Here is a 72,089-nt window from a genome sequence, read left to right on the forward strand (position 1 = left end):
AGGGAAATTTTAACCCACCCTACTCCAAAGGTGGAACATAAATGTCAAGCTTACAGTACTTACCTCAAAGTACCAAATGGTTCAGTACACTAAACTTAAACGTAGGAGGTGAATGAGAACAATGGACGTGACATCCACAAAGGTTTTCTACCTATACAGGGAGCCACAAGGAGAACAATCAATTCACGTGTTCCACCGGAGAAACCTTACCACTATAAGAAAAAAATCCCCAAAACCAGAAATATACCAAGATACAATCCCCAAAACACAGCTTTACTTAAACACCCACAGACGGATAAGATGAGTAAGAACCCCTTCTTTTCCTTTTTTTTTTTTTAAAACAGACTGAGATCTACAGATCAGTGAGCCACTGGTTCATTAATAGTTAAGAACCCACCATGACTCAACCCAAATAACTAATTAGATCATAAAGGATGGCAGATTTTAAATCATAAGTAATTGACCTCGCATAACCCAGAAGAAGAGATTATTTCAAAGGACACATCAAGCTGAGCAATTACAGACCAGGGCACAAACATTGTGAAGCCATAACTGAGTTAATGGTAACTGCCTTTCCAAGCAAAGGAAACCCTAGGAAGAATGAGTTGGAGACCTCTAGTACTATCGGGTGTAGGGAGCGCAACAGTTTGTCATCGACAATCATTCCGCGGGGGTACACTAAGCAAGGAACAAACTAGCACAGATGAAAGTACCATTCAAGAATTGATGGATAAGGCTTCAGGAGGATATAACACGGAGTCACATAACCAACCCACATTGGAAAAGGAAAAACTAGAGCACCTTCCACAATAGCACACCCAATTAAAACAGAAAAGGTAATGAGATACCTCAATTAGATGACTACTGGGGACGTGATGGGCAATAACCCAACATCGCACATAACTGATAGCCCAAAGAACCTCGCCACTACGCGGTTATTTAAAAATAGGTTATATCCGTAGATACACACTGCTGCTCATGAGTAAACAGGACCTCTTCCCCACCAACAGGAGAGTGGAAATATTACATATATGTAGTAGGTAACGATGTTGGTGATAAAAATTTACTAGACAACATACAGAAGAAGGATGAATTCCACTAAGGGATCGTCAAATTAATAGGCAGGATGACTCCAAAAAGCAGATAGCACCTAGGTAAGCAATAACACGCTCAACAATCCAGAATGCAGAACGGTAAGCAGACCAATCAACTATAACTACTAATGTTAGCAAATTAACCAAAGGAAAAACAACCATAGAAGGTAGGATTAACAAAATTGAACTTTACAATATAATAAGTAAAAAAAAGGATGACATCAGGGCAATAGGTTATGCGGGTAATTACAATTTTCACTCACCAAGTCCATAACATACCATACGAGTTGCAGGCACAAACTGCTTAATTAATTTCCATCTTCACAAAGACACAATGGTTCAATCAAAAGTGCTTAAACACCCCCCAGAGTGCAATAACACAACTAATATTGACTCACAGAATCCTCACAGGAGCAATGGTAACCAGCACTAAGAAACAATATAACAGGGTCCCTCTACCACGACATGCCACACAACATCTTAACCAATTCATGGTGCAAAACCACACCACCACCAAATTCAGGACCAGGAAACCAAGCACAAAGGTAAAAGAAGATAACTTCTCAGGCTTCAAGTCCATGTATTGACTTCTCTACTCAACATAATATCAATAGATGGAAGATGGTACAGATAACACCCCAACATACACTCCACAACTCGCACAGAACGATAAGATCAACAAGAAGATAGTAAATTCAAGAAAATATTTCAGTAGTGTGGCGATAACGGTAATGTGTGGATTAAAATACAACGAGATTCATAGACGTCATAAAGGACAACCTAATACCACCCATAGAGGAAAAGTAGTTTTAAAACAGGACCAAAATTTTAAAACGATGGAATAATACATTCAACCAAAGGAAAACCATAAGCCAAAAAAGGAATAAATAGAGATTACTATGAATAGAGGTACTACTGTCAGTTCTTAGAATAATTATCAAAGGGCAACGCATCATTTGATATGAAGAGGGACTGAAACCAATAGTTAGAGCTGGAAAAACCATAAAGATCCAAGATCCATGCACGAAGCAAACGGTCTACCAACTCCGACACAGGTTAACAGACCACCCCAAAGGATTTCACCAAGACCAAAGGATTGCAGAAACTGATCAGCGGTAAGAAACTGTGTTAATCTTCGAAGCTTAAACAAATGGCACTCAGGCACAGTTATTATAGAAAGTCGATAGTACCCCACAAATAAGATACAGAATAAGATATTAAACCTAATTTCAAGGAGATAGATTATGATAAGATCACCAACACCAGAAACAAGTCAAGGATATGAACAAAACATTCCATGATTAAATCAACCACCAGATAGTTAAAACTCCACCAATTTTTTTTTTTTAATATATTTTAGAACGATCACCCAGGTGACAAAATTAAAACAAGTAACCAATAGTTCAGAAGGCTACCAACTACATACCCTGCACAGGAGGTTAAATACATATCAACAGGACACGGTCATAACATTTTTGCACTACCACAGTATGAGTATCAAGGATGACAAAAGGCAGACTCGAAGAATTCATTATCAAATCCTACTTACAGCCAAGGCAGAATTGACATGATAAATAAAAATTTAAACCCAGAAAAGGCAAGATATTAGGTGTACAGCTCAGGAAACTTATTGGTAACAAACCCCAAGAAACAGACATGTGATAAATTCCACACACCACCAAACCACCATGTTCACACCTGAATCCTCAGCAGTACCAAAACAAATAGAAGCATAACAACCTTAGGTTCCAGAGTCACAGAAACATGTACCTAAATGAAACTGACAAGTACACTTACAATAAACCGTAACGTGTTAATTGTTTAATTAGCTCACTGAAATGCAGTTCTCAGTTGTATGTTGATTCTAGCACCCCAGGTGCTTGACAAAACAGAAACCCCAAAGGAAGGGAAATAGTAGAACAGTACTGTACATCAACCAGGTTTAATTTGAGACAGATGGACACGCCTAATTCTTTTAGCAACCGGGTCACTCACTAACATAGATACCGGGGACAGAAATTGTAATACGGTGCAAGGACCTTGATACCTAGGCGCCAGTTTGGCAGAAAATTTATTAACAGCTTTACTGATGGGATAACATTTAATGAAGACTGAATCGCCAACCTTCACTCTAGTTGATTTCCTACCCAAATTGTACCTTTTCTTGGCTTTCTCATATGACACGGACAGGTTTTTCTTTGCTTCCTCCCAAACCTTCCGAACATCATGTGGGTTAGAGAGATCAGGCAAAAGATCATCAATGGCAAGCACATTTGACATTGGGGAATATGGAATGTAAGAAAACATAAGGGACATGGGCGTTTTTCCATGAGACTCATGGATTGCAGAGTTGAAAGCATGAGCTAACCAATGCAAACAGGAGTCCCACTTAGATTGGTTATGGTGATGATAGGCTATCAATGCAGACTTCAAATTTCTATTTACTCTTTCAGCATAAGATGGGTTTGGATAATAAGGAGTGGTTGTGACATGTGAGATACACAACTCGAAAAGGTATCTTTTAAACAGATGACTAGTGAAAGCACTGGCATTATCGGAAACAAGGAACTTGGGAGGGCCGAAAGAAGCAAAGATATAATTTAGACAGTTAATAGTAGTCCGAGAAGTGGTAGACCTAGTAGGCAAGATCCAAGTGAACCGTGAGAACGCATCGACACACACAAAGATATGAGTGTTCCCCTGAGAAGATCGAACCATTGGTCCAACGTAGTCGATGAATAGTCGCTCCATCGGGCGAGAGGCTTGTGAGGATGATAACAAACCTACACGGTTGTTCAAACTAGGTTTACTGATGGCACAAATTTTACATGACTTAATCATGTTTCTGATGTCACAGTCCATCCTTTTCCAAATGAAAAACTGCCTAATTTTCTGCCTTGTCTTGAACACACCTAAATGACCTCCGATTGGACAGTAGTGATAATACTTAAAGATTTAGCACTTTGGGCACAACAATTTTAAAACTATGGTCTCCTCGACCCTTACAACACAGGACCCCCTTGACAAGAGAGTAAGGCTTCACAAGAGTTCCATTATTAATTTTGTCGATGATCTCACTTAATTCAGGGTCAGATTTCTGATGATCTTCAAATTCATGGTAAAGTAAAGGTAGATTAGTAAGGATGGCACTAACTCCAACGACGTTACTTTCATCAAAATTTACAACATCAGATTTTTCCTTAGGACAAGGTTCCCCATCAAACATTCTGCTTAGACTATCGGCGATGACATTATCTGTACCTCTGATATGCTTAACTTTAAAATTAAAGGCAGAAATTCTAAGTGCCCATCGAGTGATCCTCCCAGTTCTTTTGGGCCGGTTCAAAACCCACGACAAAGCCTGATTATCTGTCTCCAGGTCAAAATTTACATGTTCAACAAATGGCCGAAACTTTTCGATGGCAAACAGGACTGCAAGACACTCCAGCTCGTAAACAGAGTATTTACTCTCAAGATCAGTTAGGACACGGGAGGCATATGCAACAGGTCTGCGTCCATCCTCGTACTCTTGCAGGAGAACACCAGCAATAGCCTTTCCAGATGCGTCGGTCTGAACAATAAAGCGTTTAGAAAAATCAGGTATGGCCAAAACAGGGGCGTTCGACAGAGCAAGTTTCAATTTCTCAAAAGCTTCTTGTTGAAGAGGACCCCAGAAGAACTTCACATCTTTCCGCCTTAAATGATTGAGAGGAGCAGCTACCTCAGCGAAATTGGGAATAAATTTTCTGAAAAAGTTAACCATTCCCACAAAACGGGCAATGCCTTTGACATCTTTAGGAGGCTGGAACTCACGAATGGCCTGTGTCCTGGATTGATCAATGGAAACTCCATTAGAAGAGACAACGTGTCCAAGAAAGGACATACTCGGTTGGGCAAAGGCTACCTTAGATAGCTTAACGGTGAGGCCAGCTTTCCTCAAGCGCTCAAGAACTTCCCGAACATGGGTCACATGTTCCTCAAAGGTTTTAGAATATATAAGGACATCATCAAGATAGTTAAAAACGCATTTAAATTTGATATCAGAAAAGATAGAATCAAGCAAACGAGTGAGAACACCAGCACCAGAATTTAAACCGAACGGGAGCCGGAGAAATTCATACAAATTCCAGTCAGTAATGAAGGCAGTAAGAGGTATCGACCGCTTAGATAAAGGAATCTGATAGTAGGCCTGGTTAAGGTCCAGTACTGTGAAAAACTTTGCCCCAGAAAACCACCCAAAGCAGGTGTGCAGGTCAGGTAACGGAATAGACTGAAGAACCACTTTCTGGTTTAATTTCCTATAGTCCAAAACAGCACGGAAGCCACCAGAGGGCTTGGGTACAAGGAAAACAGGAGAGGCATATGGAGAGGTAGAAGGACGGATAACCCCTTCCGCGAGCATTTTCTCAATAATCTTTTTTAATTCCAACATACGTGGAGGAGAGAGTCTATACGGGGGAGACCTCACAGGTTTGGTATCAGTTAGTTCGATGTCATATTCAAGAACATTAGTTAGCCCTAATTTACTGGTGAATACTTCAGGAAATTCACTACAGAGAACACGGATTACCTCAGCTTTTTCTTTACTTAAATGATCAAGTTTTAAGTTTTCAATACCACTACTTTCATCTGGTACAGACCCAGATACACAAGAGACATTAAGGGTACCCCTAGAATTCTCAATCAATTTAAATTTACAGGTGGGGGAAAATTTAAAAAAAAAATATTTTGTCCTGAAGATCAAGAACCAATCCCGTTTTTGACAAGAATCCAGATCCTAAAATTACATTGCAGGGTAGTTGGGATGCCACTAGGAAGGTAATTTTCCAAGTGAAATTTCCTATTCTTAGTTTTACTCTCACAGTACCTAAAATATCCAATTTGTTACCATTAGCTGCAACACATTTAATGCCAACGGGTTGCAATTCAGAAAATTTACAGGCACTCTTCAGCCAATTATACCAATCAAAATCAATCAAATTCACCATACTACCCGAATCTACCAATGCAAGGACAGCTTCATTATTTACTTCCACCTTAGTGAAAGCACCATGGGAGGAAACGAGCCCATATATTTTATTACATTCGGGGGGACAGAGAACTTCATTCACATTGTTTGAATTCACAGAATTTTGAAATGCAGATAGTTTACCATTACCCTTTTGTCATTTGCTACGTCTATGGAAGGAGTTAGGGCAGGAATTTTTGGAATGTTGCCGAGAACCACACAAATAGCAACAAATATCTAGTTTTCTGTTCTTGGAAGGGCAAGAATTCCTGAGATGCTCGACAGAACCACATACAAAACATGCTTTAAGGTTAGAACCATTACCAGTTTTAGGACCCACAGGATAACTGGGATAAATAGGGGGAGGTAGGTGTACCGATCTGGACGCGTCTCCGTGCTTTACATCTTCTGCAAAGGAACACGCGGCCTCAAGTTCACTGAAATTAGTAGGACACCTCGTGAGGGAAAGATAAGACCGATAGGCAGGAGATATCCCTTTTAGTATACGAGTCACCATTTCTTCTTCAGGGACCGTAATTCGGAACACCTTACAAAAGAATTTCACATCAACAATGTATGTTAGTAAGTTTTCATGAAGGTACTGAGTCCTGAAGCAATGCTGTGGAATGAGACTCTGAAGGGCTAAGGAGGGAATAAATTTATCAAGAATTAATTCATGAAAATTATCAATTTTACACCTCTGAGAAATAGCCTCAGAAATTTCTCTCTTTAAAATACCCTCGCAATGGGAAAATAAGGCTCTATACATACCCAGATCGTCAACAGAGTATACACAAGCGGATTCCTTGATTTCTACAAGGAATCTTAGGAATCTTAAAGTTTCTTCGATCGAATTCACAGTAAAATTCTTAACTCCGTTAAACAGTTCCTTAAGGGAATTATGAGAAGGGTTAACGTTTAACCTAGAGATAAGGTTTTCTAACACAGAAGTAGGAACACAGGTAGACTCTTGTTCATTAGTATTGGAAGCAACTCGGTTAGGATGGTTATTAGGGTTAGGACACAAAGGACCTTGCTTGTCAACCTCAGATAACTTTTCTACCTCTCTACACGCTAACATCAGGTCTAACTCAGTTGAGATACTAGAGGCGAGACATAACAAACGTGTTAACTCACTAACATTTTCTGCAGCAGGTTTAATGGTTAAAAGGTCTTGAATCCGCCCACAATAGTGGAATGATCTAGCCTTGAGCCGATCTACTTGGGCCTTGGTAGGCGTCACCTCAATAAATTCATTTCTGAAGGATTGAATCTCCTCTACGTTACTTTTAATCTCAAGAATGGACTCACCGGAGTTGTTAACTTCTACCTTAGATAGATCAATCGGAACCTGGAGATGGGATGACAAACGAGCTGCACATTCAGTAGCAGTGCCGTCAGTCTCCAAGCCACGAACCTGGAGCTCATACAGGAGTTCGGCTTTCCGCAAATGATATGGAAACAACACCCCTCGGGACATGATGAATTAACATGAAACAGAGTTCAAAAGAATTAGGAAAGATACTTGCACTTCTTTTCACAATTATACATATAGTTATCATACATAGTCATCCTTCATAATCCAGCGCTTCAACGCCATCACAAGTACAATTAACCAGGAAAAGGGGGAAAAGAGGACAATGGTTAGCAGCGCCCTCAAGAAAAAAAAAGACAACCAGAGCTTTCTGCTACCACTATACTAAGCCACCAGCGCAGTAAGACACTACACTAACGGTTAGCAAACATGCACCGGTCGGTACTACCTATAAACCGGTGTTAAATCAACAATGTTTATTAAACAAAATAAGGAAATCAGTCACAAGGATAGGAAAATCACATCCAACAGTTACTTACCCAGCAAGGCCCAAATAAAACTCCCAGAGGAAATGGATAAAAATTCCTTGTTTCGGCGCTGAACCACACAGATAATAAAAGGAGACACTGGTTTCAATGAAATAAACTTTTAATTAAAGAATGAAAACTTAACATGAAACCAAAAGAACATCATCCTATCTGAGGGAATAAAAGTATTTTAAGTAGTTCAAAACAATTAGTGAATAATAGAAAATACACGGATGAAACTGAAAAACGTAGTCCTTTTCAGAAAATGATACTGATGCAAATCATTAACTTAAAAACAGAAGGTTGTACTAATTAAAGACAGTAAATCATTACCAGAAACAGTACACCTTGATAACATTACTATAATAACAGAAAATGATTCGAATTAAAACTTAAATTGTTCACAGAAGGTTTAAACGGGCCCCGTTTGTTAGACTACTAAAATTAAATTAAAACTAACGCATTAAACCTAGGGAAAGCCACTCTATTAACGAGTTTCATTGAACTTTCTTAATAAGAGGAGGCTTCGCAGGAGCATGGAACTCTAGCCCAATTAATAAACTACGAGGGGTTTAAAAGATTAGCGAACGGAAAACACACACAGTTAAACAGGGGAAAAGGAAGAAAACCGTAAGAGATCAAGTGAGGAACCAAGAAATCTTCCACAAAAATCGAAAATACTTAAGTAAACTCAGGCTCCACAATTAACACGCAAAACCCATAGGCAACAATCACCGTCCAGCCCCCAAAAGCCAATCGTTACCATAGCAACGAAAACATACGCCCGCAAACCAATCATGGTACAAGCCACAACAAAGGCAAGAAACAAAATAAAATCAGGAAACACAAAAGTTTAAAATACCAGAAAAATAGAAGCAAGGTTTTTTTTTTTTTTAAACCGAGGAAACCAGAATTATATGCTTCTGCGGAACCTCACGCAGTATAAAGGGCACTAAGTGCCCGACACATTTTGAATTTACATGATCAATGAAGTTCAATAACGGGTGAAAATGATAGTTAATTTAAAAAGGATTTCCTTATTTTCGTAGTCTTTACATGCCAATAATTTTGATATATTTTTAAACTTATCCACTCGTTCGTCCGCTTAGTAATTTCCAAAATAATTATTTTCACGAAATTCCACCTTGAAAGAGTTAATTTTCAAGACACAAATCACACGAATTTCCTTGCAGTTTCATAATCACAGGATATAACTTGCCAAATGATGAAGCCACTTACTTGGGTGAAGCTGACGCCCAGGCATGTTGAGCTAGTTCCTCACATACTTACAGATGCTTGCTGATCAGTTAGATTTCCTCGGTCAGAATTAATTGAAAGGTATCATAATAGGACGATGCAGGAAACAAAGTAATTTGGGTTTAAAACCCACATCTCAAGACCCTTAGCCAGGGTCTATACTCCAACATGACGCCAACATCTTAACAATCCAGTTAACACAACCGCATGCCATGACTTCCCAAAGCGTACTGACTCGGGTCAAAATGGCGAGGCTCGCTTCCTCAGGCAGTAGCCGCGCTCCGATAGGTAGAAGAGCGCGCGGGGAGGGGAACACTGTTGTAGGTGATTGACAGAAGGTAGCAGCACATATTAGACGAGGAATGAAACAGTCCACACCATACATATTTGCGAGAATGTATTGACGTTGTCATTAGTCCACAATAAGAATCATAAGTAAGTTCGATGAGTATCATCAAAGCTCGTGGTAGTACGAGGGAAATCATCCGCTTAGACATATAGAAAGATTAAGATTTTCTACGGCGATATTGCCAGTTCAAAATAGGTTCACAGGGTAGGGTAAATTGCGTTACACCGTAACAAACTATAATCATACAAACTTGAATTAATTACAGGGACAGGTCTGTGACGGCTGTCAACATCTGTGCAATAAACCCTGCAAAAATGTTATTTAAAATGCTTTAATTTAATTAAAAACAAAGTGTCCCAAGTTTCCCTCCAGGAGGGGATACTTGAGACAGCAATACAAATTCCACAGAAACATCATGTTAACCATTATGAATCAAACTTGGGACACCCATGAAGGGGTTTCTCCTTTATTTTAATTATATAGTCATCAACATAGTCTAATTTAAGTTCAAATTTTATTTTCAAATTGCTACAATTTTTATGTTTTGGTTACACTGCTATTTTGTGGTTTATTATACTAAACCAAATACAGTACATTTATTAATTATTTGCGATGATTACATTCCTATTTTAAACATAAACTTTCCCAAATGAAATATTAAAGTGTCACTTTATCCATATTAGTCATGGCACCAAACCTAAATTTGAAATTCTTAAAGTGCGGTTGTTTAACACCAGTTTGGTTCAGAAGGGCTTTCACCAGGCAGCGAATGTCAAAAACTGTGAAAGGGAAACTCCACTTACTAGCTACAATAAGTCCACCAGTCAGTGATTTCTCATCTTCTGATGACAATACACGAGGGTGACCATAACTCATACAATTGTTTTTGTTTTTTTTGCCACCTTTCTCTGTAGAGTAGATTTCGATATATTAAACAACTCTGACGCCTCTCGGATTGACGTACCCCCAAATTGTACACATTTTATGGCTTTTTCTAAAGTCTCATTGGTAAAATCATGGTATTTCCTGCTCCCACTCTCTCGCGTGTACTTTCTATGCATGGTAATAAATATCTGGAAAATAATTCAAGGTATCCCAAGTTACCCCCATCATACATTTGTCTATGAAATCTCACGTGTATCAAATACAGTGGAGATAATACGCGACACTGAGCGAGATATCGAGGGACAGTTACTGGAGCTCACTCTAGCGGATAGACCTGAACAGTAGTGATTCTCTCATAAGAGCACGTGTATTTTTGTGTGAAGTTTTTGGTGTTATTTATGCGTTTTCAGTGAGCTGACATAAATAAATAGTAGTGTGTGTCATTCCTTGATATCTCCTCTCAACATGAGGGGAAAGGTATGTGCTGTGTTTGGCTGCAGTAATTACGAAGTAGAGAAAAATGCGCGGTCGTTCTTCAGGTTCCCTCGTGACAAGAACATGTAAGTGATATTGTGTTTGCATATATATTCTTCCATTGACAGAGATTTTTATAGCACTTCATAATCTTCTGACCTGCTCGACCCATATTTTAACTGGCATAAATGTAATACGCATAATTTATTCCATAGTGCAGCAGTTAACCTTCAATACCGATGTGTTGTTGTAGGTGTGATCCGTGGGTTTTGAAATGCCACAGAAGCGATTTGGATAAGGTGTACAAGAAAGAAGGGACGTTACGCTTATATAAGAATTATAAGATCTGTTCAGATCATTTCCAGGCCAGCGACTTTAGAAATCCTCGACAATACAGCCAAGGGTATGTTACATTTTTGCTCGAATTGTTCGTAAATTTTCCTTAAAGCATCACTATCGACAACTTTTTCATACTTTTCTTTCTTTATCCCTCTTCTCAGATTAAAGCCGGGATTTTATATATTATCTTTCTGTTAGTAGGCTTCATGTTAGGAGGAAAATTGTCCAGCTATTAAATGTTAATTCGCCGGACTGAGTGGCAGGGTCGATCCTGTCTCAGTCCGGTGGTATTTGAAGGTGCTAAAATACGTCAGCATCTTGTCGGTAGATTTATTGGCAGGTAAAAGAACTCCTGCGGGACTAAATTCCGGCACCTCGGCGTCTCCGAAAACCGTAAAAGAGTAGTTAATGGGACGTAAAACAAAAACATTATTATTATTATTATTATTATTATTATTATTATTATTATTATTATTATTATTATTATTATTATTATTATTATTATTATTATTATTATTATTATTATTATTGAATGTTAATTCATTGCATCATATGTGTAAGGAATATCTTTCTGTTAGTAGGCTTCATGTTAAGAGGAAAATTGTCCAGCTATTAAATGTTAATTCATTGTATCATATGTGTAAGGAATGTGCCAATATTTTTATTGACAAGTGTCTTAATGTGATGATACAATGTTTTTAAATGAGAAAAAAAAGACACATCCAACCGTAAGAGTTCAGGCAGGAATGCTAAAGCTAAAAAAGTAATGCATAAATGAAAGATCAAGCCATTTCACACCAGTCCATTTCACTTCTTGTTTAAATGTCTAATTTCAGTCTTTGAATAATAACCTTTTAAATAATTCTTCATTCATTTATCCAGAATTGCTTTAGCAACTTCGAAGTTAATATCTCAATAACACTTTCTTTCTAGACGTAATTTATTTATCAATTTCCGTATATACATTTCCATTGATATTTGAATTTAGCGTGATTTGTTCAGGTCAAGTCACTAGGAGCGCCACCGTCGAATTGTCTCCCATTTTAGCAAGGTGAAATCCATAAGTGTCGCATATTATCTCTACTGCATTTGCTTGTATACTATAGACTATGAGATATCAGCTCAATACATTGTTGTTACATTTAATAGATTCTAGGTTATGTGGGACACTAATAAACTGATTTTAGTGTTAGTTTAGCTCTCCTTGGTATATGAAGTTTTAGAAGGTTACTAAAGCAAATAGAACTAATAATGAAACTAAATACAACTATTGATTGATTGATTGATTGATTGATTGATTGATTGATTGATTGATTGATTGATTGATTGATTGATTGATTGATTGATTGATTGATTGATTGATTGATTGATTGATTGATTGATTGATTGATTGATATTATGTACATAGCTCAACTTATAAAGCTTGAATAAGGTTAGAAAGTGTGCCTGAAACATTAACTTTAGCTGAAAATAACAAAAACACTATTAGCATTTATGCAGGATTGCAGGGTAGGTAATTTTAACCAAATAGAGTAGAGACAATACACGACACTGAGCGAGATATCGAGGGACAGCTATTGGAGCACACTCTAGCGGATAGACCTGAGCGGTACTGATTCTGTCATAAGAGCACGTGTATTTTTGTGTGAAGTTTTTGGTGTTATTTATGCGTTTTCAGTGAATTGACATAATTAAATAGTAGCGTGTGCCATTCCTTGATATCTCCTGTCAACATGAGGGGAAAGGTATGTGCTGTGTTTGGCTGCAGTAATTACGAAGTAGAGAAAAATGTGCGCTCGTTCTTCAGGTTCCCTCGTGACAAGAACATGTAAGTAATATTGTGTTTGCATATATATTCTTCCAGTGACAGAGATTTTTATAGTACTTCATAATCTTCTGACCTGCTCGACCCATGTTTTAACGGGCTTAAAATATAATACGCATATTTTATTGTATAATGCAGCAGTTAACCTTCAATACCGATGTGTTGTTGTAGGTGTGATCTGTGGGTTTTGAAATGTCACAGAAGCGATTTGGATAAAGTGTACAAGAAAGAAGGGACGTTACGCTTGTATAAGAATTATAAGATCTGTTCAAATCATTTCCAGGCCAGCGACTTTAAAAATCCTCGACTGTACAGCCAAGGGTATGTTACATTTTTACTCTAATTGTACGTAAATATTCCTCAAAGCATCACTATCGACAACATTTTCAAACTTTTCTTTCTTTTATCCCTCTTCTCAGATTAAAGCCGGGATTTTATAGATTTTCTTTCTGTTAGTAGGCTTCATGTTAAGAGGAAAATTGTCCAGCTATTAAATGTTAATTCATTGCATCATATGTGTAAGGAATGTGCCGATATTTTTATTGACAAATGTCTTAATATGATGATACATTGTTTTTAAATGAGGAAAAAAGACAAATCCAACCGTAAGATTTCAGGCAGGTATGCTAAAGCTAAAAAAGTAATGCATAAATGAAAGATCAAGCCATTTCACAGCAGTCCATTTCACACCTTGTTTATATGTCTAATTTCAGTCTTTGAATAATAACCTTTTAAATAATTCTTCATTCATTTACCCAGAATTGCTTTAGCAACTTCGAAGTTAAAAGTTAATATCTCAATACCACTTTCTTTCTAGACGTAATTTATTTATCCACTTCTGTATATACATTTCCATTGATATTTGAATTTAGCGCGATTTGTTCAGGTCAAGTCACTAGGAGCGCCACCGTCGAATTGTCTCCCATTTTAGCAAGGCGAAATCCGTAAGTGTCGTGTATTGTCTCTACTGTATTTGTTTTAACCAACATAAATGTACACAAAATTGTCCCAAGTTTCCCTCCAGTTCCAAGTATCCCCACTCGACGGTACTCTACAGTTCTACTCGCTCCGCTCCCACCACTATTATCCAGTATGAAATCTAATGTAGAAGATCTCACACACACCCAGCCTCCGATCCATAGGAATTAACTAATTAAAGAAACATGCCAGGGTCGACCGGGAATCGAACTCGGTACCCCTTGTTAACCATTCAGTCATGAAGCCGGACATAAGTGTGAAAAATAACTGAAGTTTTTTTAAATATTCATGTATTTTTAATCCATGTTATGGTAATTTAGTGTAACATTTTGATAATAGTAGGGTAATTTCACTCGTGCTTTGTGGTTACACTGATTCGGTTGTGTTTTATTTCTTGTACATATGATTTGATGAACTTGTGACCGTGCTGTTTGGTTCACCTGGTTATGTGAACTGTGTTGTAAACGGGTGAAATATTCCTGTTATATGATTTCATATTTTAGCCTAAATCCATCAACTGTAACATGTTAGAGTGCATTTCTAGAATACTTTTCTTGGCATACATATGCATTGTTTCAGTTTCATCAGTAAGTACATTGTGATAATATGCTGTTTAACATAACCTATAGGTATTTTTACGTATTAAGTTAATATTGAAAGTACTGTATGATTATTTCATTTTTATATACTTTCATTATTCTAACCGTCTGTTGATACCGCCCTAGTTTTTCCTGTAACCTATTTTTTATCTTATCTAAATCTCAGTTCCAGGCTGATGTGGATTATGATGGACTTATAACCGTAAAACTGCAACATGCATTGGATCCTATCCCAAGTACAGATTTCTCTGATCGGGGACTTGTTAATGTTCAAAGCATTCGTACAGGATCTGTTGCACTTCAACAGGCATCACTGTCTACTGATGATAGGCAGAGGCTAATGGTGAGTAATAAACCTAGTGTTAATAATTTTGCTAATTCACATCATATTACATTACAGCCCTCTTGGTATTCGTTGAGGCGTGAATTCTAAGTGGTCTGACAGCGTGGTTAGCCAGCTCGAGTCACATTGGTCGAAAAACTTCACCATCAGAATGTTGGCCGGCAGGGTACGAGAGGTGGTGCTATACAAGTGGTGCATGTCAACAACGTGAATTAAATTCCAAACCTCTCCACAGTGATCGTATGGAGTGAGGGCATATGATGTTGATTGTGATTTCTTTCACACAATGCAAATGCTGGGGCTGTACCATAATTAAGGCCATGGCCGCTTCCTTCTCATTCCTAGGCCTTTCCTATCCCATCGTCGCCATAAGACCTATCTGTGTCGGTGCGACGTAAAACAAATAGCAAAAAAAAAAATTTTTAAAATGGTGATTTGTTCATTAGATGTAACATTAAGCCTTGACCTGACTGCTTGGTTGTATTCGACGGGAGTAGGCTGTGTGCCAGCACTGTGTTTTACCTTCTCCGTTCCTACAATCTTTTATCACATCATTTATTTCATCTCATTAACTCCTCTGATGAGGTTGACATCAGGAAGGGCATGCGGTCATAAAAACTTGCTACAAAGATTCATCTCGCTTCATACCCGACCCCATAGAGGAACGGGGCAAGGGTTGGACATACACATCATGTTACATTACCAAAGTTAAATTCTTTGACTATGAGATATTTGCTTTTTCATTCCAAATTAACCATATGTTACACAGGGATCATAATTATAAAATGTATTTACTTGAAGGTTTCTTTCAACATCTTATTAACAGTAATTCATGCCATAACAGCTTAGGCCTTCACAGGCAGCATCTGGATGAGTAAAGAAATTATGTAATGAACTTGTACACTTCGTCAAATTCGATTAATCTCTCCCAAGATTTCAGCAGAAACTGCGCCTGGGATTTTCAAGGGATCCGCTCATTTTGAAGGTCAGTAGTGGACTGAAGCTGTAGCTGTTGAATATATAGTGGTGGCACATTGTTCTGTGCACATTTTGGACTTTGCTGCACCAAAGGGGTCAGCATTGGTTGATTTACTGTGGTGGCTGACAGTCACTGGTTGGCTGTATTTTCTCATAGCTGTCCCTTGCTTCTTTACAAAAAAAAATTTTAATTTTTTTTTTTTTTTTTAGTATGGGTATCCAGACTCTGTTTATTCGTTGGGTTTATTCCTATCTGTTGAAATTGATGATATGTTCTATGGCTTAATGTTGTAAAGAAGTGTGGTAGTGTACTGTTGCTAGGAGTAACCTACATCCGTGTCCCTGTAAGGTATGGTATTTCATGGCCATCCCGTAGAGTACAGTATGTTCAGAGACATGGGTATAAGTCCAGGATCCACTGGCACAGGCAAGCACGGGCTCCGCGGCTGCTGTTCGTGCGTCTATACGACGTCATGTATTACGTGTTAGAAAGTTGAGGTTTGTAATTGTGGCGGGCAATTCAAAGGGACGTGTAGCGGCAACTAAATTTATAAATTAATGGTCTGATATATTTGGCTGTTTGAGACAATGTAACATGGTCTACAGGCACTAAATTGGGTTAAGACTTCTCCAGCTGGTTTGTAAAAGAGACATTAACGATCCGATATAATGCGTCTGACGTGACGTGATGAAAACTTGATGAGTATGAGGTACGTCCAGCAAGTACAAAGCATTGGTCTGGTTTGGTTAGATCCGGTTAGTGGAAAAACCATTGGTCTGAGGACAAGCAAAGGGGGTCTGGGGGCGTAACCCCCCGGTTAGGGCTGCAAAGCGGCCAACAGGCCTCTAGCATCCCGTACAAAAACAATTGTTATTCTTCACCGAAAACCACTGATGGTGACAGGTTAGGTTGTGATCTATCGAAAACCACTGATAAAGACAGGTTAGGTTGTGATCCACCGAAAACCACTAACAGTGACATGTTCGGTGAGGTCCGACAGCATTGCTAATTGAGTGACTGTTGTTGGAAGTACACTTTTGGTGATCACATTACGAATGGTAAAGTAACACTATACATACGACTATATTGCAATCACTGAGACAGGATATGAATTTATGGGCACTCACCATAAGTTGGCACAGGAGTGGACAGAAAATGGACTTCATGTGTTTGTGTAGATGTACTCCCTCTTAAAATAATAATTACCAGTATGGATGCTGCACCAAACAGGAGTTTCAGTTGTTTTGGTTAGTTGTAGCCTACTTCCTCTTAAAACAATTTGACAATTTACCTGCATTAGTCTTAAGGTCCTACCTCCATAGTCAATAATCTGTGGTTGCTCATTCCCCACTCCAGTTGGCAGCCCTCCTCTGACTACAATCTTCTTCATCTTTGCCAGCATGACTCAATGACTCTCTCATGCAGGTTTCCTAACGTGTAGGAGCCTCACCTGTTCACGTGCAGTTCATCTCATGCAAAGTCCCAGTCTCCTATCCAGCAATCCATCTCCAAAGGGCATGACAATCAACTCGGCTTTGAATTGTCAAACATTGAACTGGTTGTGTAAGGCTATTAAAGAAAAGCGGCGGGGGGGAAATTGAGCACTGGTGTGGTTTTGTTATGCAACACCGCACACGGCCCGCCAAACGTTCGAACTGCTGCAGCGATTCAAGTGGGAGGTATGGCAACATCCTCCATAGAGTCCAGACTTAGCGCCACGCGATTATCAGATTATCATGTGTTCAGTAAGCTGAAAAAGGATCTCGTGGACGACGATTCCAAAATGATGAGAAGGTGAAAGCAGCTGTCTCCAGGTGGTTACATAGCGCTGGAGGTGATTTCAACGTATCCAGAAACAAAAAGTTGGTTGACCGATCCGAGAAATGTTTACAGTCTCTTGGGGACTATGTGGAAAAGTGAACTTACATTGTATGTTGTCATAGCCGTGTTGCCTCTATATAGGTGGTTTCACAAATGGCTATAACTTGGAAGTGTAACTTACTTATTGATTCACCCTCGTATATGCCTAGAAATCTTATCAATTACTGAATGTGATATTGTCATTTGTGCAGAGTCATGGCTGAATAGGAATGTAAACAGTAGGAAAGTAAATCGGGATGATTTCATTATTTGTAGAAGGGACAGAGTCCAGAGGGGTGGAGTATTTATCTGTGTGCTAAAGAACATAGGTAGGTGTTTAAAATGGGTTGATAAGGATCATGAAATGCTGTGTGTGTGCACACACGCGCGCGCGCTCAAATCATGGATCAAGGGAATGCCAACCCCATTCAAATATTAGGAATATATAGGGCATATGGTAACAACTTCTCAGTACTCGATAGGCTGTATGATGTTACGTGTACAGGCAACAATATGTAGAAATGTTTTATAATTGCAGATGACCTCAATCATTCAGACGTAAACTGGTCTGGCGAGGCTACGGAAAGGGGCTAAGTCAGGTTGCAGTAAACAAGCTAATTAGGGATGGTGGATTTACTCAAGTAGTAGACTTTCCTACTAGATGAATAACACTTTAGATGTTTCATCGTGTAAGACCTGATGACTTACTCTTTAGCTGTATGGCAGTACCTGGAATTAATGACCACTATGCTGGAGATTTAAATATTAGATATCCCACAAACTACAAGGGGCGTACTATATTGTTTTACGCTTTATTTTTTGTACGTGCGGATATGGTTTGCATTTCACTTTTGAAGATGGTGACATGTAACTAATGTCTTGTTCCACCGTTTGGTAGCAGCACACGCACAGGGGCCAACGAATGCACTCGTCATAGCCATTTCAAAAGAACACTGTCAGCATAGGAGCAGACAACATGGAAAGCAACCATCAGGGACAGCGCTATACGACTTGGTTCCTATGGAAAGAAAGCATGACCATTGCAGAAATTCATCAGCGCTTGGTGGCAGTCTGTGGAGAACATGCGCTGTAACGGAAAACAGTTTACAACTGGGTGGAAGGTTGGAAAACAGGGCACACATCGGTGCACAAGGGAACCAGTTCTGGAAGAAGTGTGACAGTGTCAACACCAGCCAACAATGCCTGGGTCGAACAGGTCATCCAAGGAAACAAATGCAGTACATTTACGGAAATGGTGGCAGCCACGGGAACTAGCCGAAACATCCTGCAGCGAATCGTGCACGGCCACTTACAGTTGGGGAAGGTGTCATCCACATGGGTGCCTAGACTCTTGTCTGCATACGAAAAGCAGAGACATGTGGACGTGTGCCAAGAACTTTTGCAATGCTGTGATCTACATCCAGGCGACTTCATGGCTAGGCTTGTGACTTGTGATGAGACATGGCTTCATTACCATGAGCCACAAACGAAACAACAATCGATGCAATGGAAGCATAGGGGCAGTCCACCACCAAAGAAGTGATTATCACCTGTTCGGAAACATGAAGAAACCTCTGTGTGGTTGCCATTTTGTGGATTTTGCAGAACTGGACACTGGACACATCAGTGACAAAAGTGCATACAGTTACAAGGAGATTCTGTTAAGAAGGTGGATGTAACAACCGATGTGTAATGTACTTCATTTGAGTAGAAAAAAATAAAGTGTAAAACAATATAGTACGCACTTCGTAGATAATGAGGCGAAAATAAAAGTATACCAGTATAGTAAAGCTGACCCCTTTAAATTCCAAGAGTTTCTATGGCAAATATTTCCCTGCTGGGCATCACATGGCGCGAACGTAAACGTAATGTGGGATAATTTCATTAATATTATTAATAAGGCCGTTGAACAGTTTGTGCCCCTTAAATTACTAAAATGGGACTCAGATCCGGAATACTACAATAGGAAAATTAGGAGCCTGAAAAGGAAAGTAAGGAAAGCATACAACAAAAAGGCAATTTAGTTTGGAGCATATGAATAGATTTCATAAGCTGTCCAAAGAACTTGTTTCTGAAAAGAAAGCTGCTCATGACAAACATATGAAAGGTATACTTCCTTGCAGGGAAAATGGGTGGAAAAATCTCTATAAGTATGTTAGGAAAAGGAAAGGAGCCAGCCATGATGTGTCAGTGATAATCTTTAGTGAAGATGATGTAATTACTGACAGTCTACTAATAGCAAATTAATTAAATCATTGGTATGGGAACTCATTTAATGAGCAGAAGAGCCTGGCAATAGACATTATGATAACACTGATCGTTCTCTCTTCCAAATTAGCCATAGAAAAATTTAGGAAAGAATTAAGAACTTAAGGAAATATAAGTCGACAGGGCCTGATAATATTGCTGGGTTGGTTCTGAAACTGGGAGGTTGAGCTATTCTACACTGTTTGGAAATACTATTTACCTACTGTGTCTCTCAACAGTATGCAGATTCCAGATGACTGGAAGAAAGCAACTGTACCTAGGTAGTCCCGATTTTTAAAGGGGCAACAGGCTGCTAATGGACAACTATAGACCCATTAACCTTACGTCGATTGTGTGCAAACAAATGGAACACCTCATGTCAGAATATCTAATGGAACAATGGGAGAAAAGTTTGTGGAATAATGGCCGTCAACATGGGTTTAGAAAAGGTTTCTCCATGATGTTGCTCTTGCAAGATATTAGTGAGCCATTAGACAAAGATGTGCAAGTTGATGCTATTGTAATCGATTTTGCTAAAGCATTTGATGTAGTACCACATGACATTCTGATCCGAAAATTGGTTGAAACAAACATTGATAAAAGGGTGGTTCTGTGGACTAGGGAATTTTTGACAGGCTGCACGCAGAGGGTAAAGGTGGGAAGTAAATACCCTGACAAAGTTTCTATAACGTCGGGAGTAGTGTGGTAGGGTAGTGTTATAAGGCCACTCCTATTTACGGCATTTATCAACAATCTGCCGAACGAAAGTCGAAGTGAACGCAGATTGTTTGCGGACGACTGCATAATGTACAGAAAAATACAGAATGCTGGCGACAATAGGTTATTAGAAGCTGATATAAATATACTCCATAAGTGGGAACTCTGTAACAAAATTAAAATAAATTCCCGAAAATGCAGTCTCATAAGAATGGGAAAGAAACATAGGCAATTGGACTTTCAGTATTATCTTGAATTGGATGCTCTGGCTCTGGTAGAGAGTGACTCATGCAAGTACCTAGGAATCCACGAGAAGTCTAAAGTAGGACACCCATGTAGGAAGTGTAATTTCTAAAGCATGCAAGTCCTTACACTTCATGATGAGAGTGCTAGAGGGCAGCAGTTCCCAGGCGAAAGCTCAGGGCCAGTCCTAACAGCCGAATGGGATCCATATCAAACAGGATTCATTGAGATGGTACAGTGAAAGACTGCAAGATTTGTGCTTAACGATTTCAATCCTAGAAGTAATGTGACCAGTATGATAGAAAAACTTGGGTGGGAGACACTGGAGACCAGAAGGAAACGGACATGTTTATGTGCCATGTATAATGCGTACATGAATAAGCCAGCTTGGGGAGAATTGAACAGTCGGCTAGAAAAGCCCTGTTACATAAGCAGGGCAGATCATCCATATAGAGTAAAAGGTAGATTGCACAAAACTAACAATGGTAAATATTTGTTTTTAAATCAGGGTATTGATGATTGCAATGCATTACCTTCAGTAGACTCCAGCATTCTGTAAATTGTGTGTAAATTTCTATGTGATGGTGTCATATTTTAATGCAACACTCAATCCACTGTAAATTGTAGTATGTATTAAGGCATCTGAATTACAGGTAAACTCCGTTATACGCGGATTCGTTATCCGCGATTTCGCATATAAGCGATTTTGGTTTTAAGTCTATTGCAGCCATCTGGTAACAGTACGTGGAAGCTGTAATGCCTTAAGGCGGGTATAGACTTGCGCGCCGAACTCTGTAACGTACACTACGTCACGCTCCAATGTTAAACGCTGCAAGCGCATATCTACTTGCATCTTTTGTCATGTTTGTCGAGACGTGAATCGTTAGTTCCGGTCAGTAGAGCTGTAAAGTTGCACTTGACAGGTTTCGTGTTTAAAACGCCGGGTAAAAGGACAGAAAGTGTGACTGTCGAAGGAAAGAAGCGTGTAGCAAAGTCATATTCGTTAGGAACAACGCTAGAAGTTTTGGGCAGCTTTGAGAAACGTGAGCGTAGTGTTGACATTCAGCTTGCTTTGGGACTTCGTGAATCCTATGTGAGAACTATTGGTGATAATGCGGAATCAATTCAAAAAAACTGCTCAACCTTCTACTAATTTAAGTTTGACTGGAGTGACCAAATCTTGCTCGGAAGCGATGAAAAGAATGAATAGGATCGAGCATCACAACCAACAATACATGCCTCTTTCTGGAGCTGCTATTCAAGCTAAAGCCAAGAGCTTGTATGCAGAGTTTAGTTTATTATTGTGTGTTTCAGTGTTTCAGAAACATGATAATGGTTATTTTTTAAAAAATACTAAGAATCTCTGCTTTATGTGAGTAAACGGAAACCTAATCCTATATTTTACCTATAAAATGACTCTCGATTTACGCGAATTCGCTATGCGCGCCAATTCCGCGGAACGTAACTATCGTGTATAACGAGGTCTACCTGTATTTAAGGTATGTCTGCATTTGTATATGAACGTGTTGTTATATTAAGCTAGTAGTAAGCCCAACCTATAGTATTGTAAGCCGTGGTGTTAAGCACTGGAAATACTTAAGTTGTGTGTGAATTTGTATATGATGCTGGATTTAGAATTTAAACTAGTAGTATTTCTTACAGTAAATAATATATAATACTGTAATCCCACTTCAATATGGAACCAATGACATTCATAACTATAAGTAGTATTTCTTGTAAGAGCCTCCGTGGCTCAGACAGCAGCGCATCGGCCTCTCACCGCTGGATACCGTGGTTCAAATCCCGGTCACTCCATGTGAGATTTGTGCTGGACAAAGCGAAGGCGGGACAGGTTTTTCTCCGGGTACTCCGGTTTCCCCTGTCATCTTTCATTCCAGCAACACTCTCCATTCGCATTTCATAGCCTCTATCAGTCATTAATAAATCACTTTGGGAGTGGCGACCCCGTCGTACTAACAGCCTATATATATGATTCATTCATTATATCCCTGACCCAGTCAGTGACTGGAAAACAGGTTGTAGGTTTTCATTCAGTATTTCTTGTAATATTTTCTTTCCATGGAATTGCTTGTTGTAGGCTACTCTTGTTGTTGTTGTTGGATAATTATGTTTTAACTCTACATTAATACCACACTTCTGTAAGTGATCATTGCCACCGGGATATTTCCCAATTGCGGTGTATTTTTTAATAGTAATATGTATTTCTGATGATGCATTTGATTCTCTTTCCTCCTGCGAGATTGCTTCTCTCTACTTCACCACCTTTCTCTTGTTAAGCAGAGTTCTCTCTACCGAAAGAACATTAATTTGCTTCTTTCCTTTTTTCATCATAGCTTTTATAAAAGCCTAAATTGAGGGTCACATTTCTTTTTAGTTGTAAAATGTTTATTTTTAGACAAAATAATTGGTTTGTTTACAGTCTATTTAGAAATAGTGAGCTTTTTTATAGATTCGTCCACTGGTTGGAAAGCTGAAGTATTAGCTCATTTTGTTTTATTTTTGTTAATAAAAGTATCTAATGTACAGTCATCAGGTTTAAATGTAGTCTTATATATATTTAATAAAGACATTTATCCTGAAGACTAAAAAATAAATAATCTGTAGCTAAAATAAAATTATTCCTGTTCATTTTTGGGGGTGGTTTTTAGGACATAACTGTTCTCCATAAGTCCTTCCTTTCAAACTAGTGGTTATGCAGAAGAAAAATATATATATCACAACCATTGCATAAGGTAAAATTTATTTTTTAGCACAAACGTTACTCTGTTACTTTGTGAGTTAGTATGAAAATTTCAAAATATATCATTATCATAAGAGTATAGCTTGGAAAATTGTAAAGAACAAATGCCTGGTGATAAAAAGTCACCTACTGAGTGAACAGGTACCTGGATAATACAGGTACCCGCTTTACCCGATTACCTGGCCATCAATAGCTCTAGGAGAGATTTATCTGGTTTCTGTCTTGTATATGTTGAGAAATAGTTTGTATATAATGTGATTTTATTTTGTCTCTTAAAGAATAGCTGCTGATGAAGGATTAAAGAAATAGCCATTCAGAAGAAGATCAAATTTTATTCTTCTTGAGAAGAGTTCTGTTAGAAGGGTAGCCTCTGCTAGACATATTACTGAGCTCGATAGCTGCAGTTGCTTAAGTGCAGCCAGTATCCAGTATTCGGGAGATAGTGGGTTCAAACCCCACTGTCGGCAGCCCTGAAGATGGCTTTCCGTGGTTTCCCATTTCCACGCCAGGCAAATGCTGGGGCTGTATCTTATTTAAGGCCACGGCTGCTTCCTTCCCACTCCCAGCCCTTTCCTGTCCCATCGTCGCCATAAGACCTATCTGTGTCAGTGCGACGTAAAGCAACTTGTGAAAAAAAATGGCCTCTTACGACTTCTTACAAATTGGAACCGTCTCTTAATTCTTGTCATCTTAATGTTAATTGATCATGTGTTCAGAATTATGAAGTTCAGTGTTGCTACTGATTTCATTGGTCCCTTATTTTGTGGGAAGCCGGCCCCGTGGTGTAGGGGTAGCGTCCCTGCCTCTTACCCGGAGGCCCCGGGTTTGATTCCCGGCCAGGTCTGGGATTTTTACCTCGACCTGAGGGCTGGTTCGAGGTCCACTCAGCCTACATGATTAGAATTGAGAAGCTATCTGACAGTGAGATACCGACCCCGGTCTCGAAAACCAAGAATAACGGCCGAGAGGATTCGTCGTGCTGACTACACGACACCTCGTAATCGGCAGGCCTTCGCGCTGAGCAGCGGTCACTTGGTAGGCCAAGCCCCTTCAAGGACTGTAGTGCCATTGGGGGGGGGGGATTATTTTGTGGGAATTATCTCTTACTTAATTTCACCCAGAATTGGTATCTCCTCCAAGGATCACAAGTTATGAGACATATTTCACAACTTGAGGCTTCAAATGAGTTTAGCATTACTTAATTCAGGCCCCCTGATTTCTAATTTTCCTGTTTCACTTTTGTATGTTAAATGTTTTTCATCTCTAGCTCCAGCAGTATTAAGCTTTCAAAGATTAGGTGCCCTGATATTCTTGCCTTTCAAATTGTATTCTGTACTTTATACAATATCCTCTACCAAAGGATCAAATTAAAGACTCCGGTGTTTGACATAGTCGGTGTTGATGTAGCTGGGCCTTTGCATTTAAGACATGGCCTGGATTTGCTTATTCACATGTGTTGTGCACCTGGAATTATTGTCAGATTGGGTAGAGAATATAAAGGTTCAACCAAGATGTCTATCTAAATCATCCAATTCTTCTCTGATAGAAGGGAAGACAAGAGAAACCAGTAAAATTGGTAGAACTGTAAAAATTCCTACTAGATTAGGCTTACAATTATTGTATTTTGAAGTGATTGTATTTATGTATATTTGAGTCGTTTTTCCACCAACTCAAGGTGGGAGTATGTCATAACTGTGGAAAAGAGGCATTGCAATGAAGTTGTCATTTGTTTTTGTTTCTTTGTGTTCTTTGGACTGGGTTAGAAATATTGTCATAGCAACTGATCGAGTAAATAAATTGTCCCATTGAAGTAGAACTCTTATTTTGTAGAAAGTAAGAAACTGTGATATGCCGGTGTGCATAACTGTATCTGGGTGGACTTCAACACTCCTTGAGGTTCCATCACAACAGATCTTCATTCTGTTGGGAAGAAATTTAATTAAATTAAATTGTTGGAAGTCTGGAATGATCAGAAAGCTGAATAAAGACATGAAAAGAGAAGAAACAAACAGATAGATGAATATACGGTAGGTGGTTAAAGACTAAGAGCACATGACAAACACAAAAGAAGAAAAGGAATCTAATGGTCATGGTCAATCAACAGAAGTAATAAAAAGGAACAAACAAGTGACAAAGAAAGTCATTTAAAGAAAGGTAGGAACACATAATAGGATATACAAAATGCAAGGCAGTATGGGAAAAGAGAGCAACAGAAAGGAGACAAGGATGAGGACAATCTCCACATCTTCAGATAGATAGGCTGTATCCTAATTAGTCCCAATTCTTCTCCATCCATTTTATCTCTGCCCCCCTAAGAGCTCGTTTCTGCTTCTGAGCTTCATCAAGAGGATGGGCATTGACACTCATTGAAGAGCCATCTCGAAAGCTCTTCAGTCTTGATACAGAAAGTGTAATGTATGAAGGAACCCAACAAACACAGGAAAAGGGAAGAGATATAAGATTGAATATAGATAGTAAAAGACTTGGAATATAAGTAATGGAAAGGAACAAACAAGTGTCATATCGAGTCATATACAGAGAGAATGGAACACATACTGTAATAAGATAAATACAGTGACAGATTAGCATGGGAAAGGGAGCAGTAGAAAGAGGAGAAGAGGACAATCATGAAAACACAAAAGAACAAGGATAATCTCTCTTTAAGTATTCATACACTGCCGTCTTCAAATAGATGGGCTCTCCCTTAAAAAATCCAAGTTCTTCATCCATCTCTCCTCAGCCCCATACAAACTTTTGTTTTTGTTTTGCCCTTTCAGTTACTTAAATTGCCCCTTTGGGATTATTTTCTCTCTTAAGCCTAGTTCACACTGGGTCTGTATTGTCTTGTGCTCCTTGAACAACTTGGTTGCGTATGACCAGACAGTGGTTGGTGTTTTTTTTTTTTTTACATAACAGACTGCAGAACAGCCCTACAACCAAAGGTACTCCTTCCACCCTGTCAACATCCATGCATATCAACCACCGTTTATTTTCCATTTATTTCCCCATCACATTACCTACGTTCTTGCAAGTATTCAATCGATTTGGCTAAATTTGACGAGAAGAAGAGATAGAATGATAGGGCACATCTTAAGACACCCAGGACTTGTTCAGATGGTTTTTGAAGGAAGTGTAGAGGGTAAGAACAGTAGGGGTAGACCAAAGTATGAATATGACAAGCTGATTAGAGCAGATGTAGGATGCCGTAGTTATGTAGAAATGAAAAGGTTAGCACAGGATAGAGTGGCATGGATAGTTGCATCAAACCAGTCTATGGACTGATGACTCAAACACATTTGTTCTTGTGTGGATTGAGATTTTTTTATTTAGGTTATGTGTTATTATTTCTCCAAGATATTTAAATTGAGTTACTATTTTGATTTTATTACCATTTATGGTAACTTCTTTTAGTTGTGTTGGTTTTTGGGGCATAATTTCTGTTTTTTCAAATTATATTTTGAGGCCACAATCTCCTCTCGCCAGTTTGATTCAGTATCTCTTCATTTGTGATTTGATCTATCCATCTCACCTTCAGCATTCTTCTGTAACACCACATTTCAAAAGCTTCTATTCTCTTTCTTTCTGAGCTAGTTATCTTCCATGTTTCACTTCCATACAATGCCATGCTCCACATGAAAGTCTTCAAAAACATCTTTCTAATTCCTATATCAGTGTTTGAAGTGAGCAAAATTCTTCTCTTAAGAAAGCTCTTCCTTGCTTGTGCTAATCTGCATTTTATGTACTCCTTACTTCTGCCATCATTAGTTATTTTACTACCCAAGTAACAGTATTCATCTACTTCCTTTAAGACTTCATTTCCTAATTTAATATTTGCTGCATCACCTGCCTTCGTTCGACTGGACTCCATTACTTTTGTTTTGGAGTTATTTATTTTCATCTTGTACTCCTTACCTAAGACTTTGTCCATACCATTCAGCAGCTTCTCGAGATCTTCTGCATTCTCAGATAAAATAACAATATCATTGGCAAATCTCAAGGTTTTGATTTCCTCTCCTTGGATTGTGATTCCCTTTCCAAATTCCTCTTTGATTTCCTTTACTGCCTGTTCTATGTAAGCATTGAAAAGGAGAGGGGACAAACTGCAGCCTTGCCTCACTCCTTTCTGGATTGCTGCTTCTTTTTCAAAGCCCTCAATTCTTATCACTGCAGCCTGATTTTTATACAGATTGTAGATAATTCTTCGTTCTCGGTATCTGATCCCAATCACCTTCAGAATCTTAAATAGCTTGGTCCAATCAACATTACCGAATGCCTTTTCTAGATCTATGAATGCCATGTACGTGGGCTTGTCCTTCTTGATTCGATCCTCTAAGATCAGACGTAAAGTCAGGATTGCTTCATGTGTTCCTACATTTCTTCTGAAGCCAAATTGATCTTCTCCCAACTCAGCTTCAACTAGTTTTTCCATTCTTCTGTAAATAATACGTGTTAAAATTTTGCAGGCATGAGATACTAAACTAATGGTGCAATAGTTTTCACACCTGTCAGCACCGGCTTTGTTGGGAATACGTATAACAACATTCTGCCGAAAATCGGATGGGACTTCTCCTGTCTCATATATCTTACACATTAAATGGAATAGCCTTGCCATGCTGGTTTCTCCTAAGGCAGAGGGAATGTCATCAGTTCCAGGTGCCTTGTTCCTATTTAGATCTCTCACAGCTCTGTCAGACTCTGACCTCAAAATTGGGTCTCCCATTTCATCAGCATCAACAGCCTCTTCTTGTTCCAGCACCAAATTATCTACATCTTCACCTTGATACAACTGTTGGATATGTTCCTGCCATCTTTTCGCTTTGTCTTCTTTCCCTAGAAGCGGCTTTCCATCTGAGCTCTTAATATTCATACACCTAGACTTCCTTTCTCCAAAGGTTTCCTTGATTTTCCTGTATGCAGCATCTATCTTTCGTAGGACCATACAACCTTCGACATCCTTGCACTTCTCCTTCAGCCAGTCTTCCTTAGCTATCTTGCACTTTCTATCCAGTTAATTCTTTAATCACCTGTATTCTTTTCTGCCCTCAGTTCTAGTATCTCCTGAGTTATCCACTGACTCTTAGTTAATCTTTTCTTCCTTCCTAGCATTTCTTCAGCAGCCCTGCTGACTTCATTTTTCATGACTATCCACTCTTCCTCTATTGTATTTCCTTCAGCCTTTTCATTTAGTCCTTTTGCAACATGTTCCTTGAAACAATCCCTCACGCTCTTTTCTTTCAACTTGTCTAGATCCCATCCTTTGGATTCTTTCCTTTCTTCAGTTTCTTCAGTTTCAGATGGCATTTCATGACCAACAAGTTGTGGTCAGAGTCCACATCTGCTCCTGGGAAAGTTTTGCAATCCAACACCTGGTTTCTGAATCTCTGCCTAATCATACTGAAGTCTATTTGATACCTTCCAGTGTCTCGAGGTCTCGTCCACGTATAAAGCCAACGTTTGTGGTGTTTGAACCAAGCATTAGCAAGGACTAAATTATGATCAGTGCAGAATGCAACCAGCCGACTTCCTCTTTCGTTCCCTTGTCCCAATCCGAATTCTCCTACCATATTACCTTCTTTTCCTTGGCCTACCACTGCATTCCAGTCTCCCATCACAATTAGATTCTCGTCACCTTTTACATATTGTATTAATTCTTCTATCTCTTCATCTGTTCTTTCGATTTCCTCATCATCCGCTGAGCTCGTAGGCATATAGACCTGCACTATTGTGGTGGGCATTGGCTTGGTGTCTATCTTGACGACAATAATACTTTCACTATGCTGGTCGTAGTAGCTTACCCACTGCCCTATTTTCTTATTCATTATTAAACCAACTTCTGCATTTCCTCTGTTTGATTTTGTGTTGATAATTCGGTAGTCGCCTGACCAGAAATCCTGTTCTTCCTGCCAGCGTACTTCACTTATACCAACTACATCTAACTCTAGTCTATCCATCTCCCTTTTCAGATTCTCTAATCTACCACAACAATTCAAACTTCTAACATTCCACGCTCTGACTCGCAGAATGTCAGTATCCATCTACATGATGATCCATCTCGTGTAGTCCCCACCCGGAAATCCAAATGGGGGACTAGTTTACCTCCGGAATATTTTACCCGGGAGGAAGCCATCATCAGTACATCATTCATACAGAGAGAGCTGCATGTCCTCGGGAGTTAGTTATGGCTGTAGTTTCCCGTTGATTTCATCCGTGTAGCAGTATAACACAGCTAAGCTATGTTGAGTATTATTACAAGGCCATATCTGTCAATCATCCAGACTGCCGCCCTTGCAACTTCCGAAAGTCTGCTACCCCACTTTCGATGTACCATTCCTTAGTCTGTCTCTCAACAGATACCCATCCGAAATGGTTGCACCTGCTCGGCTATCTGCTTCATTGTGACACGCAAGCCTCCCCACCGCGGCAAGGTCACATGGTTTGCAGGGGAGACAAGAACAAATAGATTAGCTAAAGCACAAAAATTAACATGGGATATTTACAAAAAGAAATGTCTATGAATAAATGCAAAAATAAAACACTACAACACAGTTATAAAACCAGAAGCTACATATGCAGCAGAAACACTTTTTCACCTGAATAAACAATCAAAGACTGACAGACTTAAGAAAATTGAAAGGAGGATTGGAAGAACATGCATCAACAAAAAATACCAGAAAGATGGACAGTGGCGGTTAATACCTAACAAAATCGTGTACACATAGCTAGAACCCATTACAGATACGGTGCGTAAGAGGAGATTGGGATTCTTTGGACATATTATGAGGATGCAGAATTCAAGACTTCTGAAACAACTAGTACAACATAATCTCGTCTCAAAAAATACCACAACAGGATGTAAATGGATTAGAGAAGTAAGAGAGGATCTGAAGGAAATAGGCCTTACAACAGAAGACACCACAAATAAGATAAAATTGAATACAAAACTCAAGAATACAAACCTCCGCTTTACCCTTACACAAAACAAACCAACAACATGCATATTTTCAACTGAGGAAAGGGCACGAAGATCGGAGCGTCTGAAGAAGTACTGGGAGGACCGCAAAGCCCGAACAATCCCTTCAAAGAGACCTGAACGATGGACTGATTAAAGTGATCTATGTGGTCATAAAAGAAGAAGAACAAGAAGAGGGTTAACTTCTTTTTCCACCAAATCTGGCATAGTTACCGGTACTGTAATGTTTCCAATCACATTGTCGCAGCATTGTTTATTCCTATATTAGTACAGTCAGTTCTCCAGAGGCATTTGTTCTCTCTGTAAACATCAATGAACTTCAAATTTAAGACAGAATCCCACTTTTGTGGCATTTTTACAAACATTTGTACTTCATCTTATCGTCTTACTGTTCTGTCCCGAGTGCATTCTCGTAATAATAAGAGTGATAGTGGGAGGTGCGGGGGGGGGGACATTATCCTATGTAGATAGCAAGCAAGGTTATCTCACAGGACAGTAGCATAGCCATTGTCCTTGTCCTGCCCTCATATAGTTCATGCATACGAGGACGAGGAAAATATTGTCTCATCCTGTTGTATTGTCCAGTCTACTGTTCCCATGTAAACTCTGTATTACTATTTAGGTGGAGACTGAAATAGAAACAAGGCAAGTTGGCTACGTGGTTCGTGTCATGTACTCATGAGCTTGGAATCAGTGATGGTGGGTTCGAACTCCACTGTTGGCACCCCTGAAGATGGTTTTCCTTGGCTTCACACCAGCATTACCTTAATTAAGACCATTCCTAGGCCTGTGCTATCCCAACATTGTCATATAAGACCTTTTTGAGTTAGTGCAACCTAGAAAAGGGGGGGACAACCTGACATGAAAGCATTTTGTACTGTTGGATAGAAATGTTTCTGCCAGTTCTACATCAGATTAAGAAAATTGCCATTGATGATAAAGTGTAGATTTGTTGTGTTAGTGTTTGAAATTGTCCAAATTATTTACAGTACCATAGTGTAAAATGAATCTAATAAAGGGAAGAAGGTTTTACCATTAAAAACAGCCTTAAAAGGCAACCATACATATGTATGGAAGGAATATATAGAAAATCTCTCCAAAGATGACAGAAATGATCCTCCTTTACCTGACAAGAGAATAAATGAAAATAGCCGTGAAATAACAAAAAGTGAAGTTGTACATGCCGTAAAACTTCAAAAGAATGGTAAAGCAACTGGACCTGACGGTGTGTACACTGAAGTTCTCAAAGTAACAACAGAACAGGAATCTACCGCCTTCAATATCTTAACATCATTATTCAATCAAATATATGTATCAGGAGAAATACCATCAGAATGGCTGAAATCAACCTTCATACCACTACCGAAGAAGCCTAACTCATCCCAGTGCGATGATTATCGTATGATAAGTTTGATGTCTCACGTGTTCAAAATATTCTTGCGAATCATTCACACTAGAATATACAAAAAATGTGAATCCCACATGGATCAGAATCGGTTCGGTTTCTGAAATGGTGTTGGTACACGTGAGGCACTCTTCTCGTTAAATGTGTTGTTACAGAGGTGCAGAGATATGAATGTTGATGTCTATGCCTGTTTTATAGACTATAAAAAAGCTTCTGATTGTGTCAGGCACAATAAGCTGATAGAGATTCTGAGATCAACAGGTATTGACTCCGGTGACTTACGTATAATCAGTAACCTGTATTGGAATCAGTTTGCAAATGTCAAAACTGATCAAGGAACTTCAGAAACTGCTTTGATCAGGAAGGGCGTCCGCCAGGGTTGTGTACTGTCACCTCTGTTGTTTAACATTTACTCAGGGGCAATCTTTAAAGAAACATTGGAAGACTATGGTGGGATCAAAATTAACGGGAAAATCATCAACAGCATCAGATATGCAGATGATACTGTTGTCATAGTTGATGACATGCCTGCACTTCAGTGCATGATAAACTCCTGAGTTCAGCACAGTGAAGAGTTTGGATTATATGTTAACCCCTCAAAAACGAAACTGATGGTGTTCTCTAAGAAGACAATTCGTACAAATCTCACTATAAAAGATAAAATAGTTGAGCAAGTGTCTTCTCTCAAATATCTGGGTACCATCTTGGATGACCAATGTAACTCCAAACGGGAGATAATATCTAGAATTGAGCAGGCCAGGAAACAATTCATTACCATGAAGAAATTCTTTGTGAGGTCAGATCTAAGTCTCCAACTACGAATTCGTATGATCCGCTGCTATATATTTTCTGTTCTCCTATATGGATGTGAAAGCTGGACTCTGGATCCAATCATAGAAAAACGTCTTGATGCCTTCAAAATGTTCTGTATCCAATTAAACAATTAAAAATAGGAAAGAATTTCCACCAATCAATACTTATTTATTGCTTATATTAAGCTACAGGACCGGTTTCGACCCTACATGCAAGGTCATCTTCAGCTGAACCATGAATACATATTTATATGATGAAGCTTTGATTAAATTGCATTGTCAAGGGAATGTCATATGATGATGTGCATTTAGTCACATACAAATGGGGCATGTCTTAACGTGAATTGGCATATGTCAGTATGTACAATATTGCAACTGTATGTCTAAAATATTATGTTGAGGTCCTAAAATTAGTGTATAAAACATATCTTCACTTAAACTAACTTATATATATATATATATGTACAGGATAAAATACATTATATAAAAACATTTCGTGCACATGAACAATCGTATCTTGCTTGTTGGTCAATTCATCAACTCTCGTATTTAAGTCCCATTTTCAGTTGTACACTCAGCTGCTATTCTTGGAGTTTAAAAGATATGGTTGTAAAATTGCATGAGTAAAAGATTTAATCTTCTTGTGGGATAAAACACTTTCCAATTTTAAAAAAGTTGCCAGATGTATGGATAAAATTCGGCTAAAATATGTTCAGCTCTGCTATGTATGTTGCCTTATGTTAGAATCAAATCTTGTTGTCCTGTGGCGTCCGTAAAATTGGGTTCAAAGTAATGGCTCCTTTCCCATTTGTAGTTGTGCAATGGTGTTATGTTTATCTGTGGAAGATAAGAATGAGCTATGAGAGATATTATGTTGGAGGAATGTCTAAAGGTTATGTGTGTAAATTTGAATATGTACTTACTATTGTTGGTGTAGCCGAGTTGCGTTTGACGTGCGAGCTTGTAATGTACTACTTCGTGTTCTTCTTGGGCTCATACTAGCTGCTGTGAGGGGAAGGGAAGAAGGGGTAGGGAGAGTTGTTCTTGTGGGGGTAGGGGTGGAGCTGGGTGTGTTGTTTGATGTTTTTCTGTTACGTGTCGCGTTCTGTTTGTCAATTAACTTAAGGTAAGAGTTTTTTAGGATGGGGATGACTGTATTGAAGATGATGTTAGTTTTTTCTGTGATTTCATTTATGTTGTAATTGGGATTGGTGTACTGATCTAGAGTAATGTAAAATTCTTCTGTTATGTTGAGCAGGGGGCCTTTAGGGTTTATGTTTAGGATTTGCATATCGTTATCGATGTTTGTAAAACTGTGTTTATAGTCTGCGACATGTTGTCCTATTGAGGAAAAATGATTGTGTTTTACCGCATTTATGTGTTTGTTATATCGGGTTAGGAAGTTTCTACCGGTGCGTCCGACATAGCTTGTCTCGCAATTATTACATTTGATACGGTATACCCCTGAGTGGTTGTATTTGTTGTTGCTATTGATTGTTCTGACGTTGTGTATGATGTTGGTACTATTGTGTGTAGTTTTGAAAGCTATTCTTAGGTTATGTTTTTTAAAAATGTTGGTTATGGGGTATATGTGTGCATTATTGAAGGTGAATAGTGCGTAATCTTTCTTGGATTCGTCTACTTTTGTTAGTTTGGTTTTGGGTTGGGATTTTATTTTGTGAATGATTTTGTTAACCATTTCTTTCTTGTATCCATTGTTCTTAGCTATGTCATGAATTAGTTGTAATTCTTTGTTTAGATCTTCTTTTGTTAACGGTATATTGAATGCTCTGTGTATCATGCTATAGTAGGCTGCTCTTTTGTGTGTATTGGGGTGAACGGAATCCATTTTAATTGTATTTGAGGTTTGCGTGGGTTTTCTGTATATTCTGTAAGAAAGGTGGTGGTCATGTCTAGTTGTCGTTATGTCCAGGTAGTTCAGATTGCGATTGTTTTCGGTTTCCATGGTAAATTTTATATGGGAATCTATTGTGTTGAGTTTATCTAATATATCAGTTTCATTTGTGGACCTATTATCGATGATGACAAAGATGTCATCAACAAATCTGCACCAAAAAAAATATTGTCTATTTTGTTGATGTATGTGTGCTCTAAATAGTCTATGTAAATTTGGGTGATTATACCAGAAGCGGGAGATCCCATCGGTAAACCCTGTTGCTGATAGATAGTATCATGAAATTTAAAGTAGTTGTTACTAATGGCAAAATTAAGTAATTTAATGAACTCTTCTATTTCTAAAGTGCTTAGATTGCTGTGGCTTTTTAGGTTAGATTCAATGATTTCTATTGTTTGTTTTGTGGGAATGTTCGGGTACATGTTTACTATGTCAAATGATGCGAGATTATGATATGGTTCAATCTTTAATCCTTTTGTTTTATTACAAAAATCTATTGAGTTTGTACTGTTTTTTAAGCTAAGAATACGTAGTGCTTTTTGAGAAATCTTTGAATAAATTGCGAGAGTTTATAGGTTGGGCTTGCTCTGTAGTTAATAATAGGTCTCATTGGAATATGTTCTTTATGTATCTTAGGATAAGCTTTAGCAGTGGGTATTTGAGGATTCATTACTATAAGTTTAGAGGATTCTACTTCTGTTAAAAGAAAGTGTGTATTTTTTAATAAGATTTTGAGGTTCCTTTGTATGTTATTAGTAGGATCTTTGCGTTTGATAAGGAAAGTGTTATCTTGAAAACATTCTTTGGTTTTTAATATGTATTGGTCTTTGTCGATAATGACTGTGGTATTGCCTTTGTCGGCTTTCGTTATCAGTAGATTATTCTGTTTTATTTTATCTTTGAGTTTATTTGTGTGTTCTTTATTAGTAGAGTTATTGTTTTGGGAGTTACTGTGAATTTTGTCGATATATTGTGGGAGCCTTTTTTTAATATCATATCTGACTTCATCTCGTAGCTCGCGTGGGATTTTCTGTACGGCGTTTTCTATTTCATTGATAGTGGTTGTAATGTTCTGGAAGGTTGATGTGTTACCCCAATTGTGCTTGGGTCCCTTGCTCAAGATAACAGTTTCCATTTCGTATTTGTAAGATTTTTTACGGGTGGGTGGAATTTGTGTTCAGTGATTTCGTTAGGAAAAGTTGAAGTGTTCGTGTTCGGAGTTTCGGTTTTTGGGTTTGGTTTGGATGGTTGTTTAAGTGCTTCTAATTTCTTATTTAGTGTATTCTGTTTGTTGATGGCTAAGTTCCTTATTTTTTCTGCCGTGATCTGCTGAAAATCATCCCAATAGCTGTGTGGTAACTCGTTAGATGCCTTTAAATGTATTCGGTATAGTTCGTTGTTAAGATGTTGTTTTTTACGGTATAAAAACTTTATTTCTTCTTTCAGCCAGATTTTGTTTGTTCTTTTTTGCGTATTACGAGTTTGTATGGTGTGCCTGTGTTTATTGTTATATCTTCTCAAGAATTTAGGTGTTTACGGACGCCACAGGACAACAAGATTTGATTCTAACATAAGGCAACATACATAGCAGAGCTGAACATATTTTAGCCGAATTTTATCCATACATCTGGCAACTTTTTTAAAATTGGAAAGTGTTTTATCCCACAAGAAGACTAAATCTTTTACTCATGCAATTTTACAACCATATCTTTTAAACTCCAAGAATAGCAGCTGAGTGTACAACTGAAAATGGGACTTAAATACAAGAGTTGATGAATTGACCAACAAGCAAGATACGATTGTTCATGTGCACGAAATGTTTTTTATATATTGTATTTTATCCTGTACATATATATATATGTTAGTTTACACTAATTTTAGGACCTCAACATAACATTTTAGACATACAGTTGCAATATTGTACATATTCACGTTAAGACATGCCCCATTTGTATGTGACTAAATGCACATCATCATATGACATTCCCTTGACAATGCAATTTAATCAAAGCTTCATCATATAAATATGCATTCATGGTTCAGCTGAAGATGACCTTGCATGTGGTGTCGAAACCGGTCCTGTAGCTTAATATAAGCAATAAACAAGTATTGATTGGTGGAAATTCTTTCCTATTTAATTGTGTAATTCGTCAATACGGAAATGAAGATTATAGATTACGATGTTCTGTATCGCCGTCTCTTGCGGATATTCTGGGTAATGAAAATCTCAAATGCCGAGGTCCTTCATCGGATGAAAAAGCAAAAAGAACTACTGCTCACCATAAAACAGAGGAAAACGCAATACCTAGGACATATCATGAGAGGTGAGTGGTATCAGTTATTACAGCTTATTATCGAAGGGAAGATACAGGGGAAGAGATCTGTTGGGAGAAAAAGAAATTCATAGCTGAAAGACCTTCGAAGATGGCACTGCTGTACGTCAGAAATGGCATTCCATTCTGCGCTGTTAAGATCAGAGCTAGTCATGTGGATCGCCAACCTCCGCTCGGAGACAGCGTCTTAAGAAGAAGAAGATACATATGTATACTAATATAATTAAAGTATTTCTTCCCATAATTGTTTCTAGAGAAGCAACTATTTTTTGGTTGAAATTAAAGTTTAAGATTATATTTTATTTGCTAGTAGTTGAATGTCACACTAACACATTGAAGGTTTTTGGTATGACAAACGATGGGAAAGGGCTAGGATTGGAAAGTTAGTGGCCAGGACCTTAATTAAGATGCAATTCCAGCATTTGCTTGATGTGAAAATGGTAAACCACGGAAAAATCATCTGTAGTGCTGTCGACAGTGGGATTCGAACCCATCCTGTCCAGAATGCAAGTTCACAACTACGTGACTTTCACCACGAGACCATGAGGATCATAACAGGTATCATAAGATCAACACCACCTGTGACAGCAAGCAGCTGCATGTGAATGAAGGAAGTAGTTTCCGTCTGTTTCAGCCACCTGCCAAATTATTCAATATTGAGTAATCCACCCAACTCATTTTAGACTGATGGCATTATTAAACAAGTGGAGCCATTCCTGTTTAAGAAAATGTGGAAGGAGATGCGGGAAGTCCGTCCGCCATATCAAACTAGAAGACCCCACTCAACCTCTTCCAGGAACTCGAATGGCAAGAATCACATGGTTCTGGCTGAACTATGCATGAACAGACCATGGAAAATGTAATGCATTGCTCCATCAGTGGGGCTTTTTCAATTCCCCAAAGTGGAATTGTGGAGCCCACATCATCCAGGGATACCCAAATTGACTGAGAGTGACTGGTATGACCTAATGAAGGCTTCTTTTCAAGCCTTGTCCTGGTTGAATGCCCTGGATGTTTAAATGCAACATTTTGTGTACATGTATTTCACTTGTACCATAATTATAGATTTTAAACACCATACAATGTATAAATAAATAACTGTGCAGCCAATTTGCTAGGTAGTTTAAGAAATAAACCAAATTATTAGCTGTTTTTATATGTATCAGGTTTGACTCTGTGGGCTGGCAATGGTGCAATTTGGTGTGTACATTTTCCCAATACCTATTTCTTATCTGACATGTAACTTCAATTTCAGAAGCTTGCAGCCGAAGATGGTCTATACAGGTTACGATCTTTCGTAAGAACCTCAGATGGCAAGGAACAATCATTCCTTACATTTGTGAAAGCAGTAAGTATACATTGATATATTTTTAGAGGTTTCTGGTATAAGACTTGTAAGTTTTAATTGATAGCTATATCTTTCTCAATTTCAGTGTTCTTTAGTTGAATCACAGTTATCAGATATCCTGACAGTGTCACTGGATCACACTGGATCTGTGATAGCAGTGTCTATGACAACATCTCCAGCAGTGTGTGAGGGACGATATGTCTCAAAAGATGACCTTCGCTATTTCAATACTACAGTATTTGTCAAACATATGGAAGTGGGTCCTGTGTAAGTATTTCAGTATAATATTCCTTACCTTTACAAAGCGGAGGCAGGACTGGTTTTTCTCCGGGTACTTCGGTTTTCCCTGTCATCTTTCATTCCAGCAACACTCTCCATTCTCATTTCATAGCATCTATCATTCATTAATAAATCACTTTGGGAGTGGCGACCCCATCGTACTAACAGCCTATATCTGCTTCATTCATTACATCCCTGACCCAGTCAATGACTGGAAAACAGGTTGTAGGTTTTCATTTTCTTCATTCCTTACCTTTATCCCAAGATAGCAGGTTCAAACCCAACAAAGATGGGATTTCTGAAGGGCAGAAAAAATTCCATTTGACACTCCATGTCTTACGATGTTGGCATGTAAAAGATCTCTGAAGGCCGGTCCCCTCTGATTAACTTTAATAATAACATTTTAAATGTTAAAACTGTTAAATGTTAACCAACATGTTAATTATTGTTAAATGTTAAAACCCTGTTTCATTTAACATTGTGTCCACACTTATAAACATGTTAAACTTGACTTCCTTTGTTTATACACAGCTAGTTCATCATATGAGTTTGTTTTAATACATTCAGGTGGTGTCTTGCATTTTCAAAGAAAGACAATGGTCTCAGATGAAGATTTGGCATTTGTTATTGTCACTGTTGCTTCTTACAGAATTTTGAGGAGGATCATGATGATGATGATGATGCTTGTTGTTTAAAGGGGCCTAACATCTAGGTCATCAGCCCTTCTTGAGAAGGAAGGAAAGGAAAATAAGGGTACGACAATATCTGAATAGAAGTTACAATGTGGATGAAATTCTGAACGAGTTAAAAGTAGAAGACAGGTTTGAATTTAAAACTTTCTGAGAATGTCAGAGCATGATTTAAATGTACTTTACGTATACAAACTTCGCCGAAGCCATGCTGATAGCACACAAACAATAATTTGATTTAACATGTTTTCCAATCCCACCGGAAAAAGCGCCAGCATGTTAAATATGTTTACTTCAACCTATTAAGTTAACATGTTAAGTCAGCTTTGAACCAAATCTTCGTATGTCAATTTCAACATGTTATTTTTAACATGTTGTTCTTAAATGTTAATCAGTGGAGACCCAGCTTAACACATTTGGTGTTTACCCGACAAAATTCATTAAAAACTCGGCTATAGACACCCAAGAGAGAATTGGTTTATTCTACCATCTAGTAGGCGTAGAGTAAAACGGGAACATCGAAATGGGCAAGCAAGTAGCGAGATGGCGTCAAATTAAAAAATGCTTACCGACAGTAGCTGAGAGCATACGATTATTATTTATTTATTTATTTATTTATTTATTTATTTATTTACATAGTTTATGCCTACATTGGAGCACTTAAATCAATCCATATACACTAGTCTTCACAGTATTAGTTGTGATGTTTTCTCAACGTCCTCTTCTCTTCCCAGAACTTCATTTTTTCTGACCTGGCCGCCTTCTCTTCATCTGTAATGGTGTACTGTTTTCGTTTGACTGTTTTTAATTTTAGTCTTGTATCTCTACTTCTCAGAATTCTCTTATTATTATTTTAAATATCTCAAATTCGGCTGCTAACATTGAGACATATAATTTAATTTGTAGCTACAATAGGCTGTGTCTTTTATGTGTGAGTTTGTTGGTTAGGATTGGTAGGTATGTTTCATGATTTCCATGCACTACTGTAAAGCAAGACTTCACATAGATTTGTTAACCCAGAGTATAAATGTATCTTCAGACATTTAGGTGTAGGCCCTGTCAAGAACTTTTACCTTTGTTTGGATACACTCGTATATACTCCGTGTGATAAGAAACCTGAGCGGACTCTTGTATAGAAGAATCATTTGCCAACCTTTGTATGCTTTGCCCTGGGCCATGGCCTTCCATAATAAAATATTTCTTCTTACTTTTAATATACATTTGTCCAATACACTCTTTGCCCACAAACTTGTATAATTCTATTATATTAGGATAGTGACAAGCAGCATTTGTGAAGTTTTTTAAAGCATAGAAGTGTACCCTTTGTATTTACACTTATGTTGTAGAATACCATTGTACTGTGTGAGTTGGATTTGTGGTAATTAGCCCGTATACTTGTAAGCTTGCACGTTACTGTGTTTGCTCTATTATTATGAAAATATAACAAAGCTTTACAGAATGAACATGACTTTCAAAACAACAAAATTCCATGAGAGGGGCATGGCACTGCCAGTTTTTTGCAACGTTGTTTGTTTGTGTTTATTTTTTGTAGTTCAGCGCTTTGCCACTCAACTGTCAGGCTCCAACTCTGGAAAAAAAAAAAAAAAAAAAAGAGTATAAGTATTAAGCATGAACAGCAACAACCTGGAAGACCACAAAAACATTCAAGTATTTTACTTTACTTACTGGTAATATTCATTGAAGTGCATTTGATATCACTGGAAAGGGCTTAGTATAGGTGTGTTTATATTAATTTATCATCGTAAGTCTTTTATAGTTGGGTTCTTATTCATATATCATCTCGGCTCGGCTCTGAGTAAAGCAAGGTATAAGGTGTTTGACTTGCTTTGAGCGGGTACAATATGTATGTGTGTGTGCGTGCGTGCGTGTTTCTCATCATTATTGTGACAGTTACATTACAGTCCATTGTCGTAACTGGTTTGGAGCAATAACTTCATATACGATGATCACCTTATTTCAAGATCAAGGGAGCAAATCTATAGAAGTTTCATGAAATTTTTACTCCAAATGCTATAATTTGCCTACTCTTTGACAACCATTGTTTCAGTGGGAGAGGATACTGAAGGAATCTGATTATAGTAAGGGGTAATGATGATGCATGTTTGTTGTGCTCCTTCCATTCATAGCTTAACAATTTCATATAATGAACTTTGTAATGTATTGCAGCCCAGATACAGCAGCCTATATCCAGAAGTTGGAGCGTGAGAAGGAAGCTCGTGAACGTGGGGAAACTAAAGACAATCGTTCTTTCCTTGCCAAATATGTAAGTTATTTGGTAGCTTTCTTCTGGAAATTGCTGGACTTCCTCATTTATGTTATCATATGTGTCTTCTTCTTTATTGTACAAGGAATGATATTTGGTTTCCGATCTCTTTAATGTAACTATCCTTGAAGTAGATTTCATAAACTTCCTTTGAGTTTTGATCAGTATTGAAACACAACAGTATTCGTCTATCATTTTATTTTTTTTGGTCTATGTATGTAAAATGTTGTACAATAAACTTTTACTGTGCTTGCTTCCTTCAGTAGATTGCTTCAAATATTTGTTCTTTGCTAGTTTCATTTAGAATACACTAGAATTTTTCTGTGCATGGTATGTGATAACAGTAACCTTTCTCCTTGAAGCATCTGTCCTGTTTCCATACATCTTGTTGATGTCTGTGTGTGTTTGTAAACTTTTGATTGACAGAATTGAATGCTTCACAGCTTGCCAACCAACATGAATGACAGTTATGAGGGTCAAAATGTAAGACACAAAGTTGATGTGCTCTAAAATGGAGAGTCCACAAGTGACTGATAAATGATGATTGAGAAGATTTTCTTCGTATTCGTATGTCAAAAATATTTACAATGTAAACAAATTAGGAATAAGGTTAAATTGAAATATGGATGAGTATTTAGAAATAATCCCAAATTTGATGGAATATGTTCCTAGTAACATATTATTTTTACTGCTAGCAGAATTGACAGGAAATATGGATTACAGTTTTTGGTTCTTGTAGCATGCAACATTATTAATAAAAGCCATTTTTGTATTTTGAATTGATTATATTTCCAAAGTACATGTGATAGATTCATTTAGTAACCCATTCGAGTGCACTGCTTATTTTTTATTGAGAGCAATTATGTTACGCCAGTTTTCTCCTAAAAGAACCAAATTAACTGATCCAGTAAAAGAAATCCTTGTCTAAAGTGTGACTGTATTTGCAGCTGTGACAGTAAAAACCAAATTATATAATATATTTGTTTTGATTGTCAAAATAAGAGGTCATCATTATATTCTAAAGGTTAAGCCTTGTCGCTGCAGCCATAAATGTCTATCTTGAGCCAGTCTTTTCAACTTGGTGTAGGTCTTGCAGTTCATTCTGTGAAACAGGTTCTTGAAATAAGACACTCTGAGTCATCCTCTTTCTCTTTTTCTTGCAATTCTTCCTTCATTGATGTTGCAAAGAACTCATCATGCCGCAGACCAATAAATTTTATTTTCTGTTTTTCAGTTTCAATTACCAGACTCCATTTTTCTCCTATCTCTAAGGACTTTGGTATTGCTCTTCAATTTCAGTTCATCTTCTCCTCGGCATTCACCTCCAGATCCACATTTCAATTGCCTCTATTCTTTTCTTTTCCTGTTCTCGTAATGTCCAGCTTTCACAACTGTACAGAAGCACGCTCCATACAAAGGTTTTTGGAAAGGCCTTCCAAGTTTGAATATCTATATGTTTGTTGGCCAGCAGATGCTTTTTATCTTGGAAGGCTCTCTTTGCCATAGCTATCATTTTTGTGACTTCTGATATGCTCTGTTTATCACTCGTGATTAGGGTTCCTAGGTATCAAAATTTTCTCACTTGTTCAATTTTATCAGGGCAAATTTTGATGTGCTTTATAGGCATTTTCTTGAATATATGTATTGTCATGGTTTTTGTTTTCCTTTCATCAATTTTGAGGTTCCATTTGCCTAAAGTTGTGTTGTATGTTGATCATTTTCTGCATACTTTTGCCTGTTTCTGCTAGTATGGCAATATCATTAGCAAATCTTATAGAATGTACTTGTTTACCATTAATTTTGATCCCAACTCTTTTCTCTTTCATGACTGTGATGGCTTTGATGAGCTTATCGAAAAAGTAAAAAGTCAAAATTGATAGTAAGAAACACAATTCAGAATTAAAATTTCACACTAATGAATGGTATTGTCTGCAGCTACATGCTGTTGGTTTACAATTTGGAAAGTTTCAGTATCTTAGGCACAATATTGTAGTTTCTAATTTAAAAAAAAAAAAAAGTATTCTCCTCCAGATCTGCATTTCAGTTGCCTCTATAGTCTTTTCTTTTCCTGCTCTCCAGTGTCCAGCTTTCGCAACTGTACAGAAGCACGCTCCGTGCAGAGGTTTTTGCAAAGGCCTTTTGGGTGGAAATATGATAGGTTATTGTCAATAAGAAGGAAAAATTTCAGAAGTAATTGAAATCTATTGCAGGAATATATAGTACTGAACCAAGGAATTTGTCTTTAATTAGTCGACCAGTATGAAATTGTATTTGACCTTTTTGTAATACACGTTTCCAATAATACTGACATACAAGTTTTTATTTCTGTGACAGTAGTATGCTCTCTAGTTGAGCTATTGAATGAGGTGATAGTTGCTTATAAGCAGACAGGAACTGATTTGCGTACCTGTTTGTTTATTTTGCCGTTGAGTACAAAATATGCACTGTAAAAAACAAGTGAAGTACTGCACAGAATCTGCATCAGCGGGAGCGGCATGTTTACAACGTGGTGTTTTATGATGATATAGAGGGAAAGGTTCAAACAGTGTGTCACTTTCAGCTGAAAATACACTAAATCCTGTGTTATGCATATCGGTATTGTCATCATTACTGCCTACACCAAGGCCTACACTGCCTTCCTTTGTGTCATTCTCCAGATCGGCATAACTGTCATTTTCACTAAAACCGAGCTCGATAGCTGCAGTCGCTTAAGTGCGGCCAATATCCAGTAATACCAATATAAATGGTCCGTTATTGGACATTATAAATTGTCTCTTAGTGCATTGGCACTGCCGGTGGCTCCAGTTAGCCTACGCAGTGGCCTCCACGGTATGCACTAGCCAGCGTATTGGTAGGTGTGCTAGGTACCAACTGACGAGCCCACCCTAGCACACGAGGGCGAAACGCTGGCAACCAAGAATGAGTTAGCTGGAAAATTTATAATGTCCAATAACGGACCATTTATATTGGTATTATAAATTTACTCATTCGGGACAAATATTTCAGTTTCCCTATGGGAATCAACATCTATATCAATATCCAGTAATCGGAAGATAGTGGGTTCGAACCCCATTGTCGGCAGCCCTGAAGGTGGTTTTCCGTGGTTTCCCATTTTCACACCAGGCAAATGCTGGGGCTGTACCTTAATTAAGGCCGTGGCTGCTTCCTTCCCATTCCTAGGTCTTTCCCATCCCATCGTCGCCATAAGACATATCTGTGTCGGTGTGACGTAAAGCAAAATAGCAAAAAAAAAATTTTCACTAAAGTGCCACAAGGTGTGAGGTACTGTGGAATGTCATCGCTGCTCTTAATTTCCTGTCTTGAAATAACACCATCATCATTACTGCATGACCCTGACCTTCATCAGGTTCAGTGTAGTCATCATTGGCACAGACTCTGTTAATATACCCAGCTAAATTGTTTTAATCCTCTAACACAGGTATCTTCGTACAAATTCTTGATTCTGTGTATCATATCATCCTGTATTCCAATTTTTTTCTGTGTTTCCCACACCTTCTCTCTGTTCACAGCATGAAATGCTTTCTTGATATCCAGAAAAGCTAACCACAAATCTCGGTTGTGTTCGTAGTATTTTTCCACTAATTGACGGACGGTAAAGATAAAATCAGGTGTTGATCTCCCCTTCCTAAATCCATGCTGTTCTTTGAAGAGGTTCTCTTCTATAAGGCGTCTGATTTTACGCTCTATAATTCTTTGAGTTTACCAACTTGAGATGTTAAAGTGATGCCTCTATAGTTGAAACATTTCTTTCTATCTCCTTTCTTGAAAATTGGAATTATGATGCCTGTTTTCCAATCAACTGGTATGTCCTCTTTTTTCCAGATCTTATGAAAGAGTTTGTAGATCCAGTGTTTTCCAGAAATACCCATAGCCTTGATCATTTCTCCATTAATTTCATCAGCACCAGCTGATTGTCCAGTTTTGATCTATTTCCAGGCATATTCCACATCATTCCATGTTAAGTCTGACCCATTGTCTGAGGCAGACTTGTATGAGATGGTACTGCTTTTGTGTAGGCTGCATGCAATTCACATGTAGCAATTCATCAAAGTAAGTCCTCCAAGTCTCTTTGATCTTGTCATCTTCAGTGATCAGATTTTCATTATTATATCTTTGATCTTCTTGTTTAGTCTTTCCATCACCTCATTATTCCTTACTCTTTCAGTCTCCAGGATACGTAACATCCACCGATAGACCCACATTTTAAAGGCTTCCAGCTTCTTGCACAGGGCGTGGGTTAGAGTCCATCCTTCCATTCTGTACAGTAATGTGGGAAATACATAGCCTCTGACCACTCGTAGCCTCAGATGTAGATTGAGATTGTGGTTGCTGAGAACCTTCTTCGTTTCTTTATTCTTTTACAATTGGCTTTACGTTGCACCAACACAGATAAGTCTTATGGCGACAATGGGATAGGAAAGGCCTAGGGGTGGGAAGGAAGTGGCCATGGACTTAATTAAAGTACAGCCCCAGCATTAGCCTGGTGTGAAAATGGAAAACCATGGAAAGGCTGCCGACAGTGGATTTCGAACCCACTATCTCCTGGATGCAAGCTCACAGCTGCGCACTAACCGCACGGCCCTTCTTCATTTTAATGAAGGTGTTCCGCTCATGTTCTATTCTTGCCTTGATCTCTTGGCTGAACTCCCATTGTTCATTCAGAATACAACCAAGGTACTTGTACTACTGAACATGCTTGATCTCCTCTGTGCCTAGCACGAGCCTAGCCTGGATGGACCTCCGCTTGCTCACGATCATGAACTTGGTCTTTTTCTTGTTCAACTTGAGCCCCCAGTTGTTACAAGCAATGTCGACTTTCTCTAACAAGGCTTGAAGATCTCCTGCGTTGTCGGCCTACAGCACTGTATCATATGCATAGCAAATGCTGTTGATGTGTTCTCTGTTGATGCAGATGCCTTCTGTCTCCAGTGCTTCGTCAAGTATTGCCTGTGAATAGATGTTAAAAAGGCAGGGGAGATAATACACAATGCTGATGGACTCCTCGCTGGATGTCTATCTCTTTAGACAGGCTGTCTTCCACACGGACAGTGGCTTTCTGGTTCCAGTACAGATTTGCGATTATGCGAGTGTCTCTGCTGTCATGACTGATCTTCCTTAGCACTTCTAGCAGTCTACCGTGTTGTACTTTATCAAATGCCTTTTTGTAATCGATAAAACATATGTACACATCCTTGTTCATATCCTGGCAATGCTGTACCAGGACCTGTATGGAGTACCACGCATCCTACGTCCCATATTCATTCCTGAACCCAAATCGCATTTCTGAGTATGTCCCCTCACCTCTAGCATAGATTCTGCCGTGGATGATCTTCAGAAACATCTTCAGATCATGGCTCATCAAGCTGATTGTACAGTGTTCCTCACATCACTTTGTATTGGTTTTCTTTGGTAGAGTGACAAAGGTGGACTTAAGCCAATTGTTTGGAATGATGCTGGTTTTGTATACTGCGTTGAAGAGGTAAGGTAATCATAATGGCTTTTTTCCTGTTTAGGCATTGTTCTTCCTTGGTTAGCATATACAACATTTAATACTGTTGATGGTTACAGATTACATACAATGCTGTGGTAGCTAACTGACCAGACTGATGTTAACGGAAGTCTGACACAAAACCAAGAATTTGAGATATGCGGAAGTGTTGCCAACCTGAGTGTGAAAATTCTTATTCTCTTTGACCAAAGACCACATACATAAAATGATTAGCTGGCAGCTTTTGTACAGACTAGTGACAAATGTACGGAACAGGTCTCTCTTTTGCTGTGTTACTAGAAAGCAGGATGTTTGAAGTTCACAATGTGCAAAGGAGGACATTTAGGCATCCTGCCTTACTCGCAAATTTCAGGACAGACAGACATTACAAAAGGACGTCTGGTCAGCCTAGGCAAAATGTACTCTTTGAAGCCAGGGATTGCATTTAACTAAGTTCATCTGTAAGACTTGTTAGTATTTTGTTTGGGTCAGTCTATAGACTGGTTTGTTGAAGCTCTCCACACCACCTGTCCTGTGCTAAACTTTTCATTTCTATGTAACTGCTACATCCTCAATCTACTTTAATATGTTTGTCATATTTGTCCTTTGGTCTACCCCTACTGTTCTTACTGCCTGTACTTCCCTCAAAAAACTAACTGAGCTCGCATCCGGGAGATAGTGGGTCCAAACCCCACTGTCGGCAGCCCTGAAGATAGTTTTCCGTAGTTGCCCATTTTCACACCAGGCAAATGCTGGGGCTGTACCTTAATTAAGGCCACGGTGCTTCCTTCCCTTTCCAAGGCCTTTCCTGTCCCATCGTCGCCATAAGACCTATCTGTGTCGGTGCGACGTAAAGCAAATTAGCAAAAAAAAAAAAAAAAAAAAGAACTAACTGAACAAGACCTGTTCGTCTTAAGATGTGTCCTGTCCTCCTATTCCTTCTTCTGGTCAGATTTTGCCAAATTGTTCACTCATCAATTCGATTCACTATCTCTTCGTTTGTGATTTGTTCTACCCATCTCACCTTTAGCATTCTTCTGTAATACCACATTTCAAGAGCTTCTATTTTCTTTCTTTCTTTCTGAGCTAGTTATTGTCTATGTTTCACTTCCGTACAATGCCACGCTCCAGACAAAAGTCTTCAAAAACATCATCCTAATTCCTGTATCAGTGTTCGAACTAAGCAAATTTATTTTCTTAAGAAAGGCCTTCCTTGCTGCATTTTATGTCCTCCTTCTGCTTTTGTTAGTTATTTTACTACCCAAGTAACAATATTCATCTACTTCCTTTAAGACTTAATTTCCTAATCAAATATTTCCTGCATCACCTGCCTTCGTTCGACTGCATTCTGTTACTATTGTTTTGGACTTATTTATTTTCATCTTATATTCCTTTCCCAAGACCATACCATTCAACAATTTCTCCAGATCTTCAGCACACTGAGATAAAATAATATCATCAGCAAATCTCAGAATCTTGATTTTTCTCTCCTTGGGTTGTGATTTCTTTTGCAAATTCCTCTATGGTTTCCTTTCCTGCCTGTTCTACAGTATATAAACAAGGAAACGTAGAGGGGGAAAACTGCAGACTGATTTTTGTACAAATTGTAGACAATCCTTTCTCAGTATCAGACATCAATCATCTTCAGGTTAGCTTGGTTCAATCAGTGTTATCGAATGCCTTTTCTAGATCTGTGAATGCTGTGTGTGTCGGCTCGTCCTTAATTCAATCCCCTAAGATCAGATATAAAGTCAGGATTGCTTCACATGTTCCTATATTTCTTTTTAAGCCACATGGATCTTCTCCTAACTCTGCTTCAACTTGTCTTTCTGTTCTTCTGTAAATAATACGTGTTAAAATTTTGCAAGTAGGAGATACTAAACTAACGGTGTGTTAGTTTTCACAGTTGTCAGCCCCTGTTTTCTTTGGAATATGTATAACAATTGTTGGCTGTGTGAAAACAACTTTGCCGGGCTGAGTGGCTCAGACGGTTAAGGCGCTGGCCTTCTAACCCCAACTTGGCAGGTTCGATCCTGGCTCAGTCCGGTGGTATTTGAAGGTGCTCGAATACGACAGCCTCGTGTCGGTAGATTTACTGGCACGTAAAAGAACTCCTGCGGGACTAAATTCCGGCACCTCGGCGTCTCCGAAGACCGTAAAAGTAGTTAGTGGGACGTAAATCAAATAACATTGAAAACAACTTTAATGAAATAATTGATATGTTGTCACCTTTTACCCCTTAATTCTTTTAACATATATATATCTTTTTAGTTTCATTAACTCCATTTTAACTCAAGTTAAGAAAATGAAATTAGTAATATTAATATCGTTGATTCTTTTCCCACAGAACAGTTCTGTATGTAAATTTTTTTAATAATGAATATTGATATTAATCATATAAGATGTTTGTTGGTATTTTGATCCCTATCTGTGAATAAAATTAATTGTTCTCTTTTCTTATCAGTGAATGAAATAAATCTTTTGAAGGCTCCGTCCATGATTTTGAACATGTAAAGGTCACAGCAATATAGATAGAAAAGTTAACTCAGGGATATGTAATGGCTACATGGCAATCACCTTAGTATCTCATTCCTAGAAATACAAATAGTGATACGTCAATTGTTGGAGAAGAACCAAAAATGACTTGTTTTTAGAAAAGTAACGAAAAATTATTGTTTAAATGTGAACAAACCAAATATGATTGCTCTCATTGATACAGGTAGTTCTCTGGCTATCTCTTAAGATATCAGGTTTGGTGGCAAATGATAATTCTTTAGTGCTCAAAAAAAAAAAGAAAAGAAAAAAAAAAGAGAAAAAAAGAAAGAAAGAAAGTCACCTGCTTCTAATTTCAGATTAAGTAAGCAACCTTTTAAATAATAACAGTATGCGTTATTCAACTACAATATGTCTTGATCATTACTGGTGGCATATGTACATCAAAAACGAGAAGTTAGGACCTTAGGAACATACAGAAAGTATATGTACAATGACACACGATAGTAGTTAGAAGGAGCTACAGAAAGGAGGGCCAAGGTCAAACATGTAAACACCAAAGGACAAGGATCAACTCCAGATTTTCACACACACACACACATTGTCATTTTTCATAGATAGGCTTTTTTTTTTTTTCACTGATTCCAGATGAGCTCATTTTTGCTTCCTGGCTTCATCAGGACAATCATCCAAATGCATTGTGGAGGCTGTTCTTGAATGATCTCCATTCTTTGGGCGAGAGCCACATAGCCTAAGTAAAAGGGAGGGCCAGAAGGAAAAAATTATAACTAGAATGTAGATGGCAAGGAATGTTGACAAACACAGTGCAAGAAGACAAACCCATGGGGTTTCATGTAGAGAAAACTGACTAACTTACGCAAAGATGTAGAGTTTGTCCTTGATCTTTTGTTGTTTGCATACTTGTCCTTGTTCATTCCTTTTATGATTTTCTTTCTACCCTTACAACCTGTCATTATGTATGTTTCCATCCTTCTCACGTGAGTCCTATTTTTTAAAATGAATATACAATTGTTTGTTCCCTTCCACTATATGCATTTTATTAATAAATATACCCAACTGGTTTTTGAATTCTAAGAAAACTTCCTGAGCCAAAGTTTAATTGTTGCAATAAGCTCAGCATTCTGCAGCAGAAAAGTCATTTTAGACACCTTTGTAGGCTGACTTGCCAAGTCTGCTCAGGTATTGTTGATCCTTAGGAGACCAAATACTTCTTCTCTTCTCAGATTATTAACTTGCCACTGGATGTTTTGAACTTTCTTCAGGTAATAGATAAGTTATTGGCTTTGGTTAGCAGTGAATAATTCTAATTGAACATCAGATTCGTGTTCAAGAAATGCTTGACTTGTGTTCTGGCTTAGATGAGAAGTGGCAAGTGTGAGCCTGACACTACCTAATGTCTAAGGGTTGGAGACTGCCTATTCACTGTCTGTAGACTGCTTTGCACATTGTTTTTATTGCAAAAGTTATTGTTTTTGTCATTTTATTGTTCCTTCTAGTATAAGTGGTAATGTTTCTCTTTCTCTTGCAGTGGATGTACATAGTTCCCGTGGTGATATTTGTGGTGCTGTCTGGGGCTGCTAACCCAGAGGGTGGTGCTGGGGGTGGAGGGGGACGATGACGACTCCCTCACACTACTGTCGTTCACTAACTGGCTTATGATGGGATGGTACTTGGTAAATAATCGCATGGTAGCTTGGATCGTTTCCATTTCATTGGCACCATGTATTTTCCTTATACAATGCTATGAGCCATAGTATATTGTGATACTGAACTACTTTGGAAAGAGTAGATTTTGTCATAATCCCATATTTCTTTGGAGTTAAAGTTAAAAATTCAATAATAAAATTGTTGATAATTGTCTTCATACATGTTGCCATTGTATTCAAAACACTTGGGCTGTTCTTCACATCATTTGCAATTTTGTGTGTGTGTCTTTTTCACCAAAGTCATTGTATGTATTTGAATACTCTCACCACTAATTTAATTTCTCAGTTATTTATCATTTCTTATCATGTAATTTCCTGTCTTATGGAATTGTGTATAAACTTTTTCATGAGGCACAAGATCGGTGTTATTTTTATATTAGACATTCTTTCTGTTGAATGTTATGTTACTGATGGATATATGGAAATAATTTGTAAACAGATTTCTAAACGAAGGTGCCTCAGTCAGAATTGTAATTTATTTGTCGGTCTCTACTGTATATAACAGATAGAGAAAGAAGCAAAGCCATTCGCATACAGGACATAATATTTATGGAGGAGTGGAATGTAAAGGCTTCCACTATCCATAACCTTGGCACAAAGTGGAATAGAGTGGTTAGTACTAATTTGGTTCTTATTTCTGGTGTTGGCCGAGTGAACCTCAGGGTCTTGTGCCTCTCCAGAAGTGGAAGTCTTGTTTCTAAATTTTCTGACTAATGGACACTAATATAACAAATAACCGTGCTTGTAAGAATTCTGTGTGAAAATCTTGCTACTTATGATGAATCACCTTTAAGGTTTTTGGAAAGGACTGGAGAAAAGTGAAAATATCACTAACTGGATTATAAGAACATTCCTCAGATAGGTGCATTATATTTCCAAAGTATTCTCCTCTAAATATGTCAGTTGTTGGGAAAGGACTTTAACAAAGAATTATACTGGCTTCATTGCTGTTTTTGATTGTAAATACAACCCATTTTGACCTGCTGTCCTCAGCAGCTGATTCCTGGGACAGAAGTTTGTTTCTTACATTGTGGTCAGGGAGGCGTTTTTGTGTGATGATTGTATAATTTAGTGCATGTGGTTTGAAATATGTCTCTTTATTGGTCTGAAACGGACACACGAGCTCTTATCCCAGAAGTTGATTGCTGAGAATGGACATTCATAGTTGATTGAATGCACTACAGTGAAGTAATTTATTTACCATATATAAACCAAAACAAAAGTCAGTTTCATTATTTGTTTCTTTTTAATACAAGTATGTAATGGACATCAGTATTTTTCTGGTTAAAACATTTTTACCAATGTTATTTTGTTTGTGTTAAATAATATGCACACTAGTTATATTCTTCTTTAAAGATTTGTAAGACTCTAGGCACCATTTTGTTCGTTTGAAAAGGCTGTGATAGTACCTGCAGGATATGCAATTATCGGTTGAATTGTACACTCTTGAAGGTCCTGTATTAGAAGATCTCTAACTGGATGATCAGTTTGTATTATTCATTTCTCTTGGGGGATCCACTTTAGTAGCTGAGGACATTACCATTACCCAAGTCAGCCTCTCCCACATAATTTTAAAAATTGTTATGCCAAGGAAGAATGTGGGCAACATAATTGATACATACACACCCCTTCCGGCAACCTCACCACCTTAGAAAGGGGCATCTTTTAAAAAAAAAAATTTTTTCTTCTAGTGGTTTATCGTCGCACTAACACATCAAAGGTTTTTGGCGATGCAAGGGCGAGAAATGGTTTGGATTGGGAAGGTAGTAGCCATGACCTTATGTAAGGTACAACCCGAGCATTTGCCTGCTGGGAAAATGGGAAACCATGTAAAACCATCTTCAGGACTGCCGACATTTGGATTTGAATCAACATTTTCCGAAAGCAAGTTCACAGCTGCATGAACCTTATCACACAGCCAACTTGCTGAGTGGAAAATCATTTTGACATTGTCTTGAACATCATGTGGAGAACAGTTCGTTGTACAGTCCAGACCATGGAATCGTACTGATGCCTCTAGTTTCTAATAGAGTTTTCTCTTCTATAATGCTGCCAGAACTTCCTTTTGTTGGCCACACCAGCCCCTTGATGAGCCGGTTTGAAGTCAGTTTCAGCACATAAACACTAACCTGTGAACAAAGGTCAGCTCTAGGTTAGAAGTGAAGAAGAGAAGTAAAGAAAAAGTGAACCAGAGTGGTTGAAATGGACTGCCTTGTAACGTGATCATTTGGCTATCTTGACGTTGCTAGACACAGTGAACCAGGGATAAGCGTATGCTGCCAATCAGCACAACGGAATTGCTAAAACCAGAGGAGGGCGGGTCAGAGGCATTACAGTAGAACTCCGTTATAGCAAGTACAGCATATAACGAGAAGCTCATTATAACAGCAATTTATTGTCTGTCCCTTCAAAATTCCTATATTAAACTGTGTATTATCCTTCATTTACAGCGAGGGCCCTATCACTGTCGCATCGATTATTACGAGCGATTAAGTGCACGCGATTTTTTCCCAGCGATTATGTTGCATGCGATAGATCACCTTCGGTATCGTTTCCTCGCTATTTCCAGTAGAAAGTTCTCTTGTCGACATTTGAAGGTGATGTCAGAGTCTATTAGTAATACCCGTCGACTGCTGTTCTGTAGAGAAAATTTGAAATGAAAGAGAACATATTTTCATAATAAATGCTTAAATAACGTGTCCTATAACAGTTCTTAACTCGTTAGAAATAAAGGATGAATAAATGATTGCTTAATTTTAATGTTAAATACTGCAATTGCGTAAGAATGGGATACACCTCAAGGTATGGCAGAGTGCATATGTGATTTCAGAGGTTAGTTTGTATTTTCTCGCGTCTGGTTAAATTACAGAAAGGCTATTATCATGTAAGTATATAGCGAGAAGGTTATCATTTCTCTACTGGTGCTTGAAGTATGTTATAGTACAGTTAAGTTAGGATAGGTGATGCAGTTTGAATAAGAAAACTGAAATGTTTGCCACAAAAGGCGATCGATCATCTTCGGTGCGGTATAGTTTTCTCGCTATGTGCAGTTGCGAGCTCTCTTGTCGACATTCAAAGGCGATGTTGGAGTCATTGACTGCTATTCCCTAAAGAAAATTCAAAATGAAAGAGGATGAAATGTTTTCATAATAAATACGCAAATGACGTGGCCGATAGCAGTTAACTCGTTAAAAATAAAGGCTGAAGTAAACGATCTCTTTAATTTTATATACCAGTATTGAAATTAAGTAAGAATGTGATACACCTCAAGATAAGGCAGAGTACATTACTGATTTCAGAGGATAGTTTATATTTTCTCGCGTCAAGTTAAATTTTGGAAAGGCTATTCCCATGTAAATTTTTAGCGAGGAGGTTATCATTTCTCTACATGCATTTGAAATATGTTTTCATGCTACATATACAGTTAGGTTAGGTGACACCATTTGAAGAAGGAAACTGAAATGTTTGCCACAGAAGCCTCTGGAGTGATATGGTATTTCTCCGAATCCAAAATAACTGGTTATTTTTTTTTTTTCTTCAGAATATCATGTGAAAAACCAAGGGTTGTCTTCCATTCGTGGCCTAACAGTAATGAACACCACCGGCAACTACCATATATGCATCATGAAAACATATTTCAGACGTATGGAGGAAATGATAACCTCCTCGCCAAAAATTTACATGGGAATAGCCTTTCCAAAATGTATAAACTTTGCGCGTGCACAAAACTCGTTGACAATAAACGACCGCCTCTTTATTATACATCACTAGCCACCTAGGCCTATTTGATAATTTTCATGGCAAATATATTTTATAGCAGTGAGAATGTATTTCTCAAATATGTTCGGGCAAAGCAGCTATATCCGTAAATTTACACGTTCATATTTGCGTAAAGACTTAAAATTTGGGTGTAGGGATTATTTGCGTAAATATGGTACCTTTTAAGATCAAATTTATCTCTTGAAGAACCTTTATTGTTTAGATTCACTCCTGCTACTGTATGCATCTAGTCTATTATGAATTTTTAAGATAGACTTAATGCCAAAGAAAAAATAGTTTTGTCTCTCCATAATCATTAAACTGTCTGTAACAGAAATATTGAAATCTTATGTATAACTTCTCAAATATTGGTAATGATACCATTTTTACTCACTTTAACAGAATGTCTTACTAGTTTTTTTGTTTTCTGGTCTCGACTGTCATATTAAGTGAACATTTTAACAAAAGACGTTATTAAATCCATTGAGAGGAAATGGACAAATTGTCTTCTGCTCATGACCTTATCCTCTTATCTGAGAGAAGTTTTAAAATAGTTACCAAGCGAGTTGGCTGCACAGTTCAGGTCTTCTAGCTGTTAGCTTGCATTCGGGAGATGTTGGGTTTGATCCCTACCATTGACATCCCTGAAGATGGTTTTCTGTGTTTTCACATTTTCACACCAGGATAGTACCTTAATTAAGGCAACTGTTGCTTCCATCCAGTCTTAGCCTTTTCCTATCTTACAATCGCCATAAAACCTTGTTTGAGTTGGTGTGATGTTAAACCGCTAGCATACATAATATATTTTCAGTAGAGATAGGTACGTCTTTCAACATTCAGTCCGCAAGACACTAAGAATTAACTAAGCACCTCCACAGCCCTCGGTTTGTAACTAGCTCCATGGCCACATGCAGTAGCGGCGATTGGGAATTAGAAGTGGGGCCGGGGGGGTGGCAAAAATATGTATAGGCAACAAGAAGTACCAGAGTTTGTGAGTTATTGGGGGAGGGTTATATGTATCAAAACTAGGGGAGAAGAGCTACAAAATGATAGCATTTTTTTATGCTCTCTGATCAAATTTCGACTTAGGTATGGGAATAATAGTTTTTTTGAGATGTTGATTGAATACTATACAATACAACTTACACCAAAGGAACAATATTAAACATGTATTAGAATTAAATAGAAGTACACCGTGATTATACAATTAAAATCATTTAGTATTTGACTACACACTAAGAAACTAACAGACACTAAAGAGACTGCCAGACTGATGAATGTGAGCGGCAAGCGGGTGAACCATACCTCAGTGTCCGTAAACTTGGCCAAAAAATAATAAATACACCTCTGCTACCCTTCCTCACAGCACATACGAAGTCTCCACTACTTGCGGTGGCACTATACAAATCCCTTAGCTGTAACGAACGGCATTTTGTGCGTATTTACGCAAATGCTTTTGTTAATAATTAAAGAAAATAAAGGAAAGAATTAGTTGCTAAGGAAACTGGGCTTGTACTAATTGTTTTTTATTTATTTTATAATTCCTCCTTTTAGCTAGCTAAAATGGAATAAATCGCTGCTACTGGCCACATTTACATTTACACTGGGCTTGTACAAATTGCTTTTCATAATTGTGGTTCAAGTGGGTTCTTTTTTTTTTTTTTTTTTTTTTTACCAACCAGGAGCCTTTCGGGTTTTCCCAGATCATATGTTCTCTAGGAGATTCTATAATATTAAATGAATAATACATATCTAGGTTATAGCTGTCAAAGAATTCTCAATAAATTGAGCTAGGTAAGGAAACAAGTAGAGAAAAAGAGCATATCAACAAGAAAGAGATGTTTTGTCTAGATAACAATACAAAAAGGAAATATTATAATTTTACATCTTCATTCAAAGAGTTGAGATTACTTCATGCTCTTTTGCAGTATGTTGAGAATAATACCGATGATATACTTGTTCTTACAGAGACATTTATAACCAAGCGAATGGCTGCGTGGTTTGGGCCACGTAGCTGTCAGCTTGCAATCAGGAGATAGTGGGTTCGAGCCCCACTGTCAGCAGGCCTAAACATGGGTGCTTCTTTCCCACTCCTACCCCTTACCTATCCCATCGTCGCCATAAGACCTATCTGTGTCCGTGCAACGTAAAGCAAAATTGTAAAAGAAATATTTTTAAAAACCTGTTGCTGGTAATTCACACTCCCAAATCAAGAGTGCCTGACCGTAATTGATTACAAGAGTACATTCATACATAGTCATGGTCCCTTCGTGTAAGACTTATTTCTGAATTTTAAGTATTTAACATTGGCAATAAGAAACTTAACAGCTTAGACGTTAAATGCCTGACATTTCCATGTATCTTATGTAATATGACAACTTGAAGGTGAAAACTGTTGTAAATATCAGTGAGCTTAATACAGTAGAACCTCGATAATTCAAAATTGGTTAATTCAAAATCTTTCCTAATTCGAAGAAGCCCTCATTCCCAGAAACATGAGGTACAGTTTTGCATGTTATTTAAATTGTTTAATTCCTAATACAGATAATTTGTAATTCGAAGAACATTGTTGGTCCCATTACCGAAATTCAGACTTTTAATTCAATACTGCCTTTATATTTTTTTAAAAAAGTCTTTTATAGAGTAATTTAAATTCAAAATTTCTCCACGTCATGAAAGAACGTGTCTTCTGGAACATGCAGTGGGTAGCTTTCCGCTCTTTCCCTTACTTCAGTGTATCTACAGTGTGCTTCATATTTGCTAAGTTCGAGTGAAATCATAATTCTTTTGTATTCAGCGTTTTAAGGAACGCCACAATACTGTGTAGCAGGCAGTGTGTGGAGAAGTAGAATCCACAAACAGTGATGATGGCAACAGTTGGTGAAAAGGCATGGCTCATATAATCAATTTGTACGGACCGAACGATATGGTCAATGCCGATGAAACTGCGTTGCTTTTTACAATGCCGAGCCCAAACGGATGTATGGTTTTAAATGAGAGAAGTGCCAACCGGGAAATCGTACAAGGGTGGGGGACACTGTACTGGGTTGCAGTGCACACGGAAACGAGAGACTTCCTCCCCTCGTCATAGGAAAGTTTGATAAGCCACAATGTTTTAAGGGCGTCGGGCACTTTCTGTGCAAGTTCAAGGCATCTAAAAATGCAAACAGTACAGTAATCCAAGAGATAAAGCATTTACACAGGGGAGCCAGCATAATTTTTCCTTGTCTTTGAATCTTTTTCCCCCCCCCTTTCGTTACGTGAGGTTATATTTGCCAGTGTTTTATACAAGTGCATTATTTGAATAATATAAATGCACATTGTGGGATACATTTCGGAAATAGTGTTTTCAATTGCATTTGAAAGGTTTAAACTTAAAATCTGGGTAATTGCATGAATTAATGGCTCTTAGAATACTTTGTGATGCGGCAAGGATTGGTATTTCGAAATTACGAAAGAAGTGCCATGACGGGAAATTGTACAAGGATAGTCACTGTAGTGTGATGTAATGCAGATGAAAGTGAGAGAATTTCTCCCCTTGTCATATGAGAGTTCGATAAGCCACAATGTTTTAAGGGCATCGTGTACTTTCCGTGCAAGTAAAAGGCATCTAAAATGCGTATAGTATAGTAATCCAATGAACCAATGAATAAAGCACTTGCACAGGGGATCCAGTATAGATTTCTTCTCGTCTTTGAATCAGGTTTGCTTTTTTCTTTGTTTTTCTTTGCTTGAGGTTATGTTTGTCAGTGAGTTATCCAAGTGCATTATTTGAATACTGTAAACACACCTTGTTGGATACATTTTCTAAATACTTTTTTTCATGGCATTTGAAAGGTCTAAACTGTGAATTAAGGTTAATTGCATACAGTAACGGGTCTTAGAATATTTTGTGATGCTGGAAGGGTTGGCATTTCTGAATTACGAGTTGGCAGTTCATTCAAAATCACACAATTCGAAGTCCGATATTTGCATCCCAATGACTTTGAATTAACGAGATTTTACTGTATACCTGAAGGTGCTCATAATACTGTACTCGACTACAGTATTGAATTGTATTCAGATAAGGGATTATTGAGAATTTCTATCATAGTCTTCATTTTGGATATAGGAGGTAGTTTATAAACCTCTTCTATGTAATATGCTGAAGTGTTACATACTAAAAACATTCTGTAGATAACTGATGATGGTTTGCAAACGGTGATTGGATATCACTATAGATTATGAAATTTCTTCTTTGCTACTGGGAAAATTTTCACAATAACTGCATGATATCCCTTGCATGATCTAGTCCATCCTCTGGGAAGAAACACTGCAGTAGCCTCATGACAGATACCTGAAGAACTGCCAAGTATAATGTGCCTGGTCGCCCTGGGGCTTGTTGAGCATATCATAATCATGGATTTGAACAGGTGTAATCTATCACAAAAGTAAGTGCTGATCCATCAATCAGAAATGTATCTCATAGTTTCCCCATTTCCCACTGACTCAAGGTGGGAGCATATATGATTCTCTCCACTTTGTGTGTGGGTGCTCCCCTCTCCCTCCCCTCCCCCCCCCCCCCCCTCTCTCTCTCTCTCAGCACTTTGTTCCAGTTCAGGTTCCATTGTCTTATACTATTCTTCATCAAGTCCATCCATTGCAGTCTATCTTCGTCTTTCTTTCTTCCCTGTCGTTTGTCCTTCCAGTGCCTGTTTTGGCATTCTTCATTCATCTTCTTGATAATTATGTTCAAACCATTTCAGTCTGTTTTACTTCACTTTCTCATTTAGCTTTGGCACTTTTAGTTCTTTTTGTACGACTTTCATTTCTCCATCTGTGTCTTCGTACCATGCTCCTCAGGAACGTTATTTCAGCTGCTGTACTCTACTATCATCTCTCTGTGTCATCGTCCATGTTTGTGCTGCATAGGTGCATAATATCCCTTGTATGTTACTTCCTTGATACATTTTTATTCCATATTAGACTCCTGCATATGTCATTTTACATCTGAATTCCAAATTAGACTCCATACATGATGCTAGAACACACCCCCAAGTTTTATTATTATTCTTATTCAATTTCCATCAGTTCACTTCACAGGTGTCTGAAGTGTTCCACTACTTCAAGTTCCTTGTTTCCAATTTTAATAGTACCTTTTCCTTCCTTTTTTCTTTCCTCTAATCATCACCATTGTCCTGCCCATCTCCATGTTGATTTTCAATCCTCATTGTTCAGTCTTTTCATTTACTACATTCAGCTGTTGTTGCACCTCCCTCTCATCCTTTCTCCAGATCATAGCATTATTGGCAAACATCATTACATTCATATTTGCTCTTCCATAAGCTTCCATTGATGCGTTTTTTTTTTTTTTTTTTTTTTTGTCATAAATAGTAAAGGTGACAACATACTTCCTTGTTTTAGTCATTTTCAATTCTGAACCATTCTTGTTTGTCCACTGTCTCCTGACATACCTGCAACTATTCCAGTATATTGCTTTTATCATCATTATTAATTCCTTTCCTGTACCTGTGCATGTCAGGCTTTCAATAAAAGTTTCCCCCATATCTTTACCATATTCCCAGTTCTTTTCCATATTCTGTTGCAGAATGATAATAGGTTCCACTGCTACCTTACAATTCTGAATACAAACTGTTCCTCTTGTGTCTTTCCATCTTTTCTCTAATTCTTCTTTCCAACATCCTTTCCATTATTTTGGCAACATGTGAGATAATGGTGATTTTTTGTAGTTGCACACATCTATATATTTTTTTTTATTTTTAACCCAGTGATATTGCTAACTTCAATAGAGTAATATGATGTTGGAACTAGGAAGTTGTATGGCATAGTGATGAAATGCTTATATTGATGGTTCTATGGAAAAATTGTAAATAAAGTGATAAAAAGATGTTCATTTACTTTTGTGGTAGATGGTACCAACACAAATAAGTCTTTTCTTCTGTATGGCAATTGGTTAATTCAGTTAGTTATCACGTCTCAGTTTAATTGTTAAATTAATCAGTTGTAACAAAAAAGAATGTTAAAGGTATAACTCAGACATGTTTAGATGTAATGCAGATGAAATATTAAGACCTTGTGCTTGTAATGAAGTTATCACTGCTCCCAAGCCTGAGGTCAAATAGCTTTATTTATATTTTGAGTAAAATGTAGAGAAAGGCACTATGCCCTTACCATCAGGGAGTGTTTTCAGCAAACTTGCTGTTTGTATTGATAAAAGTTTGAATGCCAGTAATGCAGTTAGAGGTATGATGGTAAGTTACATTTCTGCATATTTTATTCATTAGTCAACTTACATTAGGTAATACGTAAATAGTGTTGTCCTTGTTAGTTGTTGGTTGTAAATATTTAAATTATGATTGTTACCTCTCTTGATATAAATTCAAAGAAGGCTATGTTTTTTCTAATAAACTGTTATATGAGAAGGGTTGTTCTTTATCATTGCAATTTACTTTAGACCCAGTGAATTGGATAAATTGAAGTTAGGAAAATATTTTTGTTCTTCCATAATATTTTAAGGAAAATTAAAACCCCTTATTGTATGGTTGGCTTTAAATTTTTGTTATTATTCTTCAAGTTACGAGTCTATATAGAAGTACATATGAAAAGTCTTAGAGACTGTTAGAGAGAGAGAGAGAGAGAGCAAGAGAAGTTTAGCCTGAACAATTTTTAGATATCATGTCATCTGTTTATTTTATACTTCCACTATCTGTGTGACTACATTCTGTTTATTTAAGCAAAGAACTCAAAAAGTATTTGTACAATTTCGGTTACCTCGGTTACAACCTCTCATTTACTGGATTTATGGAGAAGATATGAAAATTAACATTTCTAAATTCCCTAAGTTAAAGGCATTATTAACTAGAATTTTTATAAGTAGACCAAGCTCAGAATCTACTAAACTTGAGATAGATCAATCCTTGTTGGTGGAAGTGAGGCTCAAACTAATATGAAGGAAAAAAGAAAGGACACCAACACAGCAGTAATAAAATTCATGAAGAGGATTGATGGATATTCTGTTCTCAATCATAGAACAATTGAGAGCATTTTGAAAAGACTGCAAATGACACCCATAATTCAACGTTTATAAGAATACCAGTTGTAGTATATTAGGGTGACCAAATTTTGATGATGAAAAAAGGGGACATTTAGGCAGGTCGCATCGATTGTCTATTGAGAAAGCGGATCCTACCATCTTGTAATACTGAAGATATTTAATTTCAAAACCAACATTTTATTCCCTAAAACATGATTTGGTATATTGCAGTTCTTAAATCACATCACTATAGTCACTCTCAAACATATTGTAAAAATTATACAACTTCAAGTAATTTTTTTGTAATAGCCCTTTTACATTGAATCCTTGCTTAAGAAAATTTCACGTCCAGTATCTACGTCAGTCTTTTTTTTTTTTTTTTTAAATACTTAACATAAAGGGTTACGAATTTCCTTCGAAAGGTTTTGGTGTTCTAACAAAAGGCTATTGAAACTTGTGCAAAATACATCACAAAAGATCAAGATCATGGTCTTAACAGTTTTACATCAAGCCTGTTCTTTTCCTCTGACCATTACATTTGATAATTGAAAACTCTCTAAGGTTGCGTTATTTCCTGGAATTGTCAAAGCAAAGGTCTCAAGACACACAATACATTTGTATTCAATGTTTACCCTGTCCATAACACTAAAAATCTCTCAACGCACTCATCTTCAGTTGCTGTACCATTTATGTTCCAGGTTTCATAGAAACATTGCTTCAGAAATGTTTTGTATACGTATGGAGGAAGTCTTGGGTAAGGAGTACAAGATGAAAATAAATAAGTCCAAAACAAAAGTAATGGAGTGCAGTCGAACGAAGGCAGGTGATGCAGGAAATATTAGATTAGGAAATGAAGTCTTAAAGGAAGTAGATAAATATTGTTACTTGGGTAGTAAAATAACTAACGATGGCAGAAGTAAGGAGGACATAAAATGCAGACTAGCACAAGCAAGGAAGAGCTTTCTTAAGAAAAGACATTTGCTCACTTCAAACATTGATATCGGAATTAGAAAGATGTTTTTGAAAACTTTTGTGTGGAGCGTGGCATTGTATGGAAGTGAAACATGGACGATAACTGGCTCAGAAAGAAAGAGAATAGAAGCTTTTGAAATGTGGTGTTACAGAAGAATGCTGAAGGTGAGATGGATAGATCGAATCACGAATGAAGAGATACTGAATCGAATTGGTGAGAGGAGATCGATTTGGCTAAATTTGACGAGAAGAAGAGATAGAATGATAGGACACATCTTAAGACACCCAGGACTTGTTCAGTTGGTTTTTGAAGGAAGTGTAGGTGGTAAGAACAGTAGGGGTAGACCAAGGTATGAATATGACAAGCAGATTAGAGCAGATGTAGGATGCAATAGTTATGTAGAAATGAAAATGTTAGCACATGATAGGGTGGCATGGAGAGCTGCATCAAACCAGTCTATGGACTGATGACTCAAACAGCAACAACGTCCCACTTCATCAAATACAGTAGTTCATTTTCATTGACAACTTTTTCTGAATGACTGTTCATTTCTGCAATCCACTGTATACACTACTGAACCTCTTTCCACGATGGAGGACTATTCAGTTCAACCCCTGATGTTCTTTGAGTTATCCTATTCTTCATGTATTAAAGGAAAATGCCATAAAACTGTTTGCAGACTCTTTAAATTCATGATCATTGATCAAACCATCATCTTCTAATTGTTTTAGTAAAGAGATCATCATGGATATTCAAAAATTCTGCTTTTTCCTGCACACAAGCTTTTCCAAGGCATTGTAATTAATCAGCAACTTCACTGCAACATGTATTGTCTTTCTCAGATTTCTTTACTGTGTTTGTACATGCCTTGAGTTGTGATTAATAAAATGAAGCCAAAGTAGGGATTGTGGATTACTGAAAAAGTCTTTCAGCACTCTCGGGCCCGGTTTCATGAACACTTAACAAGCTGTTAAATCATTTTAACATACTACTCCACCAGGGAATTGTTACCGCTAGACATGGAGCGGGGCTGTTGTGTATACATTACGTCAGCTCGCCATGGTATGGCTGCTGCGGATGAGAGAGGGGCAAGAGGGGGAACGCATGTACAGTCATACAATGAGAACAGTACCACTAACCTGCTTGAAATTACATTGTACTAGACAATGAAGGTCCTGCACACAAAGGATAGATACCAGGCTCTTCATCAGCTGTGTCGGTCTCACTATTCTCACTATTGTCCGTACCAGGTTCACTTGCAGTATCAGTATCCATATCACTTTGTTCAGTGTTGTCACGACACTCATTTTCATTTGTATTTTCATCATCACTATCGTCACTGTCAAGGCCAACATTTATGATGATATTTTCTATGCCTTCCTCCATTAACCCATCCCTGTACCAATAACTTTCCTCAATTGTTAGTACTTTTTTGCAAGCTTTTGCCCAGTCCTGTAGAGTGATTTCACGTAAAGAAGTGCTGGTCAGTTCCTTTAGGGTTTTTAAGCTAATAGCAGAGACATTTTTAGCAGCAATCTTTTGTTTTAACAAATTCCAAATAAGTTCAATCGGATAAAGATCACAATGGTATGGAGGGAGCCTTAAGACAGTAAACCCCTTTTGTTCTAACATTGTATCCACTCTATATGCCGGTTTTGGCTTATTACGTGTTATAAGTTTCAAAAGTTCATCTCGTCTCCAAGTGGGATCACAATATATGTTATGCTGAGTAAGCCAGTCTACCATTTCATTTTTTTGTTCACTTTTCCTAATGTTCACAGTTGTGTACATATTATAAATCTTATCAGAATTATATTATATTTTCTGATATTTGGCACTCTGTGCGGACACATACTGTGTAAGAAAGTGAAAAGAATATTTCTAGTGTGTTGAACTCTATTATAAAATAACAGTTAAACCATAAAAGATAAAACAGAAACATTATTAAACTCTTTCTACTTGCATTCTTTTTTTCTTTCTTGTTTTTCACTGCTAATTAGTCAACACTAAAAAAAAAAAACATGGCTTCTATCCAGTCATACTGTATGTTTCATTTCTACTGAACTGCTGTTGCACCGTTTCCTCTTGTGTTAAAAGCTGCAGTGCACATTATGTAGCTTGGGGAGCTTAATGATGTAGAAATTGTGGTTTGAAAGTGTTTGAGAACTATATAAATTAATGTTAATTTTGCATTTCAGCTTAATGCAGACATGTCGTCATCTTAGTATGAATGTGTAGAGGGTGCACAGTTTAATCAACAGTGGATATATCTCTGGCATTGTGTTTTAACTTCATTGCAGTTATTAATGTTACAGTATTGGGATGAAACAAAGGAGATTCATTTATAACTGTTAGTTCTTCATTCTGCCAAAACTAATTTTGAATAAATGAATTTATAAACTATCTGAAAAACAAAACATATAGTAACAGAATTATACCTGAAAGAGAAATAGCTTAATTAAAATAGAATGGCAGATTCTATCAAATCACACTCGTAGCATAGATTCTATGCTAGAGTGGAGAGCAGTGAGGACTTCGTTAAGGTGAGTTCCATAATTTAAGTTTTTAAGGATTTAAATAGAAATAAACATAAATGTGTATGTAATTCTAAATATATTTGAGTGTGATGATGATGATGATGATGATGATGATCTTTCAAGAATGAAACGTGTCATTCTACTTTAATTAAGTTGTTTCTTTTTCAGGTATACTTCTGTTACCATATGTTTTCTTTTCCAGATAGTTTATAAATGTATTTATTCAAAATTAGTTTTGGCAGATTGCAGAATGGAAATTCTAAGTTCCCATGGAGGGAATTAGATTCTTTTCCACCAATAGAGCATATCAAAAATCAGATCAAAAATTAGATGGATGGCTTTTCCGGCGTTTGCTGATACTTATAAATTAACTGAGTCAAAACTGAAAAGAGATGGCTTCAGATATCACAAATAAACAACAACAACAAAACAAAGGAGATTAATCCTGATTTTTTAAATATGTAGTGCAAGTAGTTTACAACAGTGAAGTGGCAGCTTCAGCGGCAGTGCCTTCGTGCCATGGCCCTATGCTGTAACTTAAGATGTTAACAAGCCTTATAATATCGTCAAACTTCTCCTTCAAGCAAGCAATCACATTCAAATATCCTGCCAAATGAATCTATTCACTAAAGTAATCTCTCTGGTTTCGGCCTTATTTCAGCAAACTCTACAATTCTTGGGATTTCTATGAACTGTATTAAGTCTTGGTTGTCTTGCCTTGAGCCAATAGAATATTGGTGGAGGAAAATCCTATGCGACATGTGGCCATAAAGTGACCATTCGTCCCAGTCTTCGGCTGGCATAGGCTGTTGAGTCAGGTATCCAGAGCACCTACCAGGTTTTCAACCCTTGTAGAGCAATTCTTTACAGCCTGTAGATGATAGATAGTTATGGTTAGTCCTACTAATACAAAGTTAACTGTTAATAGCAGTAAATAGCATCAGGGAACAAATACACTAATTCTTTCTTCACAGCACCAGTCACTGGTTTAGTTTTGCTATTACGGGTTGAACGCATGCAATGAGTTGTTTGGGGTGCAGTGAACTACCATGAATAGTGCTACCGGTTTATTAAGTGAACCTTTTTTAGTGCTGTCACGTGAAGATTTATTGGTGAGTATAACATTTATGTTTGATAGGATCTATTATCAAAATCTACCAAATATTTCACTAATATGACGTAACTTCATGTTTATTTAAAAATTTTCATCCTTGAGTTTAAATTACAAGTTGTTCTTACACATGTAGTTTACAGAATGACAAAATTCTTCATCTATCCTTGAAAAAAGAAATGTGTCAGTGTATGCAGGATGACTGTACGTCCCGTTTTTGCTAAGACAGTTATTTTAATGTTGACCAGCTCATCCCATCAGTTTTCTATTTTATCCAGTTTTACAAATAAAAAATGTATCATATGACAACATTTTGATAGTAAGTGGATGGCTATGTAAAGTTTAATAAACTTGTGCTATAGGTACGTTAACTCGTTGGTAAAGAGCAAAGCAATGAAATCATAAAATGTGCGTTTTCTTTTTATTTCACTGCCATTTTATCAAGATATCTTGATTATATTCTGAGTTGTGATTCACAAAGACAGAGTTCATCATAAAAGATCATACCGGTGTTTAATTTAATAGTTTCATGCCATTGAGAAAAATAATATTGATATTTAATTTACTTCATAGTACTTGAGTAGCAATGTAGTAGTTATTTTACTTTGTGTGAAATGGTGATAATAGGACCCTGTAATTTAGTTTTCCTTGGATTTTTCTGGTGTATGTTATGATGTCCTATGTCTTCATTTCTTATCATCTTGGCCCTATCCTCCAAAATAGCTTAGATCTGCCACTGGTGAAGATTATTGAAAGTGGTTAGACCTACCTGATCAGTCTCTCACCTTAATAGTGATATCAGGCTGGCTGAAGCTTGGAATCTGTATAATTATTTTCTTACTGCGTGTCCTATCAGTGAATTCTTACCTTATACAGTGCTACCCTGTATTTCTTAAAATAGACATGTCTGTATGTTAGGTCATCAGCCCAGAGGCTGGTTGGATCCTAAAATAGCACCACCAAAGGCTATGCAGTTATAGGAAAACCACAAAAACCAATGGCAGAGCCCAAATGAGGCATACTAGGCAAGACGAGGAGTGATGTAGTTTGCCATTGCTTTCCTCACTGGACCAGAAGGTGCTACTGCAGCACGACTGTTCCTATGAGCAACACCTTTCATAACACTCAGACAGTAGTCGTGCTCCAAATATCATTACTCAGCATCACCCATACCCCAGCAGCTTCCATATCGTCGCAGTCATGGATGAGACTGGAACTTCGGTGGAAGCTACACTTTGCTCTGGCCTGTGCCAAGAGACGGATACAAAAATACTACATCCATCAAGAAATGGCAACAGGCGGGGAAAATAGACATACATACTTGGTTTTTTTAATAGGCTGCTGTTACATGATTTCTGGCATATCACTGTTATATATATAGATAGCTAAATATTTGGGAGGTAGTTGTCATTCAGCAAGGTAACTTAAAAAGACAAATTTAGTCTAACCTAATATTTTCCCTGTTTCAACCACAGGCAAATGTTAGTACCATGCTTTGCTTGTCGGTCATGAAGAATACAACACTTCCATAGGTATTAAATGCTCGGGTAAGAAAGCTAGCAGGAGCAGAAGATATATATATGTCTACGAACATATGGAGAACAGCAGTTTACCGCATAAGAACGCGTGGATAGAGTACACAAAAAAGAGACATGGGTCTAAAATTTTCAGCTGCAGCCTTCGTCGGTGACGATTTTTTTAAAATTTTATTTTTATTTTACAATTGCTTTACTTGATATAGATGTTGATTTCCATAGGGAATCTGAAATATTTGTTCCGAATGAGTAACCAGGAATGAGTTAGCTGGAAAATTTATAATGTCCAATAATGGACCATTTAAGTTGCTTAACATCGCATCAACACAGATATAGGTCTTATGGCGACGATAGGATAAGAAAGGGCTAGGAGTAAGAAGGAAGCAGCTGTGCTCTTAATTAAGGTACAGCCCCAGCATTTGCCTGATGTGAAAAAGGGAAACCATCTTCAGGGCTGCGGGATTCAAACCCACTGTCTCTTGAATGCAAGCTCACAGCTGTGTGCCCCTAACCACACGGTCAACTCTCTGTTCCGTGCAGGTTAGAGTAATAACGTTTGTGATTCTTGTTGATAAGTAGATGCTGTATGAGATAAGGAGAGTGGGAAAACAGACAAGAGAACGGGGGAGAAAAAAAGAGCGGTTATATAAGGTTAGGGCCGGGTGCCTCTCTAGACCTGAGCACCAGTTGTTGTCCTATTTTGGAATTTCTAAGGACAAGAGAGGGGAAAGTTGTGGGTAAATGTTTAAGGACTTCATATGTGAAACAATCTTCAAACATAGTTTGATGGTGCCAGGTGTGAATGGTTGCTATTTTGCTTTACGTCGCACCGACACAGATATGTCTTATGGTGATAATGGGGTAGGTGAGGCCTAGGAATTGGAAGGAAGCAGCTGTGGCCTTAATTAAGGTACAGCCCCAGCATTTGCGTGGTGTGAAAATGGGAAACCACAGAAAACCATCTTCAGGGCTGCCGACAGTGGGGCTCGAACCCACTATCTCCCGATTACTGGGTACTGGCCACACTTAAGCGACTGCAGCTATCGAGCTCAGTAAGGTGTGAATGGAGACAGGTAGAACCATGTTTGGGGTTTTTCAGATTCTCTGGTGGCCATGTATTTGTTTGGCTAGAGAGTTTGCTGAGTCTGCATTGAAGCTGATAGATGCTTTTGAAGTGCAGTCGTGATGAATTTGTGTGAGGTAAGACTTCTTGGTAATGCTGCTGGTGAAAGTGGTGCTTGGTATATGTAAACGGCAGGTCTTACAGTGGCTCTGTTCCCAGGGAAAAGAGCCAGAAGGGGTTGGAGGTTGGTAAGCCTCATAGCAAGTGAGAATGTTTTTGAGGTTTAAGGTGAGGCTGAGACCAGATTGAATGCTTGTTTTTAAATGTGATTGAGTTTTTGTAAAATAAATAAATGATATGTGGTAATGGATAGTTACATGTGTAGGTTGCTTAGGAAGTCTGGGGGCAGAGTCCCTTGGAGATGTGGTGGTTAATCAAGTGGGTGAGGTGACCCCTGGCATCTACTTATCAACAATGACCAGTACCATTATTATTCTATCCTCAGCTACTGCAGGCTGCAGCTGAATATTTTAGACCCATCTCTGTGAGCTTGCATCCGGGAGATAGTAGGTTCGAATCCCACTATCGGCAGCCCTGAAAATGGTTTTCCGTGGTTTCCCATTTTCACACCAGGCAAATGCTGGGGCTGTACCTTAATTAAGGCCACGGCCGCTTCCTTCCAACTCCTAGGCCTTCCCTATCCCATCATCGTCGCCATAAGACCTATCTGTGTCGGTGCGACGTAAAGCCCCTACCAAAGAAAAAAAAAAAAAAGACCCATCTCTTTCTTTTATGTGCACTCTTTCCACGTGTCCTTCCAAAAGTAACAAGTGGAGTTCATAAGTTACATCATTTCATTTAGTAGAATCTGGAAAATTTGTGTCCATGTTTCCAAAGCTTTTTTTTATTTTTATATATATTTACTTATACTTCAGGTATCTCTGTGTTTCAATATAAATTCATGACGTATACTGGACTTCCGTTTCATGTCTCATTGTACTGTTTTGTTCCAAATCCTGTGCAACTGGCGTCTCGTGTTACATCATGGGTTTTTGTTTTCATCATGCTGGAGCTCAGTGATGACATCACAGAGTGCCAAGGAATATTTACAAGTGGATTTGAAGTGCCATTATACTTGTAATTTGTCAAGTTGATCCATGAATACTAGAGAGGCATGAATTTCAACAGGGTTGTTGACAGGATGACCTGTAAATCTCACTTTGAACCATGAGGCGCTCCCATTCTTTATTGATTTACATGGAGTCTTTCCGGCTATAAAAAGAAAACTCATATCGTTGCAATGTACATGATAAAAAGAGAAACAAGTAAAATTTGTTCAAATACAAAGAAAGTAATGAATTGGCTAATAAAATGGTTGGATAGACAGCTAGGAAGCTTGTAGCTTTATTTGGCTGTTGATAGCATAATCACAGCCACAGGACCTCCAATTTTATGTGGAATTCGTACCACAGGGACGTGACTAAAAAGAGATGGAGAGTGTACAATTGAACAGTGCCTAACACCTGTTTGTTCTCTATGAAAGACCCAGTCGCTTTTGCTGTAGAAACTGAAATAGGGCAAGTTCAGATCTTGCATAAAGTAAAAAGTGCTTTGTGCTGTGCTTTTCAATGTAAACTAGAAGAGGTACTCTATAGCTGGGTTCTGTGAGAGATGAAATTTTATATATAGTGATAGTCAAAAAAGGAAAAAGAAGAAATTCATTGTTAAAAGAAAATCTTAATCTGCAAGATTTGTTATCTTTCTTTTATTCAGATGATTTCGAAGTCATGGTTAACAGCCCCATATATATAGTGTACTAATAAATGTATCTGTGCTTCGCTGCAGTATCTTATCTTGCACATGGATTTCAATATAAATTACTGTACACACAGTGAGCAAGATTACTTAAATTGGATATCTCTTAGCGTTATCCGAGAAACACCATAGTGAGGACCCCATACGTTGTTTCCGATGTTAGGTGTTCTTTGAGAAGTTTGATGATAATGGCAGGTCACGTTTCCTACCGCTATTCACAATTGAGACGAGGAGTTTTCCAAATGACAGTCGCAGTTGAGTTGGGGAGGTTTTATTATAATATAGAAATGCAGCTAGTTCTAACGTATAAGGGATCGAGATACGATAAAAAGTCGTAGGACCAGATTTGTAGATCTCTTCAAACTGAGCGATGATTGTGCTCTCTGTTTTGTGATACGACTTACCATTTAGAAACCAATTACCCCAGAACAAAGATCTGCACAGCCATTAAAATTGCCTCCATATTTCGATATTTTTCGGGACCAAAACGTTCACATTTGAACAGGTTAGAATTTTTCCTGTAAGGAAAGTGTGTCCAGGTTTCAGTATTAGCATTTGCATACATATGGAAAAATTAAGGAAGAAATTAATACAGTTAAGAAACTCTACATTAATTGAAAATAGGATAATAAGTGAGGACATCCGGATAGGACAGATATGTAAATACCAAGTGGATGTAGTGGAAAATTGAAATGTCCC

General features: G+C 37.8%; 1 protein-coding gene across 4 annotated transcripts; it reads left to right on the top strand.

Moving 5' to 3' along the window:
* Positions 1-14,459: 14,459 nt before the first annotated feature.
* Positions 14,460-55,171, top strand: EMC10 (ER membrane protein complex subunit 10). Of its 4 annotated transcripts, none has more exons than XM_067142698.2 (6): positions 14,460-14,638; positions 14,817-14,993; positions 38,491-38,583; positions 38,669-38,850; positions 41,739-41,835; positions 51,387-55,171. In XM_067142698.2, the coding sequence occupies exons 1-6, from the start codon at positions 14,576-14,578 to the stop codon at positions 51,474-51,476; spliced, it is 702 nt and encodes a 233-aa protein (XP_066998799.2). In that variant the 5' UTR covers positions 14,460-14,575; the 3' UTR covers positions 51,477-55,171. The 4 variants fall into 4 exon arrangements, with proteins under 4 accessions (XP_066998799.2, XP_068082693.1, XP_066998797.2 ...); XM_068226592.1 differs by lacking the exon at positions 51,387-55,171 and adding an exon at positions 42,279-42,516; XM_067142696.2 differs by lacking the exon at positions 51,387-55,171 and having other exon boundaries at positions 41,739-42,103.
* Positions 55,172-72,089: the final 16,918 nt, after the last annotated feature.

Source organism: Anabrus simplex, chromosome 3 (genome assembly GCF_040414725.1).
Source record: "Anabrus simplex isolate iqAnaSimp1 chromosome 3, ASM4041472v1, whole genome shotgun sequence".
Classification (NCBI taxonomy): domain Eukaryota; kingdom Metazoa; phylum Arthropoda; class Insecta; order Orthoptera; family Tettigoniidae; genus Anabrus; species Anabrus simplex.

Coding starts and splice junctions, on each gene's coding strand:
- EMC10 (XM_067142696.2), top strand. CDS start 14,576: ATGTTAGAGTGCATTTCTAGAATACTTTTCTTGGCATACATATGCATT. Junction 14,639..14,816: donor GCATTGTTTCAGTTTCATCA/GTAAGTACATTG, acceptor TCTAAATCTCAG/TTCCAGGCTGATGTGGATTA. Junction 38,851..41,738: donor CATATGGAAGTGGGTCCTGT/GTAAGTATTTCA, acceptor AATGTATTGCAG/CCCAGATACAGCAGCCTATA.